General features: G+C 37.6%; 1 protein-coding gene across 1 annotated transcript; it reads left to right on the top strand.

Annotated features, from left to right (window-relative positions):
* Nucleotides 1–24929: 24929 nt before the first annotated feature.
* On the top strand, nt 24930–55043 carry LOC149177445 (cadmium/zinc-transporting ATPase HMA2-like). Its single transcript, XM_089421754.1, has 6 exons — nt 24930–25258; nt 25473–25660; nt 37468–37493; nt 53154–53270; nt 54150–54218; nt 54327–55043. Exons 1-6 carry the CDS (start codon nt 24930–24932, stop codon nt 55041–55043), a joined length of 1446 nt encoding a protein of 481 aa, XP_089277880.1.
* Nucleotides 55044–72089: the final 17046 nt, after the last annotated feature.

Genomic DNA, 72089 nt, shown 5'->3' on the forward strand with positions numbered 1-72089 from the left:
CACCTACAACTCCTTCTCTATTTCTCTCTCTGCCTTTGCATGATCCTCTTGTCGCGTCATCACATCATAGCCTTAGTCTCCAAAGTCGCTTTCATCACAAGTGGATCTGATTGAACTTGAAACTTTGCTTCGCCTCTACGTTGTCAACAACCTTCCTCTTGCATTTATCACATGCAAATATGCTACCTTCTGCTACTATCGATGGTGTTGCTCATTGTGATGCCGCTGCCATTTCATCTTGATATCCTTGTCTATGAACAACTTGATGTCTTCATAGATAGGAAACTTCATAGACACTTGATCAACTGCATCCCCAGTTGCGCTCTCAATGGTGTCTTTGACTCTGCTCTCCTAGAAGCCATTGTACCTGTGCTGCTGAGAGGCAAATGAACACCTGTGATACCTGGAGACATAGCAACACTCATGGAAAGAAATCTATCAATTGAAAACAAAAACAAACTGGAGGACTAACATGCAACATACCTATGTGACTGTCTGTGAAGATTGCGCAATTTTCGCCGGGAGGCTGGAAGACTGACTGCCGAAACTACATAAGGCATAGTTTGGGCTACTGAGAGGCTAACTGATTGCCAGAACTATGCAATGCACATTCCATCCTGGCCTGCTAAGGACTAAAACCACGCAATGCGCAATTTCAATCAGTAGTGACATGCAAACCAGCAAACTGTGTTACATAGTTTCTGGGGCCAGCAAGGCACTGCCTCCCAGAATTGCGCAATGCAAGCCTAAAGGTCAGTGTTGGGCTAGACTTGCACAATTTCTGGAGGGAAGGCAAAGCCTTCACTTCCATACATATGCAATGCTAGCCAGGCAAGGCAAGGTCAGGGCTAAGGCAGCCCAAACCCACCGACGGGTGACTGAAAACATGAGAAGTGTGGGCTTCAGAAAATGGGAAAACATGCATGTGTGTGAAGCGGGTCGCCACAACGACAACCGTTGGTGCAAAAACAGTGTCATGCATGCGACAGTAGTGAGATGCAAATGAAAACTGAAACAATGCTTCTACAAGCTAACATACATCAAAATGATAGCAATCGCTCAGTGAAATCAAGTAGACAACACGTACACAAAGCGAAACACAAAAAATGACAAAAATGCAGTGCAAGACATGAGAAGCAGACTCACCCTAAAACAGCTAAGTTGAAAGTGTCGAAGACTCTTGGATGCGATGTGGGATGTCAGAGTTACAATATCGATGTGAGGAATGAGATCTACAGCATCCGTTTCATAAGCTTTGATAAGATCAAGGTTATGACGTGCATGCCACAAATCTAGGAAAAAGCGACACTAGGCAGGAGGCTTCTAAAACGATCTTTGCATGTAACCTCTAGCTGCTAAAAATAGATCCCTCAAATCTAGGGATGCCTTTTGCATGTTGCCTTTGTTATTTCGAGAAAAGAAGCCCATGCATGCAAATCAGTTTTGCTCAGTCCTAGAGGGAACCGTCAACCTGAAGGCACAGGCATCGGTCTACGAGCCTGGGATGAAAATTTACACAGTTTCTGGGCTGAAAAGAGTTAGTTTTTTGTCAAGCATTGCGTAATTTCTAAGCTGAGTAGGTCATTTCCTCCCAGAATTGCGTAATTTATGGGTTGAGGCCCAGTGCCGGGTCAGATTGCATGGTTTTATGAAGGAGGATTGCCTGACTATACTATGCAATTATGGACCCAACAGGCTGCCTAGCTGATTTGTGTAATTTATGGATGGAAGGCTGGTTCCCCTCCAGAATTGCGCAATTTTCTGGGGGAGTGTCTCAGCGAACAAATGTTCTAAGTTTGGAATGACGGCCTGTGAGAGGAAGACAAATAAGCTAACATGCACAGGCTGGCAGGGCACTGAAACTCAGTTGAAGCCTAAGTACTTGACAATGCAAGACAAGCTGCTAAGGATGGTTGGTAGGGAGGCTCCCAAACGAAGCTAGGACAAAATTTTGAGGGTGGTTGTAGCCACTACAACACTTGGCGACACACTAGTAGATCTCCAACTCTATGCATGGACCTTATTCATGAAAAGCAAGTCTAACACCTCCGGAAGTATTGTTCAGTTCTCGAATCGTCTCAGCTTCCACACTTGCTTGATTATAAGATATAGCATCCGCCATGCTCTTGATCGGTTGGCACACATTCCAAGCCAATTCAACATAGTTGTTTTGATTGGGATAAGGGGTATATTGGTGCACAAGCCATATGATAGTTAGAGTTTAAGTTTTCATTTCTAGTGTTGCTCCGCTGCCAGCAGGCCTAGAAGATACCCCGACGGAGTCATGTAGGAACACAAGCATCGCCCCGCTGCAAGCGAACCTGGTCAGTACCCGACGGAGTTACTTGTATCACCTCTCTACGCATGAAGCCTTTCTCTTCTTTCGCCTTATTTCAAATTTTTTTCCGAATTTTTCACATTTTCATTTTTTTCATTTTCATAACCATGCCTAGAACTTATTCATTTCAAAGGCGGAAGAGGGATCTCGACATATTGAGAGGAGAATAAGTTGTTCCTTCATAAAATTAGTTTTTATATACCTATGACGTGCTTATTAAGGTTTTCCCCCTCACCTTACTCTACTTGACTGAGCTGACAAGGGTTAACTCAAAACAACCGACAAGAGTAAGTGACACTAGTTAACGTGCAAGTGTTGTGTTTTCACCAAGTCTCAGTTTGAACAACACGTATTTTCCATAGATGTATCATGGAATAAAGACAACAAGTTCTTCATACATAGGTAGGACAACAGATAACCAAGTATTGATAACTGCACAAGTCATGTTGTACTTTACCCAGCGTGTTTCAAGAGTGGCACACAGTTTTATGTGAAACTAACCTACGAACATAAACAAGCAAACAAACCAAAAACAAAGCAAAAGAAAAATTAAATGTGTAAGCAAAGCGAGTAAGCAAACAAACAAGCAAGCAAGCAAACAGACAAAGTAAGAATCAAACATGCATGCAAGCAAACAAACCAAAAACAAACACTACTCCTACTCCTAAACTAATGGTGCATGGGACTGCTCACGTGAAGTGATACTTCCAATGCAGCCACTAGTGACTTCGACGACCCATGTTGGTGAAAGCATAGTTCACGAACAACATATTAGGGCAAACCAACATAGATGAAAGATATAACAATAAAGACAAACACACTTCGGTCTTAAGTGCATCCTCAAAAAAGAAGTGAGTGGAAGCACATGAAATAGTACACCATCATGACAATGACAGGCGTGGTTGTGGGCATGAAAGAAATAGTGCAGCTGATTTGTCCCCATCACACGAGGCCAGCAATACCTGCGACGTTGTGAAATGCAGTGCATGCATTTCCCATCCTTCCCTTTACAGCGGTTGTGCCTGCCTGAAGCCGCGGACGAATCGCTGCTGTCAAAATTCTGCTCATCCGCATTTTGAAAATTGTGTATCAGAAATAAAACTGAATGGAAGCAATAAAATGATCAATTCTCATGATCAACATTTAACCCAATCTCAGTCAACTGATGGGCAACAGGAGACTGTTGTTGTGATTGAACAATAAACAGATCTCGTGGGATTGGCCCAAAGAGCCATCCGATACAATTAAATCGCTCAGTACCCAAGTTCCGGGACTGAAAAATTTGGGATTTTAGTTCACAAGTAGCCTTCCATAAATCCATTGGTTCGAAAGAAAATATTCCCTCTCGATTCTTGTAAAATATTGTATGTATTTCTCTGTTTGATAAGTCATCTTCCAGTAATTCACTGTTTCACACAGGAAACTTACCACTCCCCTCGATGGATTGATCTAGTCAAATTGGGTAACCTTCCAAATATTGATTCGCTCATCTGACATGTCAAAAAAAATTGCATCTTTGTTCTTACTTAATTTTTCCATTTAATTTTTTGAATGCCACTCATGCAATTCTGCCATTTATTTAAGTATATGATATATATAGTTTGATTGGGGTGGGAAACTAGGCAAACATCACTGATGTTTTTGGAAGTTGGGATATTGATATAATTAAGGGTGATTGTACACATTTTTATTTCCTAGATAAATATTTATAAAATAGTTTGATGTGGGGTTATATATTATTTTGAAATTATATAAAAGTGATAATTGGGATACTTTCTTATCAGATAAATATTGGGAAATTACAATTAAATATTTTTAACGATAAGGATAATGGAGTATTCACTTAATATGTTAAATATATGAAAGAGTAAGTGGTGTTTTAAAATTTTAATATCATATTTAAAAAAATATTATCACCATTAAATTTTTAATAAGAACAAAATATTATTTAATTAAAAGATATCAATAATAAAATGATAAAATTATGTAACTCATTTCTATTTTTATTTTGATTTTCATGAATTATCACACTCATAAGTATTTTTAAAATATGATTTAATATTTATATGAATTATATTTTTATTGAATTATCACATTGACGAGTGTTTTTAAAATATGATTAAATATTTATATAAATTATATTTTTATTTTATTTATTTATTGTTGTTAATTATTTTTAAAACATTATATTATATAATTTGAAAAAAAAAAATCTCCCAAAATATTAAAAAAAAAAATAGAACTTAATATTATTAAAGAGATAAAAAAAAATTAAAACTTAATATTTAAAAATTTTGGTATTTTTGGAATGCTTTTCTTAATAAAATAAAATATTAAAGAAATTTTATTTTATTTTTAATTTGATGAATTATATTAATCCTAATGAACATTAATTATTATAATTAAAAAATTGTATTGAGATACGTATCATAAGCATAAGTGTGTTGATGCCTTTTAACAATATGTATCATGAGCATAAGTGTTTTGATGTCTACTGGTGTTAAACAATGATTTAATTTATAAAGTTGCATTAATATATATCATTTATAGGCATGTTTATTTTGGAATATGGTTTTTAACATTTTAATTTAACTATAAAAAAATATAACTGAACCCAAAACTTCTCAATAACAAAGAGTACTAACAATGGAGACTTGGTCAATTTATCTAACCCTCACAACTATTTAAAGGCTTAGCTACTATAAGAGTTATTTATAATTTGCTTACAATATACATAGCTAAAAATTGAATTATTTTATTCAACTTTTTTTCTCTTTCTCTCTGTATATATTAAATTATTTTTTTTGTTATTATCATGCTTTTAAATATTAATCTCTCTCACACTATTATTCACATTAATTTTTTATTATTAATTATTTTAAAATATATGTTTCCTTCATCCTAAGAAGTAAACATCATACTATGAATCCCCACATTGGGTGCACTAATGGGCCATCCAACTTGGCCTCGAGATGAGAATAGACAAGACTATAAGGAAGAAAGGCATGTTTCCTTCCACCTAACAGTCTGCATGGACACAACACTGACGCATAAGGAGAAGAGCATATGGTAAGTTGATGATTATTTCTATGACACAATTGGTTCATGCAACATTTAGGAAAAGTACAATTGCATAGTACTGTTGAAAATAGCAACAAGAAATGATAAAAATAGAATCCAGAAATTCCAATTTTAATTTGTCCTTGAATTAAAATTGTTAATTAAAATCGAATTTAGTCTCACCAGCTACTTGGAAATAATTAATTAAGTTATTTTGATTTAATTAGTTGGAGAAATTCAAGTTAGAAGTCTTTCTGCAGTCATGCAACAATTATCCCTTAAATTAAGGAGATTATCCCTTAATTAAGGAGATAAGATTGAGTTATATTTGAGTTGTAATTAGTTAGCTCAGTTTACTGAGTTAAGTCCAGTTAAATTAGTTCCAAACTGTTTGAGGAACTAATTGTGAGTTATCAGTCAGTTAATGCATGCATGCACTCAACTAGTGTACTCCAGTTAACTACAGATTCCCTCATCAGAAACTCATGCATGTTTATTCTAAGAAAGACCCAGTTGAGCTAAATGTCAAGGACAATGTACTATCAGTTGCATGTGTTTTCCTATAAAGGAAACTCATGCATGCAGTCAAGGTAAGGTTCCTTGAGGATTGTGCAGTTCTGACAGGGTGTGAGATCAGTGTGAGAGATCAATTTTCCACTTGGTTGGAGAAGACCATCCTAGAGGAACAACACAAGGAAATATGAGCTTGGAGGGCAGAGGAGAAGGCTTGTGAGAAGCTTTGATTGCCTGTGAGCATCCAAGAGGATTGTACTAAGAGCTGGCTAGCTGTAAGAGCTAAGGCTTTGTATAATTCTGATGTATTTCCACCTCGTATGATAATACAGATAGAGGGGTTTTTAGCTGAGGCTTTCCATAAAATATTTTCATGTGTATTGTGTGATTGATTCTTCTTCTTCTGGTTATATGTGTTCAGCTTGATCTTGCTCAATCTTTAAGCTTCCACAAATTGCTTGATAGTAGAAGTAGATTATAGTATTTTTCTTTGGTATATTGCATTATCGAGTTAATCTACTGTCAGATTTTCTTACATAAGTCTTAGAGAGACATTGGTAGAGAGAATTTGCAGAATTTCTACAAGTACTTTGTATAGTGAGGAGAGGAGGTTGCTTAGTATGGGAGGTTGTGGAGTGCAACAAGTGAATAGTGTCGAAAGGTGGCAAGGAGATCAACTAGTAAGGAGAGAGTTCCTTTTCATGCTTATAAGTAGCCAACCATGGCAGAAGGAAAAAAAAAATGGATTTCTTATATAACAGAAGTAATCCATTGAATAATTGAGACTAGGGGGAGGAAAAAATATTGAATTTCTTATATAACAAAAGTAATCCATTGAATAATTGAGGCTAGGGGGTATGATCCTAATCTTGAATAACAATTTCTTCAGAATCCTCTCACCTTCTTGAGAAACCTCCAACAGTGCTACTAACAATTGCAAGTTTGATCTAGTAGTTCTACCTCTTTGGAATCTTGTTTCAATCCTAAATTATCTTTTTTTGGTTCCCTTTTGTTTGCGATTTTTATTGACTTTTGGTTTTTCCTCCCCTTGTTGTGATTAATTATTCTAGGAGGACTATTTTTGTTTTAGTTTCCCTCCCTTGTCTCTCTTGCTTCTCACCTCCACTACTCCCTCTCTAGTCTCCTCCATTGTCCCTCTAGTCAGCCTCTTGATCACCCTCCCTACCCAATTAATGTAGGAGCATCCTTGGCCTCATGCAATCCTCATTAACCAAAAACAAGTTTATGTGAGTTCATAATAAGTGTTATTACTCCCATGTGTTTTAAGTTGTTGATACACCTATCATATTAGTTGTTGATACACCCAACTGGTAGTTTCTACTACTCTTGTAGTTGCATTTTATTAAAGAGACGACTAATTTTGAGTTACTGACACTCTTATGATCACATGTTGAATCTCATGTTGCATGGAGTTGTTGACACATCCAAAAACTGACAATTGTTTAGTTGCACTGTTATAAGACAACCAATACTAAGTGCACAATGAGAATGAGATGGACGTTACAAATTTGGTTTGTCTGCATACTAAGAGGAAGCAAATCGACTCAATTCTGGAAGTCAGAAAGGTCGGTGACATGGGAAGTGATTTGTTTCAGTGGAATATGAAGAGGTCAATAGCATGAGGATACATTGCATGAACATGGAAGAAAAGGGGTTTTTTTCTATTGGTTTTCTATTAGTTCGTTCAGGCTCCTCTCTCTTGGGTTGTTGGTGTTGGTTTGGCTGTTGCACAATTTTTAGATATTGTGACTGGTTGTTGTACAAGTTAGTGAAGGTGTTTGGTTTTGGTGTGTGGCATTATAGTGTAACAACCTAGGAATTTCAAGCACTCTGAGAACTCCACTCACAGATTTGCATTCTTGAATGTAATAACACATTCTCAATAAAAAAGAAGTATTTGAATCCTTTCTGTGTTCTCGTGATCAAACTCGAATTACTCTTTATTCATGTTGTGTGTTTTAGTCATTAAATTAATTAAAATAGTAGCTAAAAAATAAAATGGCCTCGCTTGTGTGCTTTGTAATAGCAATCCAAATCTTGTAGGTACTGTGAAAGCTACAGAGTTCCATCACCTATTCCCTTCTTTATCCTTTTTTTCTTTAGTCCTGCCCATCGTTCCATTGAGCCTCCCCCCTCCCTAATTCGTGCTTGTAAGTGTAGAAATTTGAAAAGTATAACACTTATTCATAGAGATTATCCTGATTATACACTATTTGCAGAATGCATGCATAATACATAACCTCCTCTACCATTGATCATCAATTTGCGGAATTAAAAAAACAATCGCATGCGCACATTGAAACATCAATCACACATATCAACACAGTATGTAATGGGGAAAGCATACAGCTGAAAACCCCCAACTATCTGTATATTATAATGATAGAGAACATGTAACAATACATAGTACAATACTCCTCACAAGTACTCAGTAATATCTCCACATGCTACACACAAAACTAGCTCAGATCTGAACAAGTCACAGGTTCAAATCTTCTCCACTGTTTGCCTGCCTCTACTGCGCAATCCAAGTTGAGAATAGATCAGATCCAAGTTCGAATTCCCTTGGCTTGTACTGCGCAATCCTCATTGGCAATCTCAAAAAATTATTGTGCAAAAATCATGCACAGCTATTGTCACAATTGATAGTAATCTCACCCTTTCACCCACCTCTAACACTTGTCTCCACTGAACTGTCCATGCACTAAGTTAAGTGATGTATTCTTTAGTTGATTTATGAGTTAATAATTAGTGAATTAATTAATAATTAATTCACATCACTCATCACTAGTGTATTTGGCAGTTAGACTAAATACAACTAGTTCAACTAAGTCAAACTGAACACAACTCCATCAACTCCTCAATCAACTCCACCAAACTCAATCACTTGAGTTCTAACTGAAGTCCATCATGCAATAGCTCAACTAACCCATAGGAAAAGCGTATTTCCTTCTGGCAGTTGCATGTGCCACATCCGTAGCTCGAACTGAAGTGCGACAAGAGGATAAGATAATGTTTATAGTCCAAATATTATTAAGAGCTAATAATATTCGACTGTTCTATTTTTTTACTGGCAGTCTAAAAATAGACTCCGCCCATATGTCTAAAAATAGAGGTGCATCTATTTTTACCAGCATGACCAATCATCCATAAATAGCATCCTGCAACTCATAGACCATGATCCATATGTCTAAAAATAGACATAGTCTAAAAATAGACTTTGCGCCAAAAATGGCCTGCGGGCCCACTTAGTGAAGGCAACTTCTTTTCACTAAGCTCCATCATCTTGTTGCATTTTCAACACTCCCTCTCAACAAGATATGGATTATCTGCAACCCCTATCCTGCCTCTGTGGTATTTGAATTTTCTCCTGGTGAGCACCTTCGTCAAGATATCAACATCCTGATCCTCCGTATGAAAATAACATGATTCTCCGCTGCACAAAATCTCTGATATGATGGTACCTGATGTCGATGTGCCTGGATCTGTCATGAAATACTAGATTAGACGAGAGTTTAATGCAACTCCGGTTATCACAATAAATCACAGTAGGCTCCAAGTGTGACCCGAACAACCCGACCAAGATCTTCCTCATCCATATAGCCTCGCATGTAGCCAAACTTGCTGCCATATACTCAGCCTCTGCTGAACTGAGTGCCATGGATATTTGCTTCCTTCTGTACCAAGAAACTGTTGTCGACCTGATACTGAAGATCCCTCCAGATGTGCTCTTTCTGTCCGTTGGGCTCCCTGCCCAATCTACATCCGTGAAGCCACATAGCTTCACCTCATCCTCCTGTTTGTACCACAATCCATATCCCGATGTGCCTTTGAGATAACGCAATACATGCTTGCCTGCCTTCCAGAAGAGCTTGGTTGGCTTAACCATAGCTTGTGAAAGCTGGTTAACAGCATAGCAAATATCGGATCGTGTATTGACTAGATACATAAGCGACCCCACCAACTATCGATAAACAGTGGCATCCACTACCTTCGCTGAAGTAGCATCCTCCTTCCTCCAACCTCCAGGAAGAGGAGTATCAACAGGCTTGCAGCCATGCATGTTGAACTTCTCCAGTATCTCCCGGGCATACTTGCCCTGAGAAACAAATAGTCCATCACTACGCTGCCAAATTTCCAATCCCAGGAAATAATGAAGGAGGCCTAAGTCCTTCATCTCAAACTCTCTAGCAAGATCCTCCTTGCATGAAAGTATCAACAACTCATCTCCCGTCAAAATCAAATCATCTACATAAAGTACAATGATCAGAAACTTACCCTCCACCACAATCTGGTATAGGTTAGGATCCGCCTCACTCTGTGAGAAGCCTCGGGCAACAAATCTTGCCTTGTACTTCTCCACACTCCCGTCAGCTACCTGCTTCACTTTGTAGATCCATCTCGAACCCACCACTGATTTCCCTTCCGATCTTGGGACAATCTCCCATGCACTGTTTCTGACAATCGAATCATACTCTTCCACCATGGCATCTACCCATGCGGGATCCTCCACAGCTTCCTCAAAAGAGGATGGCTCGGTCACGACACATTTTCTCACAAGAGCCATGTATCCAATGTACCGATCAGGTGACTGTCTCTATCTACGCTGTGCTGTAGGTGGTCCTACAACCTTCTCTACATCTTGAGCCAATCGCTCAGCTTCTGTAGTGTGCTTTCGCCCTCTGATGGTTGGCGCTGCATGAGTGGTCTCTTCCACTCCATGAACTTCATCTTGTGGCTGATCCACATCCCGAAGCTCATCCTTAGGAACTAATAGCTCCTCATCTACATGCAAGTGTGGCTCCCTCTCAAGCAAACACTTCATGGCTTTCTCCTCCTGAAATTTGATATCTCGTCACACAACAGTCTTGCAACTGTCTGGAAAATACACATGATAGTTGTGGGGCATATCAGTGTACCCCACAAATATCCCAACCTCTGCGGTTAGCTCCAGCTTCTTCCTAGCATCCTTCGTCACATGCATGTAAACAGGAGAAACAAAAATTTTCAAATGGGAAATATCAGGCCTCTTACTAGAATAAGCCTCCTCGGGTGTACTCATGCCAAGTATCTTGTGAGGACAACAGTTCTGCACATATACTGCAGTATTGCATGCCTCCACCCACAAGTGAAGGGGTAGGCCCTGATCATGCAACATCGCCCGTGCAGCACCCACGATTGTTCTGTTCTTCCGCTCAGCAACCCCGTTCTGCTGTGGGTTATGGGGAGCTATGAGCTCTCTTCGAATCCCTTCTACGCTGCAGAAGTCCTTGAACTCGCCAGAGATGAATTCACCACCATTGTCACTCCTAAGAGCCTTCACCTTCTTCCCCGATTCCTTCTCGACCAGTGCTTTGAACTCATAGAACTTTGAGTATGTCTCGCTCTTCTTCTGCATGAAGAAGATCCAGCACTTTCGAGAGAAATCATCAACAAAGATCACATAGTACTTGTGCTTTGCTGTCGAAGCTACTAAGAAAGGTCCACACACGTCTGTGTGAATTCTCTCAAGGATCGTCGTGGCGCAACTACCCTTCTCGTGAAAGGTGGCTTTCACAAATTTTCCCAAAGTACACCCCTTGCACTAATCTGACTACGCAAGTGTGCCTTTAGGTAGCCCAGTAGAAATTTGCTGCAGTATCTTCAAGGCTCCATGGTGAAGGTGGCCCAATCTCTGGTTCCACAGCTCGCCATCATCCCGGCTCACCAATCCTTCTACCTTGCATGCCATTGCTACGCAGCCATATACATGCAATTGATAAAGGTTCTTGACTCAAACCCCTATCTTCTGGGTTTCTCCAGTTGTCTTACTGCACAGGAAAGCCTTTCCCTCGCTGAAGACAACATCATATCCCTTGTCTTCTAACATCGCCACAAAGATAAGATTATTCTTCAATCCTGGAACATGCATCACTTCCTTCAATACGAGGGGTTTACCAGACTCCCTCTCAAAGGAAATGGTACCGATACCGGTCACACTGTATCTACCATCATCGCCCATCTTGATGTGCACTCCAAGATCTTTCTCATCCAAATCAGAAAACAAATCTCAATCTCCTGTCATGTGAAAAGATGCACCACTGTCCAAGAACCATACCGATCCCATCACACTTGATACCAAGCATGTGATCAGCGAAAAATCCAGCTCAAACTGCGAGGCTAAGGCCTCTCCCGCTGCAGATCTAGCAGCTTGCTTATTTTTCTTCTTCTGCTGACAATTTGTGGCATAATGTCCGTGCTGGTGACAGTGAAAGCACTTCACCTTGGACATGTCTTGCTTCTTGCCTTTCGCACCGAAATGAGAAGCTTTCTTGTTCTTCCCCTTCTTTGCTTTGGCAGCCAAAGCGCAATTTTCTTCATCAGATGCCTTTGATGAAGATTCGTCCCTGGTATTCCGCCTGATCTCCTCTTGCACAAGATCATACCAAAGTCTCTCCCATCCTGGCAATTTCTCCTGACCATTGACAGAGTCCTGATAGGAATGCCAACTCTTCGGAAGACCAAGGAGAGCCAAGCTCACCAAGTCCTCATCATCGACAGTCACCCCCACACTTCCCAGCTCATCCCGGCATTGGGTGAACTTCGTGAGATACTTGGGCATACTATCTCCTTTCTCACACTTAATGTTTCTGAGTTTATCCTTGAGCGCCAACTTCCTCTGGTCACTCTTGCTTTGGAATAAATCTATCAACGCTTTCCACATCAAGTATGGAGAAGCCTTTCCATGCAGGCTGGATACAATGTGATCCTTCACGCCCTCCAACAAAATCCTTCGACACTTTGCTGTCTTCTTTTGCCAAGCCTCAACTTGAGTAGTATCAGTAGGCTTTGGGACCTCATATCTATGAACTCCTTCAACTCATTGTCATCTAACACCGCCTCCATCCTGTCTTTCCATGCAATATAATTCGAGCTGCCTTCAAGGGCATACTCCAATCACAATCCGTTGAAAGACATTTCAACTTCGACACCAAGAAAACACTGCTGCAAATTCGAATTCCACCAGCTCAAAACTCAACCGCTTCTGATCTAAAATTCGTGAGAACAAAGTATTTTTCGTACAAAGATTGACTATATGGGCATGTTGGTATCATCCCAAGACCCTTTTTCCTTCCCAAAAACATGTCATTTATCCATACATTTTCATCATATATCCCTCAAAATCCTTGAATATTGATTATTAATCGTTTTATAGTTATTAAATTGCATAGAAATTAATTTAGGGGTTTTATGTTCAAGAATTGGAAGTTTTTGATGACTTGGTTACAGGAAGTACCTACATCCTGTAATGAGCTTATCGTTTGACATGTGGCGCAGCAAATGAGCTAGAACGAAAGGCATGGGTGAAAAGCAGAATGTCCAAGCATGGACAAACACCTATCTCCCAGCCAAATCGAACCTCCTATGTATGCGGTCAACTCAAGTCAAAGCAGGGCACTCTGACAGACAAAAGCAGCAACAACATTGTTCCATTTTCATTTTAGTTTTTTTTTTCTTTTTGAAACACTTGGCATGGAAACATTTTGAAAAGGCTTATGTGATAAAAACGGCAACAGCTGAATGTACATTCATTGTATCAATGACATGGCTGTGCGTACGCATATGTAAATACAGTCAGGGTTATGTTCAGAGTTTAGTTGTTGAATTGTTGAATCGTTTTTCTCAGAACAGAGTTTTAAGTTAATACACAGACTATTCACAGTCACGACGTGTGTATACTTCTTGCATTGATTTGATAGTTGATCAGTTATAGCCAGTATACCCTTAGGCGCGGACGGGCCCTGCATTCTTCGATTGGTATACTGTTCATTTGTTTTGTTACATTTCGGTTATCACATGTTCGCACAGCATTTATATTGGATTTGATTTATATAGCATATGGTTGGCATCACAGTTACGAATACATAGCTTTCGATTTACACAGCTTATGGTTTGCAGAGCAGTTACATAGCTTTTGATTTCCATAGCCTTTGACTTTCATTACATGTATATTGTGTGCGCTTTGCATGGTTTATGGTTATGTTGAATGGTCAGCACCAGGATCTGGAAGGGAGTCTTGTAAGGGATTCGATCCCTGTGTGACTTATAGAGACATTATCATAAACTCTGTTTTGTTTCACAGTTCATTTATGCTCTCTTTATATAGTTTGATAGTGTAAATATCTTTGCATGCTATGTGTGTTTACCAAAAAAGGGTTTTCTGAGTGATACCTCTGTAAGGAGGTTAAAATCATTGTTACAGTCATACACAGTACTTAGGCATGGTTTGATTTGATAGATGCATCTCATAACAAGCACTGTAATCAAGCATATCAGTAGGGTAATCTAGGTGTGTGAATGATAGGCTACATATTCCGGTCTTCCGTAAAGAAGCCTTGTATCCTACATCCTAATCACTTGGCCAGAGATTCTTTATGTCTATATATTTTAGACCACGCCTCTAAGCTTACGCACCTCGGTCGATATTAAATATAGAGTCTAGTCTAGTACCCTAGCTAGAACCACTACAGGGCATTTACCGAATATCTCACCTTCCAAAAGAAGGATGAATCCAAAGGCTACCTGGCCCGATTACAAACTCTGCCTGAAGAAATAAAATGTAATCACTTTTTGAATAATAGATCTGATGATCAACTTCGCTCCGATACCATGTAGAAATTTGAATAATATAACACTTATTCACATAGATTATCTTGATTATACACTATTTGCGAAATGCATGCATAATACATAACCTCCTCTACCATTGATCATCAATTTGCGGAATTAAAAAAACAATCGCATGCGCACATTGAAACATCAATCACACATATCAACACAGTATGTAATGGGGAAAGCATACAGCTGAAAACCCCCAACTATCTGTATATTATAATGATAGAGAACATGTAACAATACATAGTACAATACTCCTCACAAGTACTCAGTACTATCTCCACATGCTACACACAAAACTAGCTCAGATCTGAACAAGTCATGGGTTCAAATCTCCTCCACGGTTTGCCTGCCTCTACTGCGCAATCCAAGTTGAGAATATATCAGATCCAAGTTCGAATTCCCTTGGCTTGTACTGCGCAATCCTCATTGGCAATATCAATCAATGATTGTGCAAAAATCATGCACAACTATAGTCACAACTGATAGTAGTCTCACCCTTTCACCCACCTCTAACACTTGTCTCCACTAAACTGTCCATGCACTAAGTTAAGTGATGTATTCTTTAGTTGATTTATGAGTTAATAATTAGTGAATTAATTAATAATTAATTCACATCACTCATCACTAGTGTATTTGGCAGTTAGACTAAATACAACTAGTTCAACTAAGTCAAACTGAACACAACTCCATCAACTCCTCAATCAACTCCACCAAACTCAATCACTTGAGTTCTAACTGAAGTCCATCATGCAATAGCTCAACTAACCCATAGGAAAAGCGTATTTCCTTCTGGCAGTTGCATGTGCCACATCCGTAGCTCGAACTGAAGTGCTACAAGAGGATAAGATAATGTTTATAGTCCAAATATTATTAAGAGCTAATAATATTCGACTGTTCTATTTTTTGACTGGCAGTCTAAAAATAGACTCTGCCCATATGTCTAAAAATAGAGGTCCATCTATTTTTACCAACATGACCAATCATCCATAAATAGCATCCTGCAACTCATAGACCATGATCCATATGTCTAAAAATAGACATAGTCTAAAAATAGACTTTGTGCCAAAAATGGCTTGCGGGCCCACTTAGTGAAGGCGACTTCTTTTCACTAAGCTCCATCATCTTGTTGCATTTTCAATGATAATTTCCCTTTATTCCCTCCCTCTTTATGCTTCCATTCTTTCATATGTTCTAGCAAGTCACTCTCCCCTTCTATGAGTATTTATTTTTCCCTTCCTTCTATATGGCTAAGCATTGGTTATCTAGATCATCTTGCAAAGCCAGGTAAGGATGTTGTAGCCCCCCCTCTTCTCTAGACTTCAATTCTCCCTCCATTCGTGGCACTCAACCACAATCAACTGCAAGAGAAACTATGGAAAGATAAAAGGACATTATCCCTACGACTATTCAAAGAGCAATATTTGACATTGAAGAACAAGGAAATCCCTTAGGTACATCCTTGACATGTGCATCAACCAAGAAATCAGAGACTCGATCCCAAACATTGGGAACTCTACCAGCACTAGAGCCTCTTCCCACATGTAGCCAATCAATCTATATTAGCACATAAAGACTCTAATGGGAAGAGTACTTGCTGACAGGGTTGATACTCAGTAGGAAACCATCATATGCATGAGAAATATTTTGGATAAAGTGGATAAAATCAACAGGAAGATCACACTCCTAACTAAGAGCTTGATAGACATGGATCCCTCTACATCAAACTCTAATAGAGAGACTCATTCGCCTAGCTCAAAGGACACCCTTGTAGAATGAAAGGCAAAAAAGCACCACCCAATAGTCTTTCTATTATCTTTGGTCTATCTCAAGTTTTCTATGTAGTTTCTTTATCATCAAACTTTCAGGTTACACACCGCATGAACAATCACAAAATTTTGTTCTTATGCTACTGGTTTGGTTTCCTGAGTGGCAAACCAGTAGCCATAATCACTTATGTATGCCCATGTTTTTTTATCGTAATATAATATTATGATCTTGCCAAAATAAAACATACTATGAAATACTCTCTCTCTCTCTCTCTCTCTCTCTCTCTCTATATATATATATATATATATATATATTATTGATATTTTTAATGTTACAAGTCAACTACATATTAATTATGCCAATAGGCATGTCTATTTTGGAATAGAGCTTCCAAAATTCTAATTTAATTATCAATAATTATTAGGTGGATGGTACGGATTTAACTTCCATGGAATATTCTAAAATATTCTTAGTATACACAAATCAAAGGTTGATATTTGTCTCCAAATGGTGAGATTTATTATGAACTAAGTTCTTTGATGCTTATTATTAAATGATGCCTATTGACATTTACCAACCATTTAATTTATATGGCTACGCTAGTTATTGTATATTCTCAGTTATCAAATATGACATAATTTTTTCTCTATTTATAACCTACATCAAAATTTATTTTTTTCTTAATATTTTTAAATGCCATATCAACTACATATCAAGAATTGAATAGGCTACACCTTTCTTAAACTAGGAAGTAGGGAATAACTGAAATTTCTACTTTCAATTATCTTTCTCTCTTTACAGATATATCAAGTTGATATAAAAATATTTTATTTCCTTTTTTTCCTCGAGAAAAGATCATAATTTTATTATCATAGAATAAAATTGCATTCCATTGATACATGACCAACATGTATTCTGATAAATAGATCACAAGGATTTGTCCATAGAAGGCATCGTAAAGCATTCAAAAATGATAGCTTATATTTACTACTACATATCATGTCATATAGTGAGCGTAAATACAAGTGTTGAATAATAATAAAAACATGTGTGTGTGTGTGTTAAGAGTTAACATATGAAGATACTCATAAATAGATCCAGAAACAAAAAGGTTGTCTAGTCAGGTTGATCCCTTTCTATAAAGGGCCTATGATAAAACTCGAAAAAAACTCTCATTTTGTGTCCCTGATATAACCTAGGTCCCATAAACCTAACGATTTCCCTCCTTATAGAGGGATTATGTTGTGTCATTAAGTTCCTTGTAGACATGAGAAGCATAGAAAGAGGTAAAAGAGGATTTTGGCCTTTCAATCTCTTCCATAAGGAGTAAGATCCTTTGATTGTGACATCGATAAGCTCAATTGACCTAGTTTATAACAAACATTGAGTCCCCAAGCACTTGCAGTGAGATAACTTCTTTTTCTAAAGAAAAAAGAAGAAGCAGTTTTAAAGTCATAAGTCTTGCATAGTTGTTTATGCCTTCACCCAAACCCATTTTGATATGAAAATAGTGTGCCTCATCTAAAAACATAATTTCTCCTACTCCACATGCTCTCGGATCACTCTAAGATGATCCATCAAAAACTTTTGATGTTCTGGTCTTATCCATCCAAGCTTCAGTAACATTTCTTATTTTATGAGAGGGCTTATGTTTGGGTTACAAGTCCAAAATGGCTAGGGACTATGATATCGTAATCTCTAGTGGCACATTACTATCATTGAAAATAGATTTGTTTCTTTCCAACCATATTCCCCAATAGTATAACAAAGGCATAACTTTCTATTCTTTGACCACTCGGGTGGAACACCACTCATACTATATATTGAGAAGGTCCTCTCCTTGTTATTGGCATTCTGGTCCTATCTTCGATGAGATTGTTAGCCATTCAAACTATGTATAGGAACAGGTGATCAGTAGATGATTTATAGATTCCTCTATTGATTTTCATAAGAAACACCAGTTGGGGCCTTCTTTTTTCCTCTTATAGAGATTGTCCCAAGTTGGAATTTTGTTTTTTAAGGCACGACATATAAATAATTTGGATTTGGCATGACACTTGAGATTCCATAATTGTTTCCACCATCCCACCTATTCCTTTGGGATTATGTTTGCAATGAGGTGAGAGTAACCCAATTTACGTGTGTAGTCACCATTCGATGAGAAGGTCTAGATAAGATCATCTTCCTCTTCGATTTATCTAATATGCTTGGCCCTTAAATTTTCAATGTAACCAAACTAGCTTTCATGTAGACCTTGAGGGAGGCCCAATTGTCTACCTAATAACCACCCTTGAGCACAAAGAGAAGTGCGATATGATGCTACTACCTAATTAAGAGTGTAGAGACCTTTTTCTCGTAGAAATGCAGTCAGATTCCTAAGAAAATGGTGATCATTGTTACTGCCAAACCATAGGTTTATTCCTACTCTAAGATGAGATTCATCACCTATGTTCCATGCCAGACCAGATTCAATTAAAGGAAATGAAATAACAATTACTTTCCAAATAATGGATATATTATGCTTAAGCTTGTTGGGACTCCAAATCCATTCTTCAATTAGTAATGGGAATATATACTTCTCGTATACTGTCGAATTTCCATGATCTTGGGTCTAGGTTAGAATTGTAAAATATCTAACGCTACCAAACCAAGAATCTCAACAAGAACTACTTTGCACAGCGGAAAATATAAAGCAGTAAATCACATATGCACAAGTATACATAATTTTTAACAAATATTGTACAATAATGTACAACCCAATCTTTGTTATATTAATCCATTCTGAATAATACGAGAGGCTATGGTATACAAGATATAATGACAAATTTCGTTGCATAGACTCCATGCCGTATCTTGTCCTGATGGTCCTTCACTTCCGTTCTGCTCACTAGCTACCCCTTAGTCCTTCAAAGGACAACACATTGAGACTCTAGGAGGTTTGCCACCTAACACTGCTGCAAGTCACTTATTGTGCATGTACACAGGCTGATCAAATTTTCTCTCTGGGTAGGCCTAATTCCCAAGCTCCAAAATTCCAGGCTAACAGTCACATTTTGTCCATCAAGGTGATGCACTTCGACACCAATCTTCACCCAAACTTTAGTTCCTCTTCATCACTTCAATATATCTTGTCTAGCGCTACTTTGGGCTATCAACACGCTACCCTCCACCAGACCAATGATGCCCAATACTTCACTGTAGATTCTGATCCTAGGATGGACTTTTCACCTCCACGGAAAGTCCTCCAAATGGCACCTACAGGCTTCTCTTTCTGTCATCCACTTAGAAAACATTGTCAATCAAGATAGGACTAATCATACCCTTCCTTGACCATGGGAAATGTGCACTATGATGCTGAGATAATAGTCCTAGTTAGTGCTTCTTTAACTGCCCTATATGTTGTTGTAACCTCCAACATTTTTCTCCAGAACAAGCCTAAAATCTATGTTGTCCCTTCCTTTGAATGCGGCCTCCTCTCATGAGGCTATTCCACCTTTCATCCTCCTCAAATAGGGGCAAGAACCTTGTTGTTGCTTCAGAATTGCCTGCGGCCCTACCTATGAAAAAACACAACCGTTAAAACAAGCCCACACAGCCCCAACCTATCTCTAATTCATTCAGCCTCCTCTCAATAAAACTCGACCTCTAAGTAGTGGAAAAGCAACTCTTTATTCCACCCAAACAACTTCCTCTTCTCCAATTATTCTTGCTCCTTGACTGGGGCCCAATTTCAGAGATCAATATTTGACTTGTTTGCATTTGAATGATGAAATTGTTGAGAAATGGCAATAACAAATTCTAGTCTAATTTGTCCTTGAATTAAACTGAGAATTAAAATTGAATTCTGTTCTCATAGCAACTTGTAAATAGTTAATTAAGTTTAATTAACTTAATTAGCTTAGGAATTTTGAGTTGGAAGTCTTTATGGAGTCATGTATATGTTCTCCCTAATTTTAGGGGTCCAATATGAGTTTAAATCAAGTTGGAAATTAGATCACTCAGTTTACTGAGTAAAGTCCAGTTAAATTAGTTCTAAATTGTTTTTGGAACTAATAGAGGAATAATAGTCAGTTGGTGCACTAGTGCATTCACTAAAGATACTCCAGTTAACTGAAGATTCCCTCATGAGAAACTCATACATGTCAGTTCAGAGAAAGACCCAGTTGAGACTAGAGTGCAGAGACAGTGTACTATCAGTGGCATTATTTACTAGAGTGTAAATATCATGCATGCATCGAGATTGATCCTATCTTTGGATTGCACAGTTTTGGAAGCATGGATTCCCTTTAAATACAGGTTATTCATCCTAGGAATTATGCAAGAGATTAGGAGCTTGGAGAGCTGTAGAATTGGATAAGTGTTGGCCAAGAGCTAGCTTGTGAGCTGAGAGAGTTGAGCATACTTGTGCGGAATTGTTCTAGTGAGAACAAGCTTTGTATCTTCACTCATATTTTTTATATATGCAATACAAATAGTGGGGTTTTGAGCAGTGGATTTCCCCAGATACATCTTGTGTTATGTGCCATTGATTTATCTTCTTCTTGTTCATATTGTTTTTCATCGATCTATTGGCTTCCGCTAGTTGAAAGTAGAAGTAGATTCTTGTCTTTTGCTTTAGTACATTGCATGAGCTTGTGAATCTACAGGATTATCTACACGGTATTAGAGATGAAAACAGTATACTAGAGGATATTTCAAAGTTTTGATTTTTGGGTTACAGGTGAAATTCAAATTTGCAAATACATACTTCAAGCTCGGCAGATGGTGTTCTAAGGTTTGCGGCTCGAGTATGCCTTGGAAGGAAGCTCAAATTTTATAGCCTAGAGGGACAGAATGGAGGTTATGCTAGAGGATAATAGCTTGAAGGAATTCATTGATCAAGAAATTCCTAAGCCAGCAAGATCGAATGCATAGAATTTGGCTGAATGGAAGAAGTGTGTGGTGAAGGTGAGGCCGATAATCCTTGAGGGAGTTCAAGACCACATTGTCTCGAGACTCCATGGCAAGGAAAATCTGTATGCTATGTGGAAAGCCTTGACAAAATTGTATCAGAACATAAGTGACCAAAGGAAATTGGCACTGAAGGACAAACTTCAAAAAATAAAAATGGAGAAATGCGAGACTATTCCAAGGTACTTGACCAAGTTCACTCAATGTCGTGATGAAATTGGAAGTGTTGGAATCACAGTTGTCAAGGATGATATAATTAGTCTTGCTCTTCTAGGACTCCCAAAGGGTTGGCATAGTTATCAAGCCTCTGTCAATGGTCGGGAGAACCTGCCGGATTGGGAATAAATGTGTTCAGATTTGATGCAAGAGGAGATCAGGAGGAACACCGTGGATGGCTCTTCATCAAAGACTGATGATGAAGAGAACTGTGCCTTAGCGATTAAGGTGAAGAAGGGGAAAGGGAAAGCTTCCCATTCCAAATCGAATTATTATCATGGAGGTAAGAAGAAAGACAAGATGAAAGTTAAGTGCTTTCATTATCATGAGCTGGGCCATTTTGCTACAAATTTTCCACTCAAGAAGTCCAAGAAGAAGTCCTTAGGAGGAGCGGCGGGTGAGGCTTTGGCCTCTCAATTTGAATTGGACTTTTCCCTCATTGCATGCATGGTGTCATCAATGATGGGAAGTGTATGGTACTTAGACATTGGAGCTTCATTCCACATGACTAGCGACAAAGAGTTATTCAATGACCTAGAGGAGAACGATCTCCAAATGCATAACGAGATGGGTGACAACGGGAGGTATAGTGTTACTGGATTGGGCACGATTAATTTTTAGAGGGAGCACGGAGATCCACTCACCTTGAAGAATGTTATGTATGTGCTCGGGTTGAAGAAAAACTTGGTATCCATTGCCATGCATGAGGATAGAGGCTTTGATGTGATCATCTCGAAAGGAAAGGAATTCCTTTGACACATATCCACGGATCAAGTAAAGAAGATAGGGATTTGGGTGAAGAATCTCTATAAGTTGGACGTAGATCACTGTGATTCTTTGAGCATAAAAGAAGAAAGGGTGCAAAGCCGAGACGTTGGCGAGTTATGGCACAGACGATTGGGCCACTTGCAACATGGGGCTTTGAATATATTGCAGCAGATCTCTACCGGTCTTCCCAATGGTACGCTTGAGCAAGTTGATACATGCAAGGGGTGTACTTTGGGATACACTGTCTTCCTTTCACGATAGAGACAGTCGAGCAGAGGCTATTCTAGATCGACTCCATTAAGATGTGCATGGACCATTCTCGATAGAATCTACAACCAAACATAGGTATTATGTTATATTTGTTGATGACTATTCTTGTAAATACTAGACATTTTTCATGCAGAAAAAGGATCAAACTTTCACAAAGTTTTGTGAGTTTAAATCATTGGTGGAGAAAGAGTCGAGAAAGAAGGTTAAAGCACTACAGATTGATAACGGTGGTGAGTATGTCTCAAACGACCTTAAGAACTTTTGTGCAGTGGAGGGGATTAAACGGGACTTGACAACACCCCATAACCCTCAACAGAATGGGGTGGCCAAGAGGAAGAACAGAAGCATAGTAGGGGAAAAATATATGATGTTTCATGATTAGGGCCTACCACTACACTTGTGGACTGATGCATGTAACACAGCGGTCTATGTTCAAAACCGTAGCCCACATCGAATACTTGAAATGAAGACACCAAAGGAGGCCAAACGTTGGTCACTTCAGGATTTTTGCATCATCAGTATATTGCTATGTGACCAAAGATGCACGGAAGAATCTTGAGTCAATATTAGAGTTGGGGATATTTGTGGGGTACACTGATACATCTCACAACTATCGGGTGTACTTTTTGACCAGCAAGATGACAATGGTTCGCAAGGATGTCAGATTCGATGAGGAGAATGCCATGTGTGTTTCCTTTGAGAGGGAGCTTGAGGTACATGCGAATGAGGAGCTTTTAGCTCCTAACATTGAGGAGCCTCAAATTGATGTGGAGAAGCCACATGCAGAGGATCTGGGAGTGGAGACATCCACTCAGGCAGAGTCTTCCAGGGAGGGAGAAAGCACACCAGAGAGGCTAACAAATTGTTGGTTAATGCACGAGAGAATGTAAATTCCCACGGAGGAACAAGATGCTAACATTTTGAAAAAGGAATTTTCAAGATGTAAATTCGAGTTTCACGGAGACAAGATTTCCCTTTCTTGTTGAGAGGGAGTGTTGAGAAATGGCAACAAGAAATTCCAGTTTAATTTTTCCTTGAATTAAACTGAGAATTAAAATGGAATTCTATTTTCATATCAACTTGTAAATAGTTAACTAAGTTTAATTAACTTAATTAGCTTAGGAATTTCAAGTTAGAAGTCTTTATGAAGTCATGTATATGTTCTCCCTAAATTTGAGGGGTCCGGTATGAGTTTAAATTGAGTTGGAAATTAGATCACTCAATTTACAAAGTTAAGTTCAGTTAAATTAGTTCTAAATTGTTTATGGAACTAATAGAGGACTAATAGTTAGTTGGTGCACTAGTGCACTCACTAAAGCTACTCTAGTTAACTGAAGATTCCCTTATGAGAAACTCGTGTATGTCAATTCAAAGAAAGACCCAGTTGAGACTAGAGTGCAGGGACAATGTATTATCAGTGGTTTATTTACTAGAGTGTAAATATCATGCATGCATCAAAGATTAATCCTATGTTTCAATTGCACAGTTTTGGAAGCATGAATTCCCTTTAAATACAGGCTATTCAATTTAGGAATTATGCAAGAGATTAGGAGCTTGGAGAGCTGCAGAATTGGCTAAGTGTTGGCCAAGAGCTAGCTTGTGAGTTAAGAGAGTTGAGCATACTTGTGTGGAATTGTTCTAGTGAGAACAAGCTTTGTATCTTCACTCATATTTATGATATATGCAATACAAATAGCGGGGTTTTGAGCAATGGCTTTCCCCAGATATATCTTGTGGTATGTGCCATTGATTTACTTTCTTCTTGTTCGTATTGTTTTTCATTGATCTATTGGCTTCTGCTAGTTGAAAGTAGAAGTAGATTTTGTCTTTTGCTTTAGTACATTACATGAGCTTGTGAATCTACAGGATTTTCTATGGAAATAATTCCTCCACTCCAACTCTATATATACTCATAAAAAGGGCTCCACGAATTTGATGAAAAGTCATGTCTCTTGGACAAATTCCTCAAGCCTACATGACTTTTCATGTACAAATATTAGTGACAACTTAAAAAATTCATAACTTCGTTTCTAGAGCTCTGATTTGAGTGATCTTTGGAGTGTTGGAATTGGCATGCCAAGCTCTATCACCTCAAATTTTCTCATGCTTAAATTCATCATGGTTTTGACCCAAATCACGATGGGTGCAAAACCCCAACCTTGGGTTCCAATCCCACAAGTGACCCTTGTGGTGCTTTTCCCTCCAAACCCCGAACCCCAAGGCTTAGAGTACCTCCCAAGCTACACAATTCAACAATCCCTCTTAGTGAGGAAGGTACTTCCAAGACTAGGAAGTATCCCATCATCATCATCATTGCTCGCAACACTTTCCCAACTCCTTGCACTCACAATGCAGCAATCCATGTTCTATGAACCACGTCTCTCTTGGAAGTGTCACTGTCACTACTGGAAGCACCTTGCTTCTTCTACTTGGATTTCATAAGTGGGCTTATAAAGCATTATTTCTTGTGGTAACCGCTTTCCCATGTGCCTTGGTAATCTCAACACCAGTGGCCACCGCGTGTGGGTTGGCCCATGCTACTAGAGTAGGGCTCCTTATCAAAGGTGGGAGGCATTTGGAAGCCTTAGGGAAGCTTAAGGTGATAGCGTTTGATAAAAATATAACACTCACGGAAGGAATATTCAGGGTGGTAGATGTAATGTTTGTTGAGTCTAAGACCATAAATGTGCATAAATGGTTATTACAGTAAGTTGTTACAGATTCACTTTTGTTTGCAAATTCATAAATGTGCAGAAATGGTTATCATGTTAAGTCGTTACAGATTCACTTTTGTTTGCAGATTGATAAAATTAATAGTAAAATATATATTTTTGTCATTCACTATAAATCTTACTCAGAATTCAAATATTGAAATCTTACTCAGCTTTCAAACATCGAATGAAAATTGTAGGATAGCAAGCCTTGAGAGTAGATCAAGTCATCCCATATCAGTTGAAATTGTCTCACACTGCCGACAGAAAGGCCTAGAGCCATCAGTTGAGGTAAATAATTTCACCATCCTAGAGGGAGAAGGCATATGTGGAGTGGTGGACAATCAAAAAATTTACATCGGAAATTCTCGGTTATCAAATCGACTTGGTTAGACCAAATGTAAGCTTGCATCTATCATATCACCCCACCCAGTCTTCTTTATTGTGACTAATTCTCTCAATTAAAATTGAGAGAGTATAATATTACATATGTACCAAACAACTAGGACATCCGAGGAGTAATAGTCAGATATGTTGGAACAGGGGAAAATTTTGTAGGGGCCTTTAGTGTGGTTGATAATTGTCGATCAGAAGCAGTAGCAGCTCTTGATAGACTCAAAGTATTGACCAAGTTATCACATCCACTTTGTTGTTTGGTTGTCTCTAATTTAGTCTTCTTCAATGTTTGCTTTTCTTTAATATCACGGAAAAATAAAATAAAATAAAATTATTTCTTGTCACAGTAGAATCTATAGCATCCATGAGATAAGAATGATAATTATTTTTTTCAATTTTGAGCTAGATATCTAATTACTTTTACAGTTTTGATTCAGATATTACTTTTACAGTTTTGATTCAGATATTTTAACTTGCAATGCAGTCCAAAAAATTATGGGGATCAAAATCTTAATATTTCAAGTGCTTTTGAATTACATAGATGATCTTTTATGTTCATGTTTCTTTCTATGTTCACTACTAAATAATTATGGGGATCAAAATCTTAATATTTCAAGTGCTTTTGAATTACATAGATGATCTTTTAGATTCATGTTTCTTTCTATGTTCACTACTAAATTATGAAAGGTATGCATGAATTCACAAATTATATATACACTTAAAATTAAGTGATTGTGTCTTATTTATAGTTTTAACTACTAGTTAAAAATCTTGCAAGTAATTGTATTGTAAGTCACCATTAAATTGAACAATAAGGTTGCTTCAAGCTTAATTCCAACATCACTATAAGATGTGGATGTTGTGATTGTCAATTGGGGTCCGTGATGGTTGGGCAGAATGACTATTATCTTCCTCACTCAAATTTAAATCCTTGATAAATATATTTTAATGGCTACATGTCTATGAATATTGTTATATTAGCTTCTAACCTTATAAATTGTTATTTGAGTATACCTTTGAGTTGTGAAGTTATCGGTTCAATTCCCCGCCAGAGCATGGTGATATATTGAACATGATGAAGATGTAGTTCCGCCAAACTTACAAAAAAAGAAAGTATACCTGTGAGCTATCCTGGTAACAACAACCTCACTCTAACCCTCAAGCTGATTTCTTTCCTCGAAATTGTTATAAGTCCTTGAAGTTTGAACAGTCTTTTAATATATGTTATGTCAGTTGTACAGCCACCTCAGATGCTCTCATTGAAGAAGAGGTAAAATCACAAGTGCCCTACGAGTAGATTCATAGATTAATTTGTTGACTGTGTCGGAATTCAGGTTGGGGAGATTCAAGTTCATTCCAGAGTTAAAGCAGTTGGGCAAGGCAGCCATGATAGGCAATGGAATCAACGATGCACCAGCATTAGCCGCGGCAGACATAGGCAGAGCTATGGGCGTAGCAGGTTCGGTTGTGGCCATGGAGACTTCAGACATAGCCCTCATCAATAAAATGATAATAAATTTATGTAACTCACTTTTATTTTTATTCTTATTTTCGTGAAATCACATTGGCAATCACATTTTTAAAATATGATTTGATATTTACATAAATTATATCTTTGTTGAATAAATATATTTATATAAATTATATGTTCGTTGAATATATTTATATAAATTATATTTTAATTTAATATTTATATAAATTATATTTATTTTTTAATTTAGTGTTTGTAATTATTTTTAAAATATTATATTATAGAATTTCAAAAAATAAAAATAAAAAATTCCCAAAATATAAAATAAATATTATTAAAGAGAGAAAAAAATTAAAACATAATATTTTAAAAAAATAGTAATTTTGAAATGCTTTTCTTAATAAAATAAAATATTAAAGATTTATTTTTATTTTTTTAATTTGACAAATCATCTTAATCATAATGAATATTAATCATTATCATTAAAAATTTGTATTGAGATATGTATGATGAGCATAAGTGTGTTGATGCCTTTTAACAATATGTATTATGAGCATAAGTGTTTTGATGTCTATTGGTGTTAAACAATGATTTAATTTATAAAGTTGCACTAATATATATAATTTATGGTCATGTTTATTTTGGAATAGGGTTTTTAACATTTTAATTTAATTATAAAAAAATATAATTGAACCCAAGACTTCTCAATAACAAAGAGTACTAACAATGGGGACTTGATCATATTTAAAGGCTTAGCTCTTACAAGAATTATTTATAATTTTCTTACAATATACATAGCTAAAAAATGAATTATTTTATTCAACTTTTTTCTCTTTCTCTCTTTATATATTAAATTAATTTTTTTGTCATTACCATGCTTTTAAATATATATCTCCCTCATACTACTATTTGTAGAAATTTCACTGTAGATTAAACTGATTATGCAATGTACTAAAGCAAAATACTTAATCTACTTCTATAATCAAACTTGTGGAAGCTTAATCGATTTTGAGCAAGATCGAATAGAACACATATAACAGAGAAGAAGACTCAATCACACATGAAACACAAAAGAATACTCTAAGGAAAGCCTCAGCTAAAAACCCCGCTATCTGTATTATCATACAAGTGGAAATATCTCAGGATTACACAAAGCTTTAGCTCACAAGCTATCCAGCTCTTAGTATAATCCCTCATCGTTGCTCATAGACAGAATAGACAACAAATATGCCTTCCTTCAGTCCTCTAAGCCTCCTATTTCCTTGCGCAGTTTCTCCTGGGTCCTCAAGCTGCCACCTGTGTGTAATTCTCACCTCACACACAACACTGAGCTCTGAAATAACTGCACAATCCTAAAGGAGTTAATTCCCTCTGCATGGATGAGTTTCCTTTATAGGAAAATTCCTCCAACTGATAGTACTATGTCCCTGTCTTTAATCTCAACTAGGTCTTTCTCTGAATTGACATGCATGAGTTATTTATGAGAGAATATTCAGTTATCTGGAGAACACTAGTTACATGCATGCATGCATTAACTGACTGAACTCACAATTAGTTCTTCCAACTATTTGGAACTAATTTAACTAGACTTAACTCATTTAACTGAGCTAACTAATTACAACTCAAATACAACTCATCCTTATCTCCTTAATTAAGGGATAACTTCCTCAATCAAAGGGATAACTGTTGCATGTCTTCACAAAAACTTCATGTTTGATTTTCTCCAACTAATTAACTCAAGATGAATTAATTAATTATTTTTCAAACAGCTAGTGAGACTAAATTCGAATTTTAATTCAAGGACAAATTAAAATTGGAATATATCCCGAAATGCTATTTATAGCAATGATATTTTTAGAATTTCTATTTTATCATTCCTTATTGCTATTTCCAACACTGGTACCTGAAATGTTATTTATAACATTTCTATTTTTAGCATTTCTTGTTGCTATTTTTAACATTATTCACGTTAATTTTTTTATTATTAATTAATTTTAAATATATGTTTCCTTCATCCTAAGAAGTAAAAAGCATACTATGAGTCCCCACATTAGGTGCACTAATGGGCCATCCAACTTGGCCTCGAGATGAGAACATACAAGAATATAAGGAAAGGCATGTTTCCTTCTACCTAACAGTCTGCATGGACACAACACGAACACATAAGGAGAAGAGCATATGGTAAGTTAATGGCTATTGCTATGACACAGTTGGTTCATGCGACATTTAGGAAAATTACAATTGCACATTACTTTGTACAATGAGGAGAGGAGGTTGCTCATTATGGGAGGTCATGGAGTGCAACAAGTAAATAGTGTTGAAAGGTGGCAAGGAGATCAATTAGTAAGGAGAGAGTACCTTCACATGCATATAAGCAACCAACCATGCCAGGAGGAAAAATAAATAAATTTCTTATATAACAAAAGTAATCCATTGAATAATTCAGGCTAGGGAGTCTGATCCTAATCTTGAATAAAAATTGCTTCAGACTCCTCTCACCTTCTTGAGCAACCTCCAACAGTGCTACTAACAATTGCAAGTTTGATCTATTAGTTCTACCTCTTTGGAATCTCGTTTCCATCCTAAATTATCTTGTTTTTGGTTCCCTTTTGCTTGCAATTTTTATTGAATTTTGGTTTTTCCTCCCCTTGTTGGGATTAATTGTTCTAGGAGGTCTATGTTTGTTTTTGTTTCCCTCCATTGTCTCTCATGCTTCTCACCTCCATTGTTCCCTCTCTAATCTCCTCCCTTGTCTCCTCCCTTGTCCCTCTAGTCAGCCTCTTGATCGTCCCTCCCTACCCTATTAATGCAGGAGCATCGTTGGCCTCAGGCAATACTCATTAACCAAAAACAAGTTTATGTTGAGTTCATAATAAGTGTTATTACTCCCATGTGTTTTAAGTTGCTGATACACCTATCATATTAGTTGTTGATACACCCAACTAGTAGTTGCTACTACTCTTGTAGCTACATTTTATTAAGGCAACGACTAATTTTGAGTTACTGACACTCTTAGGATCACATGTTGAATCTCCTGTTGCATGGAGTTGTTGAGAAATCCAAAAATCAATAATTTTATAGTTGCATTGCTATAAGACAATCACTACTAGTCACACTGTGAGAATGAGACAGGCGTTACAAATTTGGTTTGTCTACATACTGAGAGGATTGGGCAAGGAGCAGAAATGTCAATCTGCTCATGATACTTCTTATTCAAAAGCTGAAAAGCCAAAGTCTAAGAAGGCCAAGTGTGTCTATTGCAACAAGCTCGAGCATGATGAACACAAGTGCATGAAGAAGCAGCTTGATCATCTTACTCATCTTCTTTATAAGAAGAACATCGCATGATTTTGTCAAAAGAGTTCACTAGCTGAAGAGTCTTCCAAGGCACAGGAGAACAAAGGGAAAGGAAAGGATCCAGCTCTAGCACTTGTAGCTATTGCATCTCAGCCTTCCTCATGGGTGCTTGACTCGGGTGCTTCACACCACATGGCTTGCAAATTGACTCAGTTATGGAAGTCAAAGAGGTCGATGACATGGGAAGTGATTTGTTTTAGTAGAATACGAATAGGTCAGTAGCGTGAGGATAAATTGCATGAACATGGAAAAAAAGGGTCTTTTTGCTATTGGTTTTCCATTGGTTCGTTCGGGCTCCTCGCTCTTGGGTTGTTGGTGTTGGTTTGGTTGTTACACGATTTTCAAATATTTTGACTGGTTGTTGTACAAGTTAGTGAAGATGCCCAATTGCAATGTGTGGCATTGCAATGTAACAACCTAGGAATTTCAAGCACTCTAAGAACTCCATTCACAGATTTGCATTCTTGTATGTAATATCACATTTTGAATAAAAAAAGAAGTAGTTCAATCCTTTCTGTGTTCTCATGATCAGACTTGAATTACTCTTTATTAGTGTTGTGTGTTTTAATCATTAAATTAATTAAAATAGTAGCTAAAAAACGAAATGGCCTCGGTTGTGTGCTTTGTAATAGCAATCCAATTTTATAGGTACTGTGAAAGCTACAGAATCTGAGTTGCATTAGCTATGCCCTTCTTTCTCCTTTTTTTCTTTAGTCCCGCCCCTTGTTGCATTAAGCATCCCCCCTCCATGCTTTGTGCTTGTAAGTTCCCTTTATTCTCTCCCACTTTTTCTTCCCCTATTTCATATGTTCTAGCAAGTCACTCTCCCCTTATATCAAGTCTTTAGTTTTCCATTCCCTCTATATGGCTAAGCATTAATTATCTAGGCCATCTTGTAAAGGCAGGTAAGCACGTTGTAGCCCCCCCTCTTCTCTAGACTTCAGTGCTCCCTCCATTCGTGGCACTCAAGCACAATCAACTGTAAGAGAAACTATGGAAAGATACAGGGACATTATCCCTATGACTGTTCAAAGAGAAATATTTGACGTTGAAGAACAAGTAAGGAAATCCCTTAGGTACATTCTTGACACGTGCATCTGTCAGGCCAGGTTAACTCCAGATATTAATGAGCGCAAGAGACAACTGGTGATTGTATTCATTAGCAAACTATTATTTATATACATACATAAAATGGATCAGTTCATCTTCTAGATGACTGTCCAGTTCACCCATCCATTTCGGATTAGGTGTCAACATTCCCCCCCTTAATCTGAAGGGATGTTGGTGAGTCCAAGCATCGTTCTGAATCTTTCAAGCTTTTCTCTTCCAAGCGCTTTGGTGAAGATGTCTGCAATTTTCTCGTTTGTGGAACAATGACGGAGATGGATTGTTTTGGCCTCAACATGATGTCGGATCAGATGATATTTAGTATTGATGTGCTTAGTACGATCATGGAACTTTGGGTTCTTGGCCAACTTTATTGCAGAGGTGTTATCAATCATGAGTGGAGTTGATTGTATTTGTTTTACCTGCAATTCTTCAAGAATTTTCCTGAGCCACACAATTTCTTTCGTTACTTCAGCTGCTGCCACATATTCTGCTTCTGTTGTGGAATCTGCTGGTACTGATTGTTTGCGTGATCTCCAGGAGACAGCTCCTGATCCAAGACTCATAGCATATCCTGAAGTAGATACCCCAGTTTCTTTGTCTCCATCGAAGTCTGAATCAGAGTATCCAATCAAGTTGAAGTCGTCCACCTGTGTATACTTGATTCCAAGGTCTTGAGTTCCCTTCAGGTACCTTAGAACTCTTTTTGCAGCAGACCAATTTCCCTCACAAGGCTTTTGCATAAACCTGGAGAGGATTCCAACAGCAAATGAAATGTCTGGTCTGGTAGTAGTGAGGTAGATGAGACTTCCTACAAGCTGTCTATACTTTGTTGCATCCTCAAATTCCTTTCCTTCAGTAGATGTGAGCTTCAAGTTTTGTTCCATTGGAGTAGAAAGGGGATTGCACTCTGTCATGCCAAATCTGTATAACAAATCTCCAATGTATTTCTTTTGAGAAAGAAATATGGACTTTGGATGTTGGGTTACTTCAATGCCAAGATAGTAATGAACATAGCCCAAATCAGTCATTTCAAAAAATTTTCCTAATTCTTTCTTTATGGATGCAATAAAGCTTTCATTGTTCCCTGTCATTAAAAGATCATCTACATATACCACAAGATATACAACTGTTTTGCCAACTTTCTTGACAAATAAAGTTGCATCATCAAGATCAAAATGATTGAAGTTGAGTTTCAGAAGATGCTCAGTTAGTTTTTCATACCAAGCTCGTGGTGCTTGTTTGAGGCCATACAAGGACTTCACAAGTTTGCATACTTTGTGTTCATGTCCTTTCACAGCAAATCCTTCAGGCTGGGACATAAAAACATTCTCTTTTAGATCTCCATTCAAGAATGCAGTTTTTACATCCATTTGATGGACTTTCCAACCGTTCTGAGTAGCTAGTGCAAAGAGTGTCCGGATGGTGGCCCATTTTGCTGTGGGAGAAAAAGTTTCCTCATAATCGACCCCTTCCTTCTGTGCAAAACCTTTTGCCACAAGCCTAGCTTTGTGCTTGTCAAGTGAGCCATCAGCTTTGTACTTGTTCTTGTAGACCCACTTGCAGCCAATTGGTTTGGTTCCAAATGGAGGATCAACCAGCTTCCAAGTGCCATTCTTTATGAGGGCATCATACTCCTTCTGCATCGCTTCTTTCCATTCATCATGAGAAGCAGCTTCTTTGAAGGAAGTTGGTTCAAAATCTGTAGACAAGTTCAATTCACAATCATAAGTAACATCCATATCAACAGGTGAATTAGAGTTATCTACATCACCTCCATCTTGTCGGTTTGTATTTCTGGTTCCTGTTTTTCCAATTTCATCAGGATGAACACTTTCAAGTGTCTTTGTCAACCACTTTGGGGGACCTTTCTGAGATGGTCCAGGCTATTCTGTTGATTGAGTTGGGACCGAATCAAGATTAAGTCTCCCAATTCTATCAATTACATCACTTAAAGCATCATCCGTTGTTGGAGTGTCATGCAGGGGAGATTGTTCTTCAGAAGAAGATTCCACATGTTGATCTAGTATAGGAATCCCCCCTTCAAGATGTGGAATCTAATTATCAAACTCTTGAAATGATTTCGGTTTTGTGAATCTATCCAAGCGATCAAGTTGCCGCTCAACAACACTGTCAGATTTGGATGATTCAAGAAAAATGACATCTCTAGATAAAACAAACTTTTTATTTACTTCATCATAAAGGCGGTATGCTTTAGATGTGTTTGAATACCCCAGGAAGATACACTTACGACTTCTAGCACCAAGTTTGTTTCTATGTACCTTTGGTATTAAAGCATAACAGGTGGAACCAAATATCCTGAGATGTTTTACCGAAGGAACATGTCCATACCATAATTCATAAGGAGTCTTGTTTCTTATAGCACTAGATGGACATCTATTCTTTATATATGCAGCACATAGAACAGCATCAGCCCAAAACATTGTCTTTACATTTTTGAAGAAAAGCATGGATCGTACCATATTCAAAATTGTTCTGTTCATTCTTTCAGCTACACCATTCTGTTGAGGATTATAAGGCACAGTTGTTTGATGTTTAATCCCATGTTGGCGAAGATAGTGTTCAAATTCATTTGATGTATATTCTTTTCCATTATCAGTGCGAATAGACCCAATATGAGATTGTGCATCATTTTCAATCCATTTATGAAAATTCTTGAATGTTTGAAAAGCATCAGATTTGTTCTTCAATAAGTAAACCCAACACATTCTGGTGTAATCATCAATAAATGTCATGATATACTTATTTCCATTTGCAGAAGGAACAGGCATTGGACCACATAAATTTGAATGAATAAGTTCAAGCTTCCTATGTGCTCTTGAATGTGAATCATGAAAAGACTGTTTGCTATGCTTTCCTAGAATGCAAGCATCACATTGTTTATGTTTTCTAGGAATTGTAGGCAAACCAGCAACACCATTTTTCTTCAACAAGCGGAGACTATCATAGTTTAAATGTCCAAATCTAGCATGCCATAATAAACTTGATGGAAGTGTACCTTCATCATGATGAGAAATATATGAAAAATGCTGTGCATGAGCAGAGGTTCCTTGCAGTTTAAGAAGTCTTTCTTCTTCTATACCCCTCATGACAAGTGAATGGTCAGATGCCTTTCTTACCTCAAGCTTTCCATCAAACATATGAATGGAGTGACCTTGCTGGCAGATGTGAACCAGGGACAACAAGTTTCTCTTGAGCTATGGGAGATATAGAACATGATCCAGAAGAAAGTCTGGAAGACCAGGCAGTTTAAGCCTGACTGTGCCAAGCCCTGATGGCTTGATTTTTGACTGATCTGCAAAGTATATTGCTCCATCAACATTATCAGTGAAATCTTCAAAAAAATCTTTCCTATGAGTCATATGACAGGTTGCTCCTGAATCAAGAAACCAGTCATTTTTTGAAGAAGTACGTGAAGCATTAAACAGATCTTCATTTACTCTAATGTTACATTGTGCCTCAATATAGTGAGCGGATTCAGGTGCTTTACCTTTGTTTGTGTCATCAGTTTTACCTTTCTGTTGATTTCTTCTCTGCTCAATCTTTTCCCATGGTAGCTTGCATGTAGAAGCATCATGAGATCCATTTTGTTTGCAGCGAATGCAATGTAAGTCTGCCTTTTCTTCTTGAGGGTGTCTGCCCCCCCTGCCTCTGAAATATCTTTCTCTTTCTCTTGAATGCATACTGTAACAAAAATTATTTTTGCTGATAGAAAAATAATTTTGCTGATAAAAAATTACTTCTGCCAAAAAAAATCCTCACTTTACAGCCTTTTAAATCCCTCTAATATGTGACAGAAGGCATCAGAATTTCATTGAAATATTATAACACTTTTGTGCTTCAATACAGCATAAAAAACAAACTGTGCAAATGTTCTGACTGATATGACTTTGACTGCTTTTGAAAACAGCTTATATAACCCCTTTGAAAACTGCTTACAATACAATTTCAATAACTGAAGCTTGCCAGTATTTTGAATACAATGGAAAACTATAAATACCGAAAAACTTCATCCAATGTGAAAGGTCTAGGATATGCTTGATAGAGAAGGAAACCAGCTATCTTCAAAAATATATCTAAAGCAGCTGCGGGAGTGCACTTAAAAATCGAGCCATCCAAGACCATCCATCCTTCACACCATGAAGATTCTTAACCATGTCATTCAAGCACAAGCAGTCTTCAGTCTTCAATACCAAAAGCGCAGTCACCAGAAACGTATCAACGCTTCAGGCTTCAGAGGAATCAATGAGCGCAGTCACCAGAAACGTATCAACGCTTCAGGCTTCAGAGGAATCAATGAGCGCAGTCTTCAATACCATAAAAACGCAGTCTTCATTAATAGAACGCAGTCATAAAAACGCAGTCTTCATTACAATAAAAACACAGTCTTCATTACAATAAAAACGCAGTCTTCATTACCAGTCTCAATACATAATTCTATGGCTCAGCATCGATTTCAATACAATTTATCAATACAAAACCTCGGCATCTTCAATACAGTAATACAAAACCTCGGCATCTTCAATACAGTTTATCAATACATAACTCTATAATGCAGCGGACAAAAGATTAAAGGTAACAAAAACGAAAAATGGCAGTTTATCCTCCAACTGACAGCGATGATGGATTCGGCTCCTCACACATCAAAGACTGCAAAATACTCTTATGCAAACCTCACACCAATACCACATGCCAATGTGGAAGCATTAGGATCAAAACCAACTGCATCTGTTATATCAACAAAGCTCAAACCCACCGACAAAACACGGGTCTCCTCAACAAAGGAAATTACAAGAAAGGAATGATAAGAATCTTGGTGCTTCATGCGCATAGTCCAAGTACCGGTCACACCCTGGTATATGGGAGGTGTACTAAGTAGCTTCTCCACACTTATGCCATTTCGAATGATTCTTAAAGAGCCTTCACGACCCATGCCACAACAAGCACGCGCAGTAGGTGGATGAAAACAGTTCCATGGTGAAAACAAGAAAGCAATTCCACGCAATTCCACGGTGAAGACAAGAAAGCAATTCCACGGTGAAAACAAGAAAGCAGTTCCACGGTGAAAACAAAAAAGCAATCCTAACCAATCCACAGAGCGTTGGGAAAGCTGAGTGAAATTTCACGGATTCGGCGTGCACAATTCGGTCGCAGATCATCTAAAGAAGAATTGAAAATCCATATATTTAAACGAGTTCTTGAGACCATACGGGACCTACAACTTCGTCTTGTGGCAAAGAGACAAGAGGTGATAGACTTGCTGCGTTTGATTCAACATAAAAAAAACCTTGCAATAATCTCTTCGAGGGGCGTGATGGCATCAAAAGGTGCAGAGAAGAGGATGTAAGTCTACAGGAGAGGGCTCCATTCCATCAACAATAAGAGATTCGAAATCAAGAAGTGGAATGCCAGTCAAACCTTCATAATAACGCAGGCGTTCAGGTAAACGTTCATAAGAACAGTGCGCAGTCTCTGGCAGTCAGAGAGCGCATAGAATCATATTGAGATGCAGGACAGAGGCGCAGACAATCGATGATGCGCAGAGACTAACGTTCCAGGCAGACAGAGCAGCGCAGGACAGACAGGACAGAGTGGCACAGGACAGAGCAGCACAGTGCTCAGGACAGGAGTTACAACCTATTTTGGAACTTGGCTCTAATACCATGTCAGGCCAGGTTAACTCCAGATATTAATGAGCGCAAGAGACAACTGGTGATTTTATTCATTAGCAAACTATTATTTATATACATACATAAAACGGATCAGTTCATCTTCTAGATGGCTGTCCAGTTCACCCATCCGTTTCGGATTAGGTGTCAACAGCATCGACCAAGAAATCAGAGATTGGATCCCAGACATTGGGAACTCTATCAAAGCTAGAGCCTCTTCCCACATGTAGTAAATCAATCTATATTAGCACATAAAGACTCTAATGGGAAGAGTACTTGCTGACAGGGTTGATACTCTGTAATAAATCATCATATGCATGGCAAATATTTTAGAGAAAGTGGATAAAATCAACAGGAAGATCACACTGCTAACTAAGAGGTTGATAGACATAGATCCCTCTACATCAAACTCTAATAGAAAGCCTCATTTTCCTAGCTCAAAGGACACCCTTATAGAATGAAAGGCAAAAAAGCACCACCTCATAGCAATGGTTTAATTTTCAATAGTCTTTCTATGATCTCTGGTCTATCTCAAGTTTTCTATGTGGTTTCTTTATCATCAAACTTCCAGGTTAAACATTGCATGAACAATCAAAAAATTTTGTGCTTATGCTATCGACATTTACCAACCATTTAATTTGTATGGCTACATTAGTTATTGCATACTCTCAATTATCAAATATGACATAATTTTTTTCTCTATTTATAACCTACATCAAAATTTATTTTGTTATTAATAAATGTATTTTATTCTTAATATTTTTTAAATGCCATATCAACTACATATGAAGATTTGAATAGGCTACACCTTTCTTAAACTAGGAAGTAGGAAATAACTAAAATTTCTTACTTTCAATTATTTTTCTCTCTTTACATATATATCAAGTTGATATAAAAATATTTTATTTATTTTTTTCCTTGGGAAAAGATCATAATTTTATTATCATAGATATAAAATTGCATTCCATTGATACATGACCAACATGTATTCAAATAAATAGATCACAAGGATATGTCCATAGAAGGCATTGTAAAGCATTAAAAAATGATAACTTATATTTACTACTACATATCTCGTCATATAGTGAGCGTAAATACAAGTGTTGAATAATAATAAAAACATATGTGTGTGTGTGCGTGTTAAGAGTTATCATATGAAGATACTCATAAATAGATCGAGAAACAAAAAGGTTGTCTAGTTAGGTTGATCCCTGTTAGGGTCCAACCCTAACCCCCTTATTTATGTAATAGGATTGAGTCATAGCTATAGAGTCAATAAAGCCCATATTAATAATTGTAAGTGGTTAACCCACATTTAATGAAGGGACCACAATTTGTTGCAAATGGGCCATGGTATTAGATAGATGGTATTAATAAGAACCATGGTATTGCATGTATGAATCCTATATAAAGGATAGAGACTCCCCTCGAGGAGCATCATGTCTTACTTTTGTAATTGAGCTCAACTCTATTGGAGGTTGCCCCCTCGAAGAGGCAAGTGAACATTGATTTCTGAATAATAAAATACTTGTTGTTATTTCTCATTGTTCTATGTTCAGGGTATATTTCTTTGCATATTTGGTATTCTGGTATCGTCTTGAAGGTTAAGGGCATAACAAGTGGTATTAGAGCTCTTTCCAGGGCCGGTGGGATCTCCAATTTTTAGCACAAAAATTTTTTGGCTAGAGACATGTTACGGCGTCTTTAAACCACGGGATCTGTCGTTGAGCGCATAAACCTACGGATTTGGGGAGGCATGCACGCAGGAAATACAAGAGGTGGTCACACTTGTTGGACTCCTTGGTAACCCCTGTGGGTACCCCTTCGAGTAGTAGCACATTAGATAGAACCGCGCACAGACTGTCTTCCAAGTACCCTCTAGGTATATCGGAAGCCCCCTAGCTCCCTTGAAACCTCACCATAGATAAACCGTCGACTGTCTTGCTGCTACAGTACACCGAGAACAACACTCGGAGAGATTACTCACGCATACAATAGGGTAGTCGGGTTATACGACTAAGGGTACGGTTGATCCTCCTTGGTTAGTGCCCTGAAAAATTGGGTCGAGTACTACTGTCAGACCCTTATGTATATTACGATCTATAGCACCTGACACTCCTGGAGACCATAGTTCCCTGATCTATCTCTAGATCACGCATAATCTTTGCCAGATCATATCTCGCAAGTTGGGTTTTGTCACCGCAGCAGCAATCAGTTCCGTCGTTCAGATATATCAGATCAACCATTCAAATCTATCAAATCCATCAAATCCACAACGGTAATCAGTTCCGCCGTTCAGATCTCTTAGATCAGCCATTCAGATCTCTCAGATCCATCAAATCTACAGCAGCACTCAGTTCCATTGTTCCGATCTCTCAGATCAGCCATTCAGATCTCTCAGATCCATCAGATCCGCCATCCAGATCTAAGTAGTTGTGTGGGTTCCTATACCTAGGCGTGATTTTCGCAGGACTTTTGGCAGCATTGACATTTCTGGGATTCAGCTACTGCAGTATTCCTAAGCAAGGAGTAAAACTCTATTCGGAGTATTAAAAAAAAAATAAAGTCTGAGACCCCCCGGGGCGCTTATTGGTGACTTAGCCCATCAGAATCAGGACGACGAGCTGAGCAAGGTGGTACCATTCAATTGTTAGTGCCAAAAAATTTGGGCGGTCCCAAATTTCAAGTACATTGGATCGGTGCATGGTACAAACTAGAGCTCAAGCTATGGCGAATGAGAGGATCGACAAACTTGAATCAACATTGAACGAGGTCGTGTTGCAGCTGCAGAACTTAAATGCAACACTCTCTAAGGGCAAGGTGGAGGCACGCGCGGAGGCATATATTGGCAATGAAAACATTGAGGGCGAGTCTAGCCAGTCTCTTCACCTCTTTGGCACCCACCAACAATCCCATCCACGACCACCCAAGCTGGACATGTATAAATTTGATGGCTCTCACCCGGCCACATGGATAGCACAAATGGAGCAATATTTCACACCGAATTACCTCCTGGATGATGCGAATCAGCTTAGTGTGGGTATCATGTACTTGGACAATGAAAGATGGAAATGGTGGCAATGGCATCAACATTGCTATGGAAGGCCCTTGACTTGGGAGAAATTCAAAAAAGTTCTTATGGATCACTTTGACCATGAATCTGATTTTGTGGGTCATCTCACTAATCTCCGACAGACAAGAACAGTGAACGAATATATTGCCGCCTTTGAAGCCTTAACTTTCTGCACTGGAGGTCTACACGATGAGTTCTACATGGAATGTTTTGTCAGTGGTCTCAAAGAAGCCATACAAGCCCACGTCCGACTGCACCACCCTAGCTCATGGCTACAGGCTTGTAGGATAGCTCATGAAGTAGAATGTTCATTAGCGGCCCAGTCCAATCACCCAAATTTCATCGCCAAGGGTCGCCCCCCACAGGCTCAAAGCACTACCCAAACACTCCAAGTTCAAAAGGTGTCACCAGTAGAAATGGCGGAAAGAAGAAAGCAAGGATTATGTTACTATTGTGATGAGAAATACTCCGCCAGGCACAAATGCAAGGAGCCAAAATTCTTTCAAATTGATGCTACTAATCACAGTTCATCAGAGGAAGCTCCACCACTTGAGGAACCAGAGGTGGAAGATGAGGACAACCAGTAGGACAATGTACTGGAAGAACCAGTTATCTCGTTGCATGCTTTGGCAGGGATTTCTTCACTCAAACTCTCAAAATCAGCGGTTTTATCAAGCATCGCCCAGTAGTAGTCTTGATTGATAGTGGAAGTACACATAATTTTATCCATCAAAGAGTCGCGGAAGCAGTGCATTGTTTTTTCCAAGCAGTTTCTAACTTCCAGGTCCAAATTGTTGATGGGGGGACAATGAAATGTGAAGGCCGCTATGAAAATGTCAAACTTCAAATGGGGGATTATCAGTTAAAGACCCACATGTTCGCCATACACATGGGAGGGTGCGACATTGTCCTTGGTGTTGAATGGCTGCGCACACTTGGTCCAATCACAATGGATTTCCAGGAGTTATATATGAGCTTTAAGCAAAACAACCACACACATACCCTCCATGGACTCCAGGCTGGAGCTCCTTCTATCATCAGCTCACATCGGATGGAAAAATTGTTAAAAAGGGACCACCAGGGAGTTATAGCTCAACTCAATGCCATCCAGGCCTTCGAACCCAATTCTCTTCATATTCATCCTGAGATGCAACAGAGCTTAAACAACCATCTTCCAGACTTTGACAGGCCTCATGAGCTTCCACCCTCAAGAGGGGAACATGATCATAGCATTACTTTGGTTCCAGGGGCCCAACCACCAAATGTGCACCCATATAGATATCTGTTCGCCCAAAAGAAGGAAATTGAAAAAATAATCAAGGAACTCTTGGAAGCTGGCGTCATTCATCCCAGCATTAGTCCTTATTCCTCGCCGGTGGTCATGGTGCTCAAGAAATATGGGGAATGGCGTATGTTTCCAGACTTCAGGGCCCTCAATAAGTTGACAGTCCAAGATAAATTTCCCATCCCGGCCTTAATCTGAACGGAGGTTTCTATGGATTTCATTACAAGGCTTCCAAAGTCAGGAAACAATCCAGTCATCATGGTGGTTGTGGATAGACTTTCTAAGTATACTCATTTTTGCGCCCTACCCCACCCTTTTACACCGACTTTGGTCACTCAATCTTTCATGGATCAGATTTTCAAATTGCATGGCATGCCCACTTCCATTGTGTCTGATCGTGACCCGATCTTCACCAATAACTTTTGGCAGGAGCTCTTCCAACTACATGGTACCCAACTACAACCCAGTACTTCATATCATCCACAAACTGATGGTCAAACTGAAGCACTCAACAAATTTATGGGGACCTACCTTAGGTGTTTCACTTCAGAAAAGCAACATCTCTGGGTACAGGGGTTACCTCTAGCCGAAGGGTGGTATAACACCAACTATCATGCTACCACCAAAATGACTCCATATGAAGCAGTTTATGGTCAACTCCCTCCTTCCCCTACTTCTTATATCAAGGGATGCTCGAAGGTACAAGCAGTGGATCAACTCCTACAGAACCGCACAACCATGTTGGCCCACCTTCTAGAGAATCTTCATCAAGCCCAGAACCACATGAAGCAACAGGCAGATCAACATCGCTCAGAACACCAATTTCAAGAAGGGGATCAGGTATTTTTGAGGCTACAACCATATAAGCAAACATCACTCAAAGACAAGGGTTGTCAGAAATTATCTCCAAAATTCTACGGACTGTATCAAGTACTTCAGTGCATTGGAGAAGTCACCTACAAGCTAGCTTTGCCACCCACTACAAAAATCCATCCAGTCTTCCATGTCTCATGCCTCAAGAAAGTGATTGGGAACCATTGTAGAATTCAAACCAATCTACCTGAAGTGGATGAAGAAGGATCAATCTGGCTCCAACCTGAACAGGTTCTTGACACATGAGAACGACACTTGCGTGGCCGCACGATCAAAGAAGTCCTCGTCAAGTGGAAAGACACCTCTCCGGAAGATGCAACCTGGAACCAGCTACTATCCTTTAGCAATTTCCACAACTTCGGTCTTGAGGACAAGGCTATTCTTATGGGGGAGGGAAGTTAGGGTCCAACCCTAACCCCCTTATTTATGTAATAGAATCGAGTCATAGCTGTAGAGTTAATAAAGCCCATATTAATAATTGTAAGTCGTTAACCCGCATTTAATGAAGGGACCACAGTTAGTTGCAAATGGGCCATGGTATTAGATAGATGGTATTAATAAGAACCATGGTATTGCATGTATGAATCCTATATAAAGGATAGAGACTCCCCTCGAGGAGCATCGTGTCTTATTTTTGTAATTGAGCTCAACTCTATTGGAGGTTGCCCCATCGAAGAGGCAAGTGAACATTGCTTTTTGAATAATAAAATACTTGCTGTTATTTCTCATTTTTCTATGTTCTGGGTATATTTCTTCGCATATTTGGTATTCTGGTATTGTCTTGCAGGTTAAGAGCATAACGATCCCTTTCTATAAAGGGCCTACGATAAAACTCGAAAAACCTGTCATTTTGTGTCTCTGATATCACCTAGGTCCCATAAACCTAACGATTTCCCTCCTTATAGAGGGATTATGTTGTGTCATTAAGTTCCTTGTAGACATGAGAAACACAAAAAGAGGTAAAAGAGGATTTTAGCCTTTTTATCTCTTCCATAAGGAGCAAGATCCTTTGATTGTGACATCGAGAAGCTCCATTGACCTAGTTTATAACAAACATTGAGTCCCCAAGCACTTGCAGTGAGATAACTCATTTTTCTAAAGAAAAAAGAAGAAGTAGTTTTAAAGTCATAAGTCTTGCATAGTTGTTTATGCCTTCACCCAACCCATTTTTATATGAAAATAGTGTGCCTCATCTAAAAACAAAATTTCTCCTACTCCACATGCTCTCGGATCACCCTAAGATGATCCATCAAAAACTTTTGATGGTCTGGTCTTATCCATCCAAGCTTTAGTAACATTTCTTATTTTATGAGAGGGCTTAGTTTTGGGTAACAAGTCCAAAATGGCTAGGGACTATGCTATCGTAATCTCTAGTGGCACATTGCGGTCATTGAAAATAGATTTATTTCTTTCCAACCATATTCCCCAATAGTATAACAGGGGCATAATTTTATTTGACCACTTGGGTGGAACAATGCTAATACTATATCTCGAGAAGGTCCTCTCCTTGTCATTGGTATTACGGTCCTATCTTAGATGAGATTGTTAGCCATTCAAACTATGTATAGGAACTGGTGATCAATAGATGATTTACAGATTCTTATGTTGGTTTTCATAAGCAATACCAACTGGGGCCTACTTTTTTCCTCTTACAATGATTATCCCAAGTTGGAATTTTGTTTTTTAAGGCATAACATATAAATAGTCTAGATTTGGCACGACACTTGAGATTCCATAATTGTTTCCACCATCCCACATATTCCTTTGGGATTATGCTTGCAATGAGGTGAGAGTACCCCAATTTATGTGTGTAGTCACCATTCGATGAGAAGGTCTAGATAAGATCATCTTCCTCTTTAGTTAATCTAATATTCTTGGCCCTTAAATTTTCAAAGTAACCAAACTAGCTTTCCTATAGACCCTGAGGGAGGCCCAATTGTCTACCTAATAACCACCCTTGATCCCAAAGGGAAGTGAGATATGGTGCTACTACCTAATTAAGGGTGTAGATACCTTTTTCTCGTAGAAATGCACTCAGATTCATACGCAAGCGATGATCAATGTTACTGCCAAACCATAGGTGTATTCCTACTCTAAGATGAGACTTGTCACCTATGTTCCATGCCAAACCAGATTCAATTAAAGGAAATGAAGTAACAATTACTTTCCAAATAATGGATATATTATGCTTAAGCTTGTTGGGACTACGAATCCATTCTTCAACTAATAATTGGAATATATACTTCCCGTAGACTATTGAATTTCCATGATCTTGGGCCTAGGTTAGAATTGTAAAATCTCTGACGCTACCAAACCAAGAATCTCAACATGGACTACTTTGTACAGTGGAAAATATAAAGCAATAAATCACATATGCACAAGTATACACAATTTTTAAAAAATATTGTACAATAATGTACAACCCAATCTTCGTTATATTAAACCAATTCTGAATAATACAATAGTCTATGATATACAAGATACAATAGCAAACTTCGCTCCACAGACTCGATGCCATATCTTGTCATGACGATCCTTCTCTTCCGTAATACTCACTAGCTACCCCTTTGTCCTTCAAAGGACAATGCATCGATACTTCAGGAGGGCTACCACCTAACACTGCTACAAGTCACTTCTGCTGCATGTACGCAAGCTGATCCAATATGCTCTCTGGGTATCCCTAATTCTCTAGCTCCAAACTTCCAGGCTATCAGTCACCTTTTGTCGATCAAGGTGCTACACTTTGGCACCAATCTTCACCCAACCTTCAGTTCCTATCTTTCACTTCAAGATATCTCGTCTAGGGCTACTTTGGGCTATCAACACACTACCCTCCACCAGACCAATGATGCCCAATACTTCACTGAAGATTCTACTCCTAGGATGGACTTTTCACTTCCGCAAAAATTCCTCCAAATGGCACCTACAGGCTTCTCTTTCTGTCATACAATTAGCAAACATTGTCAATCAAGAAAGGACCAATCATACCCTTCCTTCACCATGGGAAATGTGCACTATGATGCTGAGATAACAGTCCTAGTTAGGGCTTCTTTAACTTCCCTATATGTTGTTGTAACCTCCAAATTTTTGCTCTAGGACAGGCCTAAAATCTGTGTTGTCCCTTCCTTTGAATGCGACCTCCTCTCATGAGTCTATTCCACCTTTCATACTCCTCAAACATGGGAAGAAACCTTGTTGTTTCTTCAGAATAGTCTGTGGCCCTACCTGTGGTAAGACACAACCCTTTAAACAAGCCCACACAACCCCAACCTGTCTCTAATTCACTTGACCTCCTCTCGAAAAAACTCGGCCTCCCAGCAGTGGAAAAACAACCCTTTACTCCACCCAAACAACTTCCTCTTCTCAAGTTGTTATTGCTCCTTGACTATGGCCCAATTTCAGAGATCAGTCTTTGACTTGTTTGCACTTGGATGATGAAATTGTTGAGAAATGGCAACAAGAAATTCTAGTTTATTTTTTCCTTGAATTAAACTGAGAATTAAAATCGAATTCTATTCTCATAGCAACTTGTAAATAGTTAATTAAGTTTAATTAACTTAATTAGCTTAGGAATTTCGAGTTGGAAGTATTTCTGAAGTCATGTATATGTTCTTCCTAAATTTTAGGGGTCCAGTATGACTTTAAACTGAGTTGGAAATTAGATCACTTAGTTTACTGAGTTAACTTCAGTTAAATTATTTCTAAATTGTCTTTGCAGCTCATAGAGGACTAATAGTCAAATTGTGCACTAGTGCATTCACTAAAGCTACTCCAGTTAACTGAAGATTCCCTCATGAGAAACTCATGCATGTCAGTTCAGAGAAAGACCCAATTGAGACTAGAGTGTAGGGACAATGTACTATCAGTGGTATTATTTACTGGAGTGTAAATATCATGCATGCATCAAAGATTGATCCTATGTTTGGATTACGCAATTTTGGAAGCATGAATTCCCTTTAAATACAAGTTATTCATCCTAGGAATTACGTAAGAGCTTAGGAGCTTGGAGAGTTGTAGAATTGGATAAGTTTTGGCCAAGAGCTAGCTTGTGAGCTAAGAGAGTTGAGCATACATGTGCAGTATTTTTCTAGTGAGAACAAGCTTTGTATCTTCACTCATATTTATGATATATGCAATACAAATAGCGGGGTTTTGAGCAGTGGCTTTCCCCAAATACATCTTGTGTTATGTGCCATTGATTTATCTTCTTCTTGTTCATATTATTTTTCATCGATGTATTGGCTTTCGCTGGTTGAAAGTAAAAGTAGATTCTTGTCTTTTGCTTTAGTACATTGCATGAGCTTGTGAATCTACAGGATTTTCTACATGGTATCAGAGCTGAGAACAGTATACTAGAGGAGATTTCGAAGTTTTCAGTTTTGGGTTACATGTGAAATTCGAATTTCCAAATACATACTTCAAGATAGACAGATGGAATTTTATGGTTTGTGGCTCGAGTATGCCTTGGAAGGTAGCTAGAATTTTATAGTCTAAAGGGACAGAATGGAGGCTGTTCTAGAGGATAATGGCTTGAAGGAATTTGTTGATCAAGAAATTCCTAAGCCAACAACATCGAATGAACAGAATTTGGCCGAATGGAAGAAGTGTGTGGCGAAGGCGAGGTGGATAATACTTGAGGGAGTTTGAGACCACATTGTCTCGAGTCTCCATGGCTAGGAAACTCTGTATGCTATTTTAAAAGCATTAACAAACTTCTATCAGAACAACACTGACCAAAGGAAATTGGCACTAAAGGACAAACTTTAAAAAATCAAAATGGAGAAAGGTGAGACTATTCCAAAGTACTCGACCAAGTTCACTCAATGTCGTGATGAACTTGGAAGTGTTGGAATCACAATTGTCGAGGATGATATGGTGAGTTTTTCTCTTCTAGGACTCCCAAAGAGTTGGCATAGTTATCAGGACTCTGTCAATGGTTGGGAGAAGTTGTTGGCTTGGGAACGATTATGGTCAATTTTGGTGCATGAGGAGATCAGGAGGAACACCAAGTATGGATCTTCATCAAAGACTGATGATCAAGAGAACTGTGCCTTATCGATTAAGGCAAAGAAGGGGAAAGGGAAAACTTCCCATTCCAAACCAAATTCTTATCATGGAGGTAAGAAGAAATACATGATGAAAGTTAAGTGCTTTCATTGCCATGAGCTGGGCCATTTTGCTACAAATTTTCCACTCAAGAAGTCCAAGATGTCCTCAGGAGGTGTGGCAGGTGAGGCTTTGGCCTCTCAATTCGAATTAGACTTTTCCTTCATTGCATGCATGGTGTCATCAATGATGGGAAGTGTATGGTACTTAGAAAATGGAGCTTCATTCCACATGACTGGCGACAAAGAGTTATTCAGTGACCTGGAGGAGAAAGATCTCCAGATGCATATCGAGATGGGTGACGACAGGAAGTATAGTGTTACTAGATTGGGCACGATTACTTTTCAGAGGGAGCATGGGGCTCCACTCACCTTGAAGAATGTTATGTATGTGCCTGGGCTGAAGAAGAACTTGGTATCCATTGTCATACTTGAGGATAGAGGCTATGATGTGATCTTCTCAAAACAAAAGGCGTTCCTTTGACACATAGCCACGAGTCAAGTAAATAAGATAGGGATTTGAGTGAAGAATCTCTATAAGATGGAGGTAGAGGAGTGCGTTGCATTGAGCACAAAAGAAGAAAGGGTGCATATCCGAGACATTGGCGAGTTGTGGCATAGGCAATTGGGCCACTTGCATCATGGGGCTTTGAAGATACTACAACAAATCTCTACCGGTCTTCCCAAAGGTACATTTGAGCAAGTTGATACATGAAATGGGTGTACTTTGGGAAAATACACCAAGTCTTCCTTTCACGACAGATACAGTCGAGCAAAGGCTATTCTAGATCAAGTCCATTCAAATGTGTGTGGACCATTCTTGACAGAATCCACAGCGAAACATAGGTATTATGTTATATTTTTCGATGACTATTCTCGAAAATGCTGGATATTTTTCATGTAGAAAAAGGATCAAACTTTCACAAAGTTTTGTGAGTTTAAAGCATTGGTGGAGAAAGATTCGAGCAAGAAGTTTAAATCTCTATGGAGTGATAATGGTGGTGAGTATGTCTCAAACGAGTTTAAGAACTTATGTGCAATGGAAGAGATTAAACAAGAGTTGACAGCACCCCATAACCCTCAGTGGAATGGGGTGGATGAGAGGAAGAACATAAGCATAGTAAGGGAAGCAAGGGCAATGTTGCATGATCAGGGCCTACCACTAAACTTGTGGAATGAGGCATGTAACATAGCAGTTTATGTTTAGAACCGTAGCCCACATCGGATACTTGAGGTGAAGACACTAGAGGAGGCTTATTCCAGTAAGAGGTCAGATGTTGGTCACTTTAGGATTTTTGGGTCATCGGTATATTTCCATGTGACCAAATATGCACGAAAGAAGTTTGAGCCAACATCATAGTTGGGGATATTTGTGGGGTACAATGATACACCTCACAACTATTGGGTGTACTTGTCAACCAACAGGATGATAGTGGTTGACAAGGATGTCAAATTCGATGAGGAGAAGGCCATGAGATTTTCCCTTGAGAGGGAGATTGAGCTAGATGCGGATGAGGAGATTTTAGCTCCTAAGGTTGAGGAGCCTCAAATTGATGTGGAGCAACCACATGTAGAGGATTCGGGAGTGGAGACATCCACTCAGGTAGAGACTTCCAAAGAGGGAAGAAAGCGCACTAGAGAGGCTGACATATTGTTGGATGATGCACGAGAGAATGTGGGAGCACCCACTTCTCATCACAGGCAAAGGAGGTCACCTAAGAGGTACACTGGATACATGGCTCTTATGGGCGAAGGTGTTGTGACATATTCATCTTCCTTTAAGGAAGCAGTGCAGCAGCCGATTTGGGTTGGTGCCATGGTGGAGGAGGATGACTCCATAATTTATAACAGTGTTTGGAATGTGGTCCCAAGACCAGAGGACAAGTCATTGGTGAGCTCTCATTGGCTTTACAAGGTAAAGAAAGCTATAGATGGTAGTGTGGAGAATCATAAGGCTAGATTTGTGGCCCGTGGCTTTTCACAAGTAGAGGGGATTAACTATGATGAGACCTTGCTCCTATTGCACGATACTCATCAATTAGATCTATATTGGCACTATCAACACAGATGGGTTGGAAGATACATCAAATGGAAGTGAACGCGGCCTTCCTTAATGGCATGATTGAGGAAGAGGTGTATATAGAGCAACTTGAAGTTTTTGAGACCTTTGACTGTGAGTCGCATGTGTGCCAGCTCAAAAGAGCATTGTATTGGCTGAAGAAAGCACCCTGTGCTTGGTACATAAGGATAGATAGCTACTTCACTGGGTTGGGCTTCATGAAGAGTGAAGCAGATGTGAACCTGTACCACATAGTGGTGGAAGGTAAAATGTTGATCATTGTACTTTATGTTGATGATCTCATACTGAAAGGTGATGATCAACTGATCAAGTCTTGCAAGGAGGACCTTGCAAGAGAGTTTGAGATGAAGAACATGGGGCTCATGCATTACTTTCTTTGCATGGAGGTATGGCAGGGAGATGGGGAGTTGTTTGTGTCTCAGGGAAAGTATGCCAATGAGATACTCAGGAGATTTCACATGGAGAGAAGCAAACCTATGGAGACTCCTCTAGTAGTTAACTCGAGGAAGGAGGATGCTACTTTAAGGGAAGTAGTGGAAGTTATTTTTTATAGGGGCAGCTTGTGGGTCCACTCATATACTTGGTGAACACACGACCGCATATGTGTTATGTAGTTAACCAGCTTAGTCAAGTGATGGTTAGGCCTACCATGTTGTATTGGAAGGCGACAAAGCATGTGTCTAGATACCTCAAGGGAACTTCTCAGTATGGATTATGGTACAGACAGATAGAGGGAGTGAAGCTTCAAGGCTTCACTAATGCAGATTGGGCAGGGAGTCCATCCGACTATAAAAGAACATCAGGAGGGATCTTCAATATTGGGTCAGTGGCAGTTTCTTGGTACAATAGGAAACAAATATCAGTTGCACTCAATTTGGCGGAGGCAGAGTACATGGTTGCAAGTTAGGCAGCATGTGAGGCCATATGGATGAGGAAGATCTTGGTTGGTATGTTTGGTTAGCAGATGGATCTAACAGTGATTTACTATGATAACCAGAGTTGTATCAAACTATCTGAAAATCCAGTTTTTCATGATAGGTCCAAGCACATTGATATCTGATATCATCATCTCAGAGATTGTGTATTGAGGCGGATTATGTTGTTATAGTACATTCCCACGGAGGAGAAAGATGCTGACATTTTGACAAAGGCATTGTCAAGATGTAAATTCGAGTTTCATAGAGACAGGATATCCCTTTGCTGTTGAGAGGGAGTGTTGAGAAATGACAACAAGAAATTCCAGTCTAATTTGTCCTTGAATTAAACTGAGAATTAAAATCGAATTCTATTCTCATAGCAACTTGTAAATAGTTAATTAAGTTTAATTAACTTAATTAGCTTAGGAATTTCGAGTTGGAAATCTTTCTGAAGTCATGTATATGTTCTCCCTAAATTTTAGGGGTCCAGTATGAGTTTAAATTGAGTTGGAAATTAGATCACTCAGTTCACTGAGTTAAGTTCAGTTAAATTAGTTCTAAATTGTTTTTGGAACTAATAGAGGACTAACAGTTAGTTGGTGCACTAGTGCATTCACTAAAGCTACTCTAGTTAACCGAAGATTCCCTCATGAGAAACTCATGTATGTCAGTTCAGAGAAAGACTAGTTGAGACTAGAGTGCAGGGACAGTGTACTATCGACAATGTACTATCAATGGTATTATTTACTGGAGTGTAAATATCATGCATGCATCAGAGATTGATCCTATGTTTGGATTGTGCAGTTTTGGAAGCATGAACTCCCTTTAAATATGAGCTATTCATCCTAAGAATTATGCAAGATATTAGGAGCTTGGAGAGCTACAGAATTGGCTAAGTGTTGGCCAAGAGCTAGCTTGTGAGCTGAGAGAGTTGAGCATACTTGTGCAGAACTGTTCTAGTGAGAACAAGTTGTGTATCTTCACTCATATTTCTTATATATGCAATACAAATAGTGGGGTTTTCAGCAACGGCTTTCCCCATAAACATATTGTGTTATGTTGCATTGATTTATCTTCTTCTTGTTCATATTGCTTTTCATCGATCTATTGACTTCTGCTGGTTGAAAGTAGAAGTATATTCTTGCCTTTTGCTTTAGTACATTAAATGAGCTTGTGAATCTACAAGATTTTCTACATAAATAAGTCCTCCACTCCAACTCTATATATACACACAAAGAGGGCTCCACGAATTTGATGAAGAGTAATGTCTCTTAGACGAATTCTTCAAGCCTACATGACTTTTCTTGTCCAAATATTAATGACAACTTCAAAAATTCATAACATCGTTTTCCTAAGCTCCGATTTGAGTGATTTTTGGAGCATTGCAATCGACATGTCAATCTCTATCATCTCAAATTTTCTCATGCTCAAATTCATCATGGTTTTGACCCAAATCCCAATAGGTGCAAAATCCGAACCTTGGGTTCCAATCCCACAAGTGACCCCTGTGGTGCTTTTCTCTCCAAACCCCGAACCCTAGGGCTTAGAGTACCTCCCAACCTACACAAATCAACACTCCCTCTTAGCGAGGAAGGTACTTCCAAGACTAGTAAGTATCTCTTCGCCATCATCACTACTCGCAACACTTTCCCAACTCCTTGTGCTCACAATTGTAGAAATCAATGTTCTGTGAACTACGCCTCTCTCGAAAGTGTCACTGTTGGAAGCACCCTGCTTCTTCTGCTTGGATTTGGTAAGTGGTTTTATAAAGCATTATTTATTGTGGTAACCACTAGCCCACGCACCTTGGTAATCTCAACACTAATGGCCACATCCCTGGGTTGGCCCATGCTGCTAGAGTAGGGCTCCTTATCAAAGGTGGGAGGCATTTGGAAGCCTTAGGGAAGCTTAAGGTGACAGTGTTTGATAAAAATGGAACACTCACAGAAGGAATATTCAGGGAGGTAGATGAAATGTTTGTTGAGTCTGAGACCATAAATGTGCAGAAACAGTGATCATGGTAAGTCGTTATAGATTAAATTTTGTTTGAAGATTCATAAATGTGCAAAAATGGTTATCATGATAAGTCATTACAGATTCACTTTTGTTTACAAATTGATAAAATTAACAATAATATATATATTTTTGTCATTCACTAGAAAGCTTACCCAGATTTCAAATATTGAAATCTTACTCAACTTTCAGGAATGAAAATTGCAGGATAGCAAGCCTTGAGAGTAGATCAAGTCATCCCATCCCATGTCAGTTGAAATTGTCTCACATTGCTGAGAGCAAGGCCTAGAACCATCAGTTGAGGTAAAGAATTTCACCATCCTGAAGGAGAAGGCACATGTGGAGTGGTGGAAAATCATAAAATTTACAACGGAAATTCTCGGTTATCAAATCAACTTGGTTAGACCAAATGTAAGCTTGCATCTATCATATCACCCCACCCAGTCTTATTTATTATGACTAATTCTCTCAATTGGCATTGAGAGAGTATAATATTGTAGATGTACCACACAACTGGGACATCCGAGGAGTAACAGTAGGATATGTTGGAACAAAGGAAAATTTTGTAGGGGCCTTCAGTGTGGTTGAAAATTGTCGATCAAAAGCAGCAACATCTCTTGATAGACTCAAGGTATTGACGAGGTTATCACATCCACTTTAGTGTTTGGTTGTCTCTAATTTAGTCTTCTTCAATGTTAGCTTTTCTTTAATTTCATATAAAAACAAAAATAAAATAAAAATATATTTCTTGTCACAGAAGAATCTATAGCATCCATGAGATAAGAATGATAATTATTTTTTACAATTTTGAGCAAGATATCTAAATACTTTTAGAATTTTGATTCAGATATTTTAACTTGCAATGCAGTCCAAAAAATTATGGGGATCAAAATCTTAATATTTCAAGTGCTTTTGAATTACATAGATGATCTTTTAGATTCATGTTTATTTCTATGTTGACTACTAAATTATGAAAAGTGTGCATGAATTAACAGATTATATATACACTTAAAATTAAGTGATTGTGTCTTATTTATAGTTTGTACTACTAGTTAAAAATATTGCAAGTAATTTTATTGTAAGTCACCATTAAATTGAACAAGAAGGATTTGCTTCAAGCTTAATTCCAACATTAGTGTAAGATGTGGATGTTGTGAGTGTTAATTGGGGTCTGGGATGGTTGGCAGAATGACTATTATTTTCCCCACTAAAATTTAAATCTTTGATAAATACATGTCTATGAATATTGTTGTATTAGTTTCCATCCTTATAAATTGTTAAGTGAGTATATCTGCGAGCTGTAAAGTTACCCGTTCAATTCTCCGGCCCAATCAAAATGATCTATTAAACATGATGAAAACATAATCCCACCAAATTTACAAAAAAAAATATTATTGTGAACCATCGTGGTAACAACAACCTCAAGCTGATTTCTTTCATCGGAATTATTGTACGTCGTTGAAGTTTGAGCCGTCTTTTAATATATTTATGTTCGTTGTTATCATTACAGAAACTAGGAATTCGACTAGCTATGCTCACCGGGGATACAGCCACCTCAGCTGCTCTCATTGAAGAAGAGGTAAAATCACAAGTGCCCTGCAAGTAGATTCATAGATTAATTTGTACAATTTCAAAAAATTATAAGGTCCTGCTTCCAAGAATTTGTTGACTGTGTCCCCGAATTTAGGTTGGGGAGATTCAAGTTCATTCCCAACTACTCCCAGACGACAACGTCCAAATTATCGGAGAGTTAAAGCAGTTGGGCAAGACAGCCATGATAGGTGATGGAATCAACGACGCACCAGCATTAGCCGCAGCAGACATAGGCATAGCTATGGGCGTAGCAGGTTCGGCTGTGGCCATGGAGACTTCAGACATAGCCCCAATGTCTAATGATATCAAGAAAATAGCAGCAGCAGTGAAGATTGGCCGAAGGACATTGAGGAAAATACGCATAAACGTTGCCATCTCCATTGTCACAAAGGCTGTTATTTTTGCCCTCGCTGCAGTGGGACTGGTATACCTCTGGATAGCAGTGCTGGCAGACGTGGGGACTGATATGCTTGTAACGTTGATCAACATGGTTCTCTTGAAAGGAGAAAAACGCGATAGCCATGGTGGCCATCGCAATCGCCATCGCGTTTGCAATCAAGAAGATGGTGATCACCACCATCACCAGCAGAAGGGAGAACACCATCATCATCATCACTATAATCATGATTTTGGACACCATAACCATCATGACAATGACAGGCGTGATTGTGGGCATGACAGAAATAGTTCAGCTGATTTGTCCCCATCACACAAGGCCAACAATAACTGCGACGTGATTGTGGGCATGACAGAAATAGTTCAGCTGATTTGTCCCCATCACACAAGGCCAACAATAACTGCGACGTTGTGAAATGCAGTGCATGCACTTCGCATCTTCCCCTTTACAGCGGCTGTGACTGCCTGAAGCCGAGGACTAATTGCTGCTATCAAAATTCTGCTCGTGAAAACTGTGTCTGAATGGAAGCAATAAAATGATCAATTCCCATGATCAACATTTAACCCAATCTCAGTCAACTAATGGGCAACTGGAGAATGTTGTTGTGATGGAACAATAAACAGATCTCGTGGGATTCGCCCAAAGGGCCATCTGAGACAATTAAATCGCTCAGTACCCAAGTTCCGGGACTGAAAAATTTGGGATTTTAGTTCGTAGGTAGCTTTCCATAAATCCACTGGTTCGAGAGGGAAGATTCCCTGTCGATTCTGGCTTGTTAAATGTTGTATGTATTTTTCTGTGTTTGATAAATGAAAATGAAATTTTAACGTTTATTAGATTAATATATTTTATATATTTTATGGGATTACTAGTTTTTTTTTTTTTTTTTATTTTATTTTATTCAAATTTATGATAAGTTAATTTAATTTTCTAATAATAATATATCATTATAACTGTATTTGATATTTATGAAAACACATCACATTTCAAAATGAATTGCTTTTCCAATTCCATTACCTCGTAAATAATTGACTAATTCACTAAACCAAGAAACTTACCAGTCCACTCGATAGATTGATATGGTCAAATTGAATAACCTTCCAAATATTCCTTCACTCATTTGACATGTCAACAAAATTTGCATCTCTGTTTTACTTAATTTTTTGATGCCACTCATCTAATTCTGCCATTTATTTAATTATATGATGTATATAGTTCGATTGGGGTGGGCAAGCAGGTAACCATCAATGATGTTTTTGGAAGTTTATTTTCTAGATAAATATTTATAAAATAGTTTGATGTGGGGTTGAAATTATATTTATTTACCTATATGATGTATATAGTTTGATTGGGGTGGGCAAGTAGGTCACCATCAATGATGTTTTTGGAAATTGGGAATTAAATATTTTTAAGGATAAATGGAGTATTCACTTAATAGCTTAAAGATTCAGTCATGTTTTAAAATTTTAATATTATATTTAAAATTTTATTATAATTATTAAACTTTTCATAAAAACAAAATATTATTAATTAAAAGATATTAAAATTTTATTTTTTTAATTTAGTGTTGTTAATTATTTTTAAAACACTAATAAAAAAATTAAAACAATATTAAAAAAAAAATTGGAATGTTTTTCTTAATAAAATAAATTATTAAGGAATTTAAGTTTTTTAATCATAATCAACAATAATCATTATTATTAAAAATTTCTTTTAAAAATTGTATTGAAATATGTATCATGAGCATAAGTGTTTTGATGTTTATTGGTGTTAAATAATGATTTAATTTATATAGTTGTACTAATATATATCATTTATAGGCATGTCTATTTTGGAATAGGGCTTTTAGAATTTTAATTTAATTATAAAAAAAGATAATTGAACCCGTTACCTCTCAATAACAAAGAGTACTTAACAATGAACCACATAGGTTGGTTCGAAACTCGCTAGCCTAATTCTTTTGATGTGATTTCTTAAAATGTATTTATTCAATGGGGACTTGATCAATTGAACTAACTCTCACAATTATTTAAAGGCTTGGTTAGTATAAGAGTTATTTATAACTTTCTTACAATATATACATAGCTAAAAATTGAACTATTTTATTCAACATTTTTTCTCTCTCTCTTTTTATATATTAATTCTTTTTTGTTATTACCATGCTTTTAAATATATATCTCCCTTGTACTATTATTCACATTAATTTTGTATTATTATAATTAATTTTAAATAGATGTTTCCTTCATCCTAAGAAGTAAAAAGCATACTATGAATCCCCACTGTGGGTGCACTAATGGGCCATCCAACTTGGCCTCAAGATGAGAATAGACAAGAGTATAAGGAAAGGCAGGTTCCCTTCCACTTGATAGTCTACATGGACACAACACTGCCACATAACGAGAAGAGCATATGGTAAGCTAATGGCTATTTCTATGACACAGTTGGTTGATGCGGCATTTAGAAAAAGTACAATTGCACAGTACTTTGTACAGTGAGGAGAGAGGTTGCTCATTATGGGAGGTCATGGAGTACAACAAGTAAACAGTGTCGAAAGGTGGCAAGGAGATCAGATAGTAAGGAGAGAGTGCCTTTGCATGCTTATAAGCAGCCAACCATGGTAGGAGGAAAAAAAACGAATTTCTTAGATCAAGGGCATATGATCTTGATCTTGAATAACAATTGATTCAGACTCCTCTCACCTTCTTGAGCAACCTCCAATAGTGCTACCAACAATTGCAAGTTCGATCTATTAGTTCTACCTCTTTGGAATCGTGTTTCAATGCTAAATTCTCTTGTTTTGGGTTCTCTTTTGTTTGTGATTTTTATTGAATTTTAGTTTTTCCTCCCCGTGTTGGGATTAATTGTTCTAGGAGGTCTATTTTTGTTTTAGTTTCCCTCCCTTGTCTCCCATGCTTCTCACCTCCACTACTCCCTCTCTAGTCTCCTCCCTTGTCCCTGTAGTCAGCCTCTTGATCGTCCCTCCCTACCCTATTGATGCAGGAGCACCCTTGGCCTCAGGTAATCCTCATTAACCAAAAATAAGTTTTTGTTGAGTTCATAATAAGTGTTATTACTCCCATGTGTTTTAAGTTGTTTATACACCTATGATATTAGTTTTGATACACCCAACTGGTAGCTGCATTTTATTAAAGTGACGACTAATTTTTAGTTACTGACACTCTTAGAATCACATGTTGAACCTCCTCCTGCGTGGAGTTGTTGACAAATTCCAAAATCGACAATTGTTTAGTTCCACTGCTATAAGACAACCACTACTAGGCGCACTGCGAGAATGAGACGAAAATTTGGTTTGTTTGCATACTAAGAGGAAGAAAATCGACTCAGTTCTGGAAGGAAAAGAGTTCGACGACATGGGAAGTGATTTGTTTCAGTGGAATACAAAGAGGTCAGTAGTGTGAGGATAAATTGCATGAACATGGAAGAAAAGGGGTTTTTTGCTATTAGTTTTCTATTGGTTCATTCGTGCTCCTCTCTCTTGGGTTGTTGGTGTTGGTTTGGCTACTGCACGATTTTCAGATATTGTGATTGGTTGTTTTACAAGTTAGTGAAGGTTTCTGATTGTTATGTGTGGCATTGCAGTGTAACAACATAGGAATTTCAAACACTCTAAGAACTTCACTCACATATTTTCATTCTTGTATGTAATAGCACATTTTGAATAAAAAAGAAGTATTTGAATCCTTTCTGTGTTCTCATGAGCATACTTGAATTACTCTTTATTCGTGTTGTGTGTTTTAGTCATTAAATTAATAAAAATAGTAGCTAAAAAACCAAATGGCCTCGGTTGTGCACTTTGTAATAGCAATCATAGCTTTGTAGGTACTGTGAAAGCTACATAATTTGGGTTGCATCACCTATGCCCTTCTTTCTCCTTTTTTTCTTTATTCCCACCCCTTATTTCATCGAGCCTCCCCCCTCCCTGACTCGTGCTTGTAAGTTCCCTTTATTCCCTTCCTCTTTCTTCTTCCCTCTTTCATATGTTCTAGCAAGTCACTCTCCCCTTCTACCGAGTCTTTAGCTTTCCCTTCCCTCTATATGGCTAAGAATTTATTAGCATGCCCATCTCGTAAAGGCAGGTAAGGACGTTGTAGTCGCCCCTCTTCTCTAAACTTCAATGCTTCCTCCATTTGTGGCACTCAAGCACAATCAAGTGTAAGAGAAACTATGGAAAGATACAGGGACATTATCCCTACAACTATTCAAAGAGAAATATTTGATGTTGAAGAACAAGGAAATCCCTTAGGTACATTCTTGACACATGCATGGACCAGGAAATTAGAGATTGGATCCCATACATTGGGAACTCTACCAAAACTAGAGCCTCTTCCCACATGTAGTCAATCAATATATATTATCACATAAAGACTCTAATGGGAAGAGTACTCACTGACAGGGTTAATACTCAGCAGGATATCATCATATGCATGGCAAATATTTTGGAGATACTGGATAAAATCAACAGGAATATCACACTCCTAACTAAAAGGATGATATACATGGATACCTATACATCAAAATCTAATAGAGAGCCTCATTCACCTAGCTCGAAGGACACCCTTGCAGGATTAAAGGAAAAAAAGCACCACCTCATAGCAATGGTCTAATTTTCAATAGTCATTCTATGATCTCTGGTCTATCTCAAGTTTTCTATGTAGTTTCTTTATCATTATACTTTCAGGTTAAACACAGCATGAACAATCACAAAATTTCGTGCTTATGCTACTGGTTATGTTTCTTGAGTGGTAGACCAGTAGCCATAATCACTTATGGATGCCCATGTTTTTTTATCGTAATATAAATATTATGATCTTGCCAAAAAAAACATACTATGAAATACTCTCTCTCTCTCTCTCTCTCTAGATATATATATATATATATATATATATATATATATATATATATATATATATATATATATATATATATATGAAATGTTACATATCAACTTCATATTAATTATGCCAATAGGCATGTCTATTTTGGAATATAGATTCCAAAATTTTAATTTAATTATTAATAATTATTAGGTGGATGGTAGGGATTTAACTTCCATGGAATATTCTAGAATATCCTTATTATACACAAATGAAAGGTTGAGATATGTCTCCAAAGGGTGAGATTTATTATGAAGTAAGTGCTTTAATTCTTATTATTAAAAAATGATGTCTATCGACATTTACCAACCATTTAATTTATATGGCTACACTAGTTATTGCATACCCTCAATTATCAAACATGACATAATTTTCTCTATTTATAACCGACATCAAATTTTTTTTTGTTCTTAATAAATTTATTTTATTCTTAATATTTTTTAAATGCCATATCAACTACATATCAAGAATTGAATATGATACACCTTTCTTAAACTAGGAAGTAGGAAATAACTGAAATTTCTTACTTTCAATTATTTTTCTCTCTTTACATATATATCAAGTTGATATAAAAATATTTTATTTCTTTTTTTCCTCAGGAAATGATCATAATTTTATTATCATAGATATTAAATTGTGTTCCATTGATACATGACCAACATGTCTTCAAATAAATATATCACAAGGATTTGTCCATAAAAGGCGTTGTAAAGCATTCAAAAATGATAGTTTATATTTACTACTACACATTGTGTCATATAGTGAGCATAAATACAAGTGTTGAATAATAAATGTGTGTGTGTGTGTGTGTGTGTGTGTGTTAAGAGCTATCATATGAAGATACTCATAAATAGATCCAGAAACAAAAATGTTGTCTAGTCAGGTTGATCCCTTTCTATAAAGGGCCTACGATAAAACTCAAAAAAATTGTCACTTTGTGTCTCTGATATCACCTAGGTCCCATAAACCTAACAATTTCCCTCCTTAGTAATTCCATTGTAGACATGAGAAGCATAGAAAGATGTAAAAGAGGATTTTAGCCTTGAATCTATCTCTTCCACAAGGAGCAAGATCCTTTGATTGTGACATCGAGAAGCTCCATTGACCTAGTTTATAACAAACATTAAGTCCCCAAGCACTTGCAGTGAGATAACTTATTTTTCTAAAGCAAAAGGAAGAAGTAGTTTTAAAGCCATAAGTCATGCATATTTGTTTATGCATTCACCCAAACCCATTTTGATATGAAAATAGTGTGCCTCATCTAAAAATAGAACTTCTCCCACTCCACATGCTCTCGGATCACCCTATCCATCAAAAAATTCTGATGTTGTGGTCTTATCCATCCAAGCTTCAATGACATTTCTTATTTTATGAGAGGGCTTAGGCTTGGGTAACAAGTCCAAAATGGCGAGGGACTATGCTATCGTAATCTCTAGTGGCACATTGTTATCATTGAAAATAAATTAAATTCTTGCCAACCATATTCCCCAATAGGATAAAAGGGGCATAACTTTGTATTATTTGACCACTAGGTTGAACACCACTAATATTATATCTCGAGAAGTTCCTCTCCTTGCCATTAGCATTCTGGTCGTATCTTGGATGAGATTGTTATCCATTCAGACTATGTATAGGAACAAGTGATCAGTAGATGATTTGTGGCTTCCTCTGATGATTTGCATAACAAACACCAATTGGGACCTTCCTTTTTCCTCTTCCATAGATTATCCTAAGTTGGAATTTTGATTTTAAGGCATGACATATAAAAAATCTAGATTTTGCACGACACTTGATGTTCCATAATTGTTTCCACCATCCCACATATTCCTTTGGGATTATGTTTGCAATAACGTGACAGTAACCCAATTTAGGTGTGTAATCACCATTCGATGAGAAGGTCTAGATAAGATCATTTTCCTCTTCAATTAATCTAATATGCATGGCCCTTAAAGTTGCAATGTAACTAAACTAGCTCTCCTATAGACCCTGAGGGAGGCCCAATTGTCTACCTAATAACCACCCTTGAGCCCAAAGGGAAGTGCGATATGGGGGTACTACCTAATTAAGAGTGTAGATACCTTTTTCTCATAGAAATCCAATCAGATTCATAAGCAAGTGATGATCATTTTTACTGCCAAGCCATACATTTATTCCTACTCTAAGTTGATATTCATCGCCTATGTTCCATGCCAAACCATATTCAATTAAAGGAAATGAAGTAACAATTACTTTCCAAATAATAGATATATTATGCTTAATCTTGTTGGGACTACAAATCCATTCTTCAATTAATAATGGGAATATATACTTCTTGTAGACCATTTTCGACCATAGACTCTAAGATTTGATCAACTGCCACCCAACTTTTTCTGCAAGGGATTTGAGGAAAAGAGGCGATTTTTTAAGGCGCCATCCTCCCCAAACCTTAAAAAAACAAATTTTGTCCCACTTCATCTAAGGAAGGAAAATTTTTCAAATGATCCAAACCAGAGAAATTTATGGCACAATTTCTGCATTTTCTTCAGAATTCCTTCTAATGCATGAAAGAGGCTTCCCATATAGTAGAATGACCTCTCGATCTGATTTAATTAGAAATAACCTTCCTACTTTGGATAGCCAATGAAAACTCTAAAATTTTCGTCGTTTTTCAATCTTAACAAGAAACCAATACCAGTCAGTTTTGTTTTACGAATTTGGCTTGAGTAAAAAGCCCAAGTAGTTTAGACCTTCCACCAAAATGGTCAAAGAAAAAGGGAATAAAATTTTCAATAATTGTAGCTCATCATTGCTCAATCCAAAGTAAGATAAATTTGATTTATTGTAATTGATAATCATACATGTTGCATCTCCAAAGAGAGAAAGTGCATCCTTGATAGTAGTAGCATCTCTTCTCGGTCCATCACAGAAAATGTGAATGTCTTCAACAAACAATAGGTTAGTGGTATGAAGAGAAGGAGCCACAATGATTCCTTGTAAGACCCCCCCTTCTCTTAGCATCCCCCAAAATTTTGTTGAGCCCATTCACCACCAGAAGGAAGAGAAGAGGTGATAAAGGGCACCCTTTTCGAAGACCCCTTTTGGAATGGAAGAAAAGAAATGCAGATCCATTGATGAGAATAATAAAAGAGATCTAGGAGATGCAAATGATGACCTAATTAACAAAATCCATCCCAAAACCCAATTCAGTAAGGAGAAGGCTGATGTAGAGCCAACTAACATGATCATAGGCTTTGGAGAGGTCAATTTTCATGATTGATCCTTTCAAGATCCTTTGTTTAGGACAATGCAAACCTTCCTAGGCCACTCTAATTTCTTCATGGATAGTCTCCCTTCCAAAAGAGTAAAATGTTCCTTCCAAATTATTGAGGAGAGGATGGGCTTAATCCGATAAGCAATAATTTTGTCTATAACCTTGTATATATAGTTACATAGAGAGATTGGTCAAAATTCATCAAAAGCAGTCAGGTTGTCCACCTTAGGGATTAGAGAAATAAAATTAGAGTTGAAATTATCCCACAATGTCCCAGGTTGAGAGTAATCAATGGAGGAAACCACATACCAAGATTTTAGTTTGGTAGCTATCCCTACCAAACCAGAGAGGGCTCTCTCTATGAAATTACATTCAAAATATGACTGAGATATAAAGGATTTTAGGCTAGATATGTTTAGATCAAGGTTTGATTTTATTTTGATTGTTTGCTAGATGATGGCTTAGGTCTAGGGAGCTAGGTCTAGGCTTTGAGAATCAGATTTGCAGAGATGTAATGGGGCAAGGTAGGCACACACTTTAGCACTTTAGGGTTGTCATTGTGTATATGGGAGATAGGTAGGGTTTCTAAACGAGCATGAGTATCATGAATTCGTTTATATCAAAATAAAAATGAACAATAATGTGAAAGATTCTCCAAAACAGAGCATTACATGAATGAATTATGTTTATTATCTTAGAAAAAAAGCACCTGAAACATGGAAATGGAAATGAAAGATACAATACATTCAAACTTATGATCATAGAAGGAAAAACACTGCTAAAACACATACCATAGGAATCCTACAAACTCTGTCTATTAGTTCTTTCCAAATTCTCAATTACACTAGCATTCAAGGCTTAATTCCACTGCATCCAACCCTTGAAAGTGATTAAAAAATGCCTCATATAGGCTCCGAAGTCGAAATCCTCCCTAGGAGGTCGAATTTCCAGCAAATGAAGTCAAATACGGGCACCTATCTGATCACTACTAAATATTAGGGAGGTTACTCAACCATTTCCTATTTTATATAGCTATCACAAGATATTTATCCAAAGAATTAAATGGAGGATAAGACACATATTTACCCATATAGTAACCCATTTACATTTACATTTGACCATTTACATTCATCCACTTTCACCTTTTGAATTTTACAAAAGTCAAACTAGAAACTCTGAAAAATTACACAGTGAAAATTTTAATTAAAATCTCAGAAAATTGCAGAAACACAGTTCCAAGTTTGATTCCATTTTTAGGTGCCTTCTTGAAGTCAAAATTGAATTCTGAAATAATATTAAACTAGCGTTGTCTGTCTAGTTTCCATAACATCTTGAATTTTTGAAAATGACCAATGGGAAGGCCTCCAAAAACTCGTTCTCCCAAGATGTCTCCAAATGCATCGTGCCAGGACCAGAAGGGTCACACCATCCAGCAAAAAGGTCACACCTCCTCAGAAAGGTCGTAGGAAAGGTCGCACCTCCTCAGAAATGTCACAAAAAAGGTCGCACCTATCCCAAAATGCAACAAAACCCTTGATTTTTCACAAATTTTTCTCCTTTTTGAGTTTGCATGATGATGACTGAGAGATCCTTTTAAACTCGAATTTGGAACCTTGAAACTTCATTGGCTTTATTGAAACATTGGATATTTTTGGAACTCTAAACTGCAGCCTTCGGAAATTTGAAGTACTTATTACATATAAAAACATCAAATTACATTTGAAATCAAAATTTATTGAAGAGACTTGCTTATTACCACTCCTCCTTTGCTGGATTTTATGCATGAAATGAAAGTTTTAGTGACCTTGAAATGCTAATGACCTAATGGAGACATTGAACTGAATGAAATCATGATGGTGATGAATGACATGATGATAGTCTCTTAATGATGATACACTTAGCTGAGTGATGAAAGTGATCGGCATGTGAAATTCTTGAGAGAGTAGAAATAACCCTAGACACAGTAACCAATGACCAAATTTTATTTTGAAAACCTAGTGACATGATAGAATTTAACTTTGAGATCCCTAACAAAACTTGGTAAAATCATATTTGATCACTGGTGACAGGTAGAACTGACTAACACTAACATTGGCTTTAGCTGGGGATGGCAACTCCTTGGAGGTGTCAAGAACGCCATAAACCTAATAGCCTTATTCATTGGGCATGGAGTCAAAATCCAAAGACTAACTTGAATTTGAAAACTGACGGACTAACTAATCTTTGACAAACAATAAACAAAACAAACTGACTAAACTTACATATGGTAAAAAACCATCGAGATCTTAGGGCCTTCACTTCAGCCTTTAAATCCTGATGATAACCACCCACCTGCTGAAGATATATATAAACAATCATGTGTAATGATCCCTCCAGTGTAACCAATCCAACAAATGGCTACTTACTTGAATCCTGCTCACACTTTCCTTGAGCAGACAAGAAAAACAAAAGCTAGGCCACTCCAAGTGTCCACTGAACATGTGTACATGATCCATAAATATAATAAAACTCATCTCCCTTGATGACTACAGCAACTTGACAAAAGGATCTTGAAACTCATGAATGACTACCTTTTCTTGATGATCAACAACGAGACAAGAATCTTCTTCCTTTTTAGACATTGGTTGTTTCATAAAATGAAGTTTTTCATTCTCAAGTGAAACAGATGTAGACTACAAATTTTTGGATGAACTTTGTAACGAGACTCCTGCTGAACAAAACAATGAAGCCAACTGCCTGATCAAATTTGTGTCATCTTTGTTTTGAAGCTCATAGTTAACTAATGGAGAAGGACATTGACTACAGATGTCATCCACAACATCAGCTATTGGATCAAGGAGAACTTGAGAGGACTGTTGCAACTTGTCATACATAGGTTCCAATGAGGCTACATGATTTGCTATAAACTCTTCATGTTCCACACTTTCGGCTACATTTTTAAACTGAATGTTGCTTGGTAATGGTGATTGTGGACTGAAAAAAGGTTCTATATTACAAACAACATTCTCAAAAACTTTAGGAGAAGGTTGCCAACTATTGTTAACTTGCTTATTTTCTTCCTTGGTAACCTTATAGTTTTCTCTTATTATTTAGAAAGAAGAGAAACACAAAGGTAAGGAGTCTTGGTCAATAATTTCATGGTCTTCTCCATGCTCAACATCAAAACTGAAAGACTGCTCATTTCTAATCTTAGGAGATTTTTCTCTCAGTAATTGAAATGAAGTAAAACATAAAGGCAAAGACCTTTCACCTGATTTGAAATTTTCTAGATTCTCTTCATTGCTATCATGATTGATGTGCATAGGTTGAGTGCCACATATGATCTATTGTAATAAAGTTTCTTCCTCCCAAAAACATGTCATCGATTGCCTTGTAGAGTCAGCCTCTATTTCAATAACATAATCATCATCATACTGATCATACTTGGGTAACTCATCATTATAAGGAATGACATCAAGCATACTCATTAAATCATAAAATTGATAATCCACAGGTTGATCTACAAATACATCTTCATGACTGTCCATAAATGAATACATAATACAATCATTTTCTGATCTATGGTAACTGGAATGAGTAGGATAATGTTTAGGGTCAGCAACCTCTTCTTCTACTGCAATAAGTGGGACATGGTGTTTTTGAACAGCAAGTTCATCTCTGATGATGACCTTTTGCATCATTTCTTCCATTGTGCTTACCAAAATGTCGAGATTCACTTCTGAAGATGTTAGATGTTCCTTCTCTATGTTCTCCCTCGCTTCTTCTTTCAACTTTGACCTTTTGACCAGCAGATTAGATTCCACAGCTATTGCATTGTCCTACATTTCTTCGAGTGTTGTAGTGTCCCTTTCTCTCAATTGAAATTCCATTTCCAAATCAAAGGCATTCAGGTAGTGTAAGAGAGCTAAACCAGGTGGCAGTTTGATATCAGCATGGATTGAATGGTATACTTGATTAAACCTGGCTAAAAAGTGTTGCATTGTTTCTCCTGGTTGTCTTTCCAACTGATTATATTCTTCTAAAATCATAAAAGGATTCCTCTTGATCACCCATCTATCAAGGAAGACTTTCACAAACTGATGGAAATTGAAAATGCTTGCAGCTGGTAAGTTTTTGAACCATTTCTTAGCTTCACCTTGCAAAGATAAAGCAAAAATCCTGATATTGACATCATCTTCTTCAACCTCAAAAAGGTCAAGAAAATTTTCAAAATTCTGAATGTGTTTCTCAACAGTGATGCTACTATATTCTCCATCAAACATGGGAAGATATTTGTAATAATTTTCAAGGAAATCATGGAGTATAGGAGGTAAGATGAGTGGCTTGCATCTATCTAGAATTTTACAAGGTATAGGAATATGTATAGAAGCTATAGGATTGGTCTTGATGTCTTGAGGCTCATCAAGCTGAAAATGGTCATCATAAGATTCAGAAGAAGGGTCTTGACCAAGATCAAAGGCGTACAGAGAGTTTGTATTCACAACCTTCAAAGGAAAATAATCAAATGCAGGTCCGAGATCTTTTCTCAGATACAGTATACTCTGGAAAACCTTCTGGACATTCTCAGGAAAAGAGAAAAAATAATTTATGACAAAGAACATGAAGTCTTGAATGAAATTCCAATTTGAATACTTGATCTTCCCATATTGTCCTTTCATTTTTATGTTGGTAAGGTTCATCCTCCAATGGAGTCTTTGAATTAAATTTGAAACTGATTTGGAGTCGCCAGGTGAATGATTTCAACCTTCCTATGTCTAACCGTTGTCCACCATTAGCAATCAGATCTGATCCTTGTCGTTCTTTCCCAGGGAAGATATGATCTTTCGTTCCCCGGCAACAATGACAAAATGTTATCCCCCATAATGTCCCAAGCTGAGAGGAATCGATGGAGGTAACCAAAGACCAAGATTTTAGTTTGGTAGCTACCCCTACCAAACCATAGATGGCTCTCTCTATGAAATTATAGTCAAAAGATGACTGAAATATAAAGTATTTTAGGCTAGATATGTTTAGATCGGGGTTTGATTTGATTTTGATTGTTTATTGGATGATGGCTTAGGTCTAGGCTTTGAGAATCAGATTTGCAAAGATGTAATGGGGAAAGGTAGGCACACACTTTGGCACTTTAGGGTTGTCATTGTGTATATGGGAGATAGGTAGGGTTTCTAAATGAGCATGAGTCTCATGAATTCATTTATATCAAAAGAAAAATGAACAATAATGTGAAAGCTTCTCCAAAACAGAGCATTACATGAATGAATTATGTTTATTATCTTAGGAAAAAATCACCTAAAACATGGAAATGGAAATGAAAGATACAATACATTCAAACTTATGATCACAGAAGGAAAAAAACTGCTAAAACACATACCACAAGAATCCCACTATAATAGCTGCAAACTTTGTCTATTAGTTCTTGCCAAATTCTCAATTACACTAGCATTCAAGGCTTAATTCCACTGCATCCAACCCTTGAAAATGATTACAAAAGGCCTCATATAGGCTCTGAAGTCAAAATCCTCCCTACAAGGTCAAATTTCCAGCAAAGAAAGTCAAATACATGCACTTGTATGATCACTGCTACATACTAGGGAGGTTACTCAACCATTTCCTCTTTTATCTATCACAAGATATTTATCCAAAGAATTAAATGGAGGATAAGACACCTATTTACCCATATGTTAACCCATTTACATTTACATTTGACCATTTGCATTCATTCACTTTCACCTTTTGACTTTTACAAAAGTCAAACTAGAAACTCTGAAAAAATTACACAGTGAAAATTTTAATTCAAATCTCAGAAAATTGCAGAAGTGCATTGCCAAGTTTAAGGCCATTTTTAGGTGCCTTCCTAAATTCAAAATTGAAATCTAAAATAATTTTAAACTAGAGTTTTCTATTTTGTTTCCAGAACATCTTGAATTTTTTAAAATGACGCATGGGAAGGCCTCCAAAAACTCATTGTCCCAAGATGTCTCCAGAGGCGTCGCGCTAGGACCAGAAGGGTCGCACCAGCCACCAAAAAGGTCGCACCTCCTCAAAAAGGTTGCGGGAAAGGTCACACCTCCTCAGAAAGGTCACAAAAAAGGTCTCACCTCCTGAGAAGGGTCACATCTCTCCCAAAATGCAACAAAACCCTCGATTTTTCATAAAGTTTTCTCCTTTTTGATTTTGCACGATGATGACTAAGAGATCCTTTTAAACTCGAATTTGGAACCTTCAAACTTTATTGGCTTTCTTGAAACATTGGATCTTTTTGGAACTCTGAACTACAACCTTTGGAACTTTGAAGTACTTATTACATAAAAAAACATAAAATTACATTTGAAATAAAAATTTATTGAAGGGACTTGCTTATTACCACTCCTCCTTTGCCGGATTTTATGCTTCAAATGAAAGTTTTAGTGACCTTGAAACCCTAATGACCTAATGGAGACACTGAACTGAATGAAATCATGATGGTGATGACTAACATGATGATGATAGTCTCTTAATGATGATACACTTAGCTAAGTGATGAAAGTGACGGCATGTGAAATTCTTGAGAGAGTAGAAATAACCCTAGACACACTAACCAGTGACCAAATTTTATTCTGAAAACCTAGTGACATGATAAAATTTGACTTTGAGATCCCTAACAAAACGTGGTAAAAGCATATTTGATCACTGGTGATAGGTAGAACTGACTGACACTAACAGAAAGATGTAAAAATTCTCCCTAAAGTTCTAGATTCCTCTACAACCCTCAACATAGCTTCTCTTAAAACCTCAAAAATACCAAAAAATAATTTGATTAACGATGCATCTTCTCCTGGACTTTTTCCTTTTTGAAGCTTGACAAGACTTTCTTAAACTCTTTCATTATCACAACCTCCATGAGATGTGCATTATCTTCCTCATTGATGAACCCAAGAAATAGTTTTGTTGGTCAAAACACCTCTATTATTGAAACCCCTTGAGGAGCTTTGAACAAGTTTCCAATGTGACTTTTCCCCAAAGCTGCCATATCTTCAAAGGAGGATACACTATTTCCTTCTTGATCATTGATTTTCAAAATAGTGTTACTCATCTTCCTCCCTTTGGTATAATTTGGAAAAAGTTAGTGTTCTCAACTCCAGCCTCTAACCAAATTGCTCGACTTTTAAGTCTTTAAGTGGCCTCTATATCTACTAGGAGTCTTCTTTTTCTTTGAGCCAGACCTTCAAGAATTTATTTAAATTCCATTGAAGTATTCCCCTCCAAGTTTTCCTCTAAAATATATCTGAGTTCTTCTTCAACAACTCGGAGTTCTTAGGAGTCTCTTTGGTGCTTAGATGCAGACCATTTGATGGTAGCCAATTTTACAGATTTAAGATTCTCAACAAATTGGGTCGTTTCTGACTCACCTAAATGGGGATTGAAATGTCGGAAATAGGTCTAGACTAAACCATGAAACTCTTCATCCTTAAGCCATTGTACATTTAATTTGAAAGGGCTTGGAGGCTTCCTTCCATGGTTTTTAATTTCAAAATAAATAGGGAAATGATCCAATCCTCCTCCTTCTCCAATCCATTTTCTAATTAAATGTGTATCATCTGCCATCTTCTCAGCTACCAGGAAGCATTCCATCCTCTTAGCTATCTTATCCTCGCCTATCATTTTGTTGAATCTTCGAGTTGGGTTTAGCTTCACCAGTTCAATATCAATGAGATTTTTATCTAGAAACAATTGACTAAAAAACACATTGTTTGGGTGAGATTGCGCCCTTGAACCCCAACTCTCCGCAACTCCTGTATAAAAATTGAGGTCTCCTACAATAACTAAGTTTTTCGTAGAGAGAAAGTACTTCTACCATAGTTGTCCCCAAAAGAGTTGCTTGTCCTGGTGGGGGACATAGACATCGAGAACCAAAAAATCCTGTATCAATTTAGCTAAATGAAAATTCATACCTAAGATTGATTCCATTCCCTGGGTACTAAGAGATTTGATCAAATTAGGGTTCCAACCTATCTCTAGTCCACCCGATCTTCCACTCACATCCAAACAAAAAAATTCACACCCTATAAGAATATTCCCTAAAATATTCATTACTTCATCCCCCTCCCCCATAGTTTCTTGGAGAAGGAGAATAACAACCTAATTTAACTCTACTAATATACAAAGAACCAATTTTTTTTATGGGTTGGGCCCTTATAGTTGAGTGAGAGAAAAATAATGGGGAAACCTCTTTAGGAGCTTTCACTGCTCTAAGTTCCCCTTTAATTGAGAGTTGTTTCCCATAAGCCATATCTGCACAGACATTGTCCTTGGTCAAATCCAATTGAGATTTTCTCTGCCTTCCCTTCCCTACATTCACACTTGAAAGATTTAGACTCAAACCTTCATGTAACACTGATGATGAAGAAGAGGAGGATGGATGAGGTCAAAAATTGTATCTAGGTTCTTGATTTCCTGAATCCAAAGAGTGACCTTTAAAATAAGACACTATTAGGGGGGTTGATTTTTCCAATAGATGAATAAGGACATACAATCAAAGTAGGCTTTAATTGAGTGAATGGGAGCCCTTATGATGTCACGCATGTATCTTGCATTGAAACATACCATTCATTCCCCATAAAAGAAATTATTGACCGTATGAGAAAGGGATAAGGATAGAGAAGGAGAACCCAAAGATGAGGTTGATGAAAAACTTCATTCATTTCTTCACTCATGATCAGAACCTTGTCCTGCCCATTTAATGTCTTCTCCATGATTAGATTATGAATCATCTCAGCCTAAGACAGGGGGTGCATTTTTATAGCCACCCCAATAAAAGATGATCCCATAGCCATCTTCTAAGCTAAACATGGATTGTACACTGCTTTTGCTTTTGCAGAGACTTCCACCCCTCTCGTTTTTGTAGGCGGAGAGTTAGAGTTTCCATTCTTACCCTAAAAAAGTAACTAGAAATGACTAGCATTATGACCATGCGTATGGCATCAATGGAATTTGAAATGGATTCCCTCATAATATAGGGACTGAATGAAAGTGATGCCATATGCTTCAACTTCGTCTCCCCCCATAAACCTTCTCAATTATCTAGGTTTATCATAACCCTATCAAACTTCATTTCCTTAGCTTCTATGAAGGATATATCATTGTCTAGGAACTGCCCTAACCAGTAACTATGAATGCATCCTAAGACTAGAATTGAACAAGAAGACCTAGAAAATATACCAAAATAGGTGCTTTATAAATTCATTCCTTTTAGCATAAAAAATAAGGGACCATTTTTTTAGGAGAACAAGGGAGGAATCTATGCACTAGTTCCTCTATAAAACCCATGCCACTATT

The sequence above is a fragment of the Pinus tabuliformis genome, chromosome 4_1 (assembly GCF_031772625.1).
Source record: "Pinus tabuliformis cultivar Carrire ecotype Pingquan chromosome 4_1, CPIR1, whole genome shotgun sequence".
Lineage (NCBI taxonomy): Eukaryota > Viridiplantae > Streptophyta > Pinopsida > Pinales > Pinaceae > Pinus > Pinus tabuliformis.

What these genes read in the sequence shown, in the direction of transcription:
- LOC149177445 (XM_089421754.1), top strand. Translation starts at nt 24,930, where the DNA reads ATGAACCACGTCTCTCTTGGAAGTGTCACTGTCACTACTGGAAGCACC. An exon ending in TCGGTTATCAAATCGACTTG is followed by an intron (nt 25,661 to 37,467) that starts GTTAGACCAAAT and finishes AAGAAATCAGAG; the next exon opens with ATTGGATCCCAGACATTGGG. An exon ending in TCCCAGACATTGGGAACTCT is followed by an intron (nt 37,494 to 53,153) that starts ATCAAAGCTAGA and finishes GTACCACACAAC; the next exon opens with TGGGACATCCGAGGAGTAAC.